This window comes from Biomphalaria glabrata, chromosome 1 (genome assembly GCF_947242115.1).
Source record: "Biomphalaria glabrata chromosome 1, xgBioGlab47.1, whole genome shotgun sequence".
Taxonomy (NCBI): Eukaryota; Metazoa; Mollusca; class Gastropoda; family Planorbidae; genus Biomphalaria; species Biomphalaria glabrata.
This window is the reverse complement of record NC_074711.1, coordinates 35704385-35775264: the sequence shown is the minus strand read 5'-3', so window position 1 is coordinate 35775264 and position 70880 is coordinate 35704385. Positions and strand designations below refer to the sequence as shown.

Sequence of the window (70880 nt, the reverse complement as noted above, 5' to 3'; positions counted from 1 at the left end):
TAATTATCAACGCGATTCGAACTCGAGAGACTAGATCCTTCGGTTCGGAAGCCAAGCGCTTAACCATTCGGCCACCACGTTGTACCCCCAAAAAGCTACCTAACAATCGGCCAAATTATTTCATCTGAATACCTCGAACTTTGTTGTATTTGTTTTTATTTGATTAGATTGTGAATATACAAACTAAGGTAGCCACCAGCCTGTTTGTTGTAGGTCAATTTATTTCGTGTTTGGTATATCAGATCTCACAGCACAAGTAGCTCATCCCGCGACATTGTTAGAGTCTGAGGCTGGGTCAACTACTGATGTATCCTAACTCAAGCCTAAAGCAAGAAAGGTGGCTGAAAATCTCCCCCAACACCGGTAGCACGTTTTCAACGTTTTAAGACGGTATCAATAAAGGTTTATTCTATAGCCCTAATGAATGGGGGCCATGGAGCGATGGGGGCTGCCGTAGGCGTTGGCCTCAGCACGGGTCGCACGATAAAAGACACTCGGGATATGGGATTTGAAAAGCCTCCCCCCGACACGGGCCCATTGCATGCGTTGAATAGAGGGGGGGGGTAGGAAAAAAATGAGTGGGGAGAGGGCGAACGGAGGGAGGGGGAACCCGTCCATTTTCATCAATGCTGTCTTTACAGCTCTGTGGCAGGCTTTGTGCCAGTGTGACCCCGACTTCCTTTACGTGGCGTGCTATCAACCATAAGTCCGACTGCTCTTACAGACTATGGCGTTTTAAGGGCTTCAGCCTTATGCCATTAAATGGCTTGCTGTTTGGACATTCTACTCCTGGCTTGGACAATAACCCTGACGTCAGAGGTTATTCGAGGATGGCACAGGAACTGTAAAACACAAAACGCAAATCCAATAAAGTCCTCGCACCCTTCTTCTTCATCTCTTCAGAAAGCTAACCCCTTGCACAAATTTTGAGTGACTTGATAGCAAGAGAGAGAGAGAGAGAGAGAGGGGGGGAAGGGTTTAATTGGTCAATTTGGAATATTCATGTGCAGGTAGGCCTATAGACTCAAATTTGAACTGCCTATAACATTCAAGAAGAACTATTTGTTGATAGTTGTGTGTGTGTTGGATAAATGGAAGAGCTGCTGCTTGCTGAACTCCAGTCATTGATTTGCGACAGGTTTTGGCTTTTCCTGGACTCAATTTAAAACATCTCTCTAGTCAGGATGTAAAACATCTCTCTAGTCAGGATGTAAAACATCTCTCTAGTCAGGATATTCAAAAGGAACCGAGACATGGAGAATACACGACGGTCATTATTGTAGCCAAAAAACACCTTCCCTAAGACTTAAGGCACTAGTCATTGAAAGATCAAAAGTCTGCATAGTCCTTACTGAACTAAAACTCTACAGTGAGAGAACCTTTCTTGACCTTTACACAGATAAGTGTGCGAATGATTTTTAAATGCACACCAGAACGTCATTGAGACTTTAGACGAAACCAATCTTTATAGCAGTCCTCAACACTGACCTGCGACGTCGCAATACGTGGGCAGATTAGACCAATAGCTCTTTCCCAAGTCACACAGTAGGCCTACTACGATCCCGGATTCGAATCCTGGTGAAGACTGAAATTTTCATTTCGGGATCTTTAGGGTGCCTCTGAAACCACTCTCGTAAACCATGGGCCACAGAAACAGAAAAACATGATTTTTACAGCATACGCTTTATATTTTGCAAGACCTGAAAAGGAACTTTTTATTATTTATAATATAGTTATAAAGCATAAATATTTCAACTATTTGTATTTTAATTATTAATATTACGTTGTTATTTTTGATAATTGTTTCATTTTTTTTTCTTTTGTATAGGAATGGTTTTTAGCTCTAAACAAATATTAAACAAACAATTTGTAAGTTGATCTTCGTCCAGCGTCGAAGTTTGAAACTTGGTCTGTCTGGCAAGAAACGAACCGTTTACCCGCCAGTGCAAGTCTCTCTACAAACCATTCGCGCCATTTTTTTTCCTACCTTTATTTCAGTAAAAAAAAAAAATCAAAAAAGCGGGCCACAACTCTTCAATGGGCGTCCTTCTTTTGTCCACGGAGCCGTTGCCATTTCGAGTGTTTAAATTTTTCTTAGCATCAATGCGCAATGTTCAACGTAAGGGATCATTATGGAGACGGGGAACAATACAAACAGAGGGACGGAAGACTTAGGAAACGTTATAGACAAGCTTAGGCCAAGCCCGATTGCTGGTCGTGTCTAATTCTTTCTACTCGGCATGGCTGATACAAAAAAAAATTTTCGGTTTAAATAGAAGGAAAAAAAAACAATATGGCGCTTTGTCGGAGTGTGTGTGTGTGTGTTTATGGTCGTGTGTTTGTGTGTCTAGGTAAGGTAATGGGGGAAACACCTGGACACTGATTAAAGGGAGGTAATTATTCTCCGTAAAAGACCAATTGGTTGAGTCATATGGTATGGTTGCGTCATACTTTGACAGGATTGCACACTCTCAACAGAAAGACGTATGTACACAGCAGAATTACGAGTGCACAAACGAGGTACATATGTACAACAGAAGTACGAGTCCACAGCAGAAACAATTTGTGCACTAAGGAAAATGGAAGCACATGTGAACAGAAGAAATAAGTGTGCACAACCTTAACATCAACTTTGGCTCAACATTTCTAACAATATATAGCCATTGTTGGCCAGGCCAGATCTATTTGCAGGCGGTGATAATACTTAATAGATGTACTCAGTGATGGATTGCCTAACTTTTAATTACTATATATATATAGTTTGTCCATCGTGGTTCGATGATGACTACTTTTGTCATCCAGGGAGCTGAGTGCTTTGCACTGGGGTTTTGTGCCTCCTCGTGTGTCTGGTGAGACCTATGTGAGCCCGGCTGCACATTGGGCAGGTTATTCCAGCTGGAGCTAGTGTCACTGCCATTAACACTGCTGAAAACAGAACCACACTGGACAAATTAAGAGGCTGCGAAAATCATGGAACTCAAACGTACATTCCGTTGAACAAGTCTTCGCTGTGTCTTGAGTGAGGTGTTGATTATGTTCTGCTGGAGGTAACAACTAATTCCAGCTAACTGACTGAACACAGGCGGACAATGAAATTCAAACAATCAAAAGAGAATTGACGATTCAAAAATTTCATTCGATAATGAAGGGAATCCGTCTATGTCTTCGCTGCTAAGGAAATAACAAAGTTCTAAAACTTCTCGATAGACAAAACTTGACTGTCTTCAAAGGCGCTAACATATGAACCGTTTTTATTTCATATCATAACTCAAGTCCTTGTTTTTTTTTTTATTAGGACGTTATTGTTACCTTGTGAAACCTAAACCGAAATACACAAAACAAAATGAATCTTAATTTTTACGCGCCAAATTCAGTATTGTAAATTAGCATATGCTAACAATAATATTGTATTCGCCTAATTACCACTCGAGGAAAGATTTAAATGTAAAATAGAAATTAGAATTACGAGATACCGCAGTATAACATTCTGTTTAGAATTTTCTGCATTAATAGTTCCAGATATGGTATTTCCGGAAACAGGGCCGGACTTTGGCCACTGCAACCTATGCGGTCGCAGTGGGCCCCGCACTTTCATAGGACCCGCGCTGATTCTAGGCGTAAATTATTACATTAAACCATTTTAAATCATTTTAACTTATATATAATAGAAGGGACTCCTGGAAATCTCCTGAAAACTCATAAAAATTTCCCTAAAAATAGACAAACTTTTGATTTTGGGGTGCCAATCTTAAAAAAAAAACGTCACTGTCAGCTTCCATTTAAAAAAATGTATTGTTAAGACGAATGTATTTTCTAATAAAGAATCTTAATTGTGAAATTATGATTATCCCTACCCAAACTGGGCACCGCGCAATTCGTATCGCTTTAGGGCCGGCCCTGTCCGGAAATCATGGCATTTTATGAACATCTTTTTTGTTTGTATTTTAGTTGTACAAGAGGGAGAGGGAGATTTTCTGGATGGTTCAAATATGTTTCAAAAAGTTATTTGATAGCAGGGACAAAAAGACGATATTTAGATATTTTGTAATTGATTATTTCTTGGACATGACGAACTATGCAAGTTGCAACTAGATCCTGGGTTTGGCTTGGTCACGTGAACTACAGCTCTTATCCGTCACCTTTTAAATCAAACACAATGTCTTAGACATAGTTGAACAATAATTGTCTCGTAATCATTGGTAGGATTTTTTTTTACTGACATATTAACAATGATGTAATGTTAAATGGTCCATATAGCATACAAAAGACATCCACCCAGGTTCCTCCATGAAGTTCTGACTTGAATAGAGGTATTGTAAAAATTGAAACAAAATGATACAGTGGAGAGGAAGCGCTAACAAATAATAAAAAAAAATTATAGATATGCGTAGCCGGTGGGTAAAAACATCTATATTCATACACGGTGGGTAAAAACATCTATATTCATATGTATCCCACCTAAACAGAATTTGAGCTCTTCCGCCTGTTTCTGCAATCAACTCTCTGCGCGGCCAAGTTGTACATACAGAAAATACTTTTAGAACTGCACAAAACTATCTTTAAACTAGGTTCAAAGTTCAAGACTTTAGAAGAACAGTTCATTGAGGTCAATCCCAGCATACATTTCTCTATGCCATCATGTTCTCATATTCAAATGCGCGTGCTCTGTGTCGGGGGAGTGTTCAATGGAAGAAGGTGATTAATTTTGAGCACTCCCGTGTTCGCTTGGCTGGAAGTCCTTATGGCGAAAGGGAAGCTTCACCACAGGGGGGAGTGCGGTGCCCTCGTCTTTTCACACGTTAGGACACGTTTTAGGCCAGAAATATTGAGCAATATCATTTGTTTCATGCTGAGAGAGCACTGCTGATAGAGTTGGGTAAACTCTCTCCCTTTCTTTCTCTTTCTCTCTCTTTTTCTCTTCCCCCTTCATTCCCTCCTTTATTTTGAGGTGTTTTTTTTTAATCCTTCAGCTCTCTTTTAAAGTCTTTATATACACAATGTTTTTCTTGTTTTTCTATTCGTTCAGTTTTTACATTATTTTTAGTTTTCTAGGGCATTTTTTTTCTCTTCAAAACCAAACCAAAGTACTATAACAGAGCCAATAAATTCATAAATTATATCATTATCAAAACTATCGCAAACATAGTTACATTAATTCATTTGATAGCCATTAGACGTGACGTGGCAACGAGCTATTGGTCTAATCTGCCCACAGGTTATGATGTTGCAGGTCAGTGTACAGGCCTTCTATTACGATTGGTCTCGATTTAAGTCAGCTATTCTCTTCCATTGTACCCTATCCCTCGTCGCGGTTTGCAGTACTCCCTGGGCTCGAATAGACCCTTTCTTTCACCTCGGGTTGGGGAGGGGGAGGAGCAAAATGTTGAGAAGCACTGATAGAACTGAACATTTCAATCTGTAGCTTGATGGAGGAGTCCTAAGTTCTCAAAGAAAGTCAATTAAGTTTTATTTCGCCGTACATAATGATAGCGTTTTATATCATTTACTATGTAGCATTGAAAATAGACTCGAGATAGCAAGAAGAAATCAAAGCTGCCTTGTGCTGCCATGTAGACCAGTGTTTCCCAAACTATGTTCCGCGGAACCCTAGTGTTACTGGAGGCCTGAATAGGTGTTCCGCGAAATACTGGAATAATTAACTAGTAGGCCACCACCTGAATTAATCTCTCTAAACAAAATGTGCAAAGTGTTCCGTTCAATGCTCAGAATGTGGAAGCGTTAAGGAAAAATATTTTGATAAATTAAACAATGAAATACGTAAAGTAAAGTGCAAGTGACTTATAATGCATCTGCTAGCGAGGGTATTATGAGGCCAGCACAACGATCGATCAACTTTGTTATTTGTCCAATATCAGGTACCCACTGGAGTTTTGGTTGAACTCAGGAACGTCCTAAAATTCCACGAAGTTCAAAATCCACCGAGCTAAAACTCTTGATCCGTCGATTGGGAAGTCAATCGATTTCCCATTCGGCCACTAAGCACCAAAGAAGATAATTAGAGAGAGAGTAAGAGGGGGGGGGGTGGGAGTGAGAGAGGGAGAGAGAGAGAGAGAGAGAGATAACTTGAAAAACAAGTCTTAAAGTTCAAAGACAACACAATTCCGTCTTTGAAACCCTAAGTTTCAACAACTGGCTAATTTGTGATTAAAACTGACATCTATTAAATTTTTGATACGTTTTTTTTCTCACAAATTCTACATTTCTACACTACTTAGGTCTTAAATACAAAAAGACGTGTATAATGTCTAGGTTCAATCTTTTCCCGGCCATTTATTGCTTTCATTTGCCTAAGGCCTAAATTGCCTTCATTTGCCTACAGCCATGCCCACAATCTTTTGGCTAATCTGACGCCGAATAAATTCGCATACAACTCTTAATTTTAATGTTTGATTACCATCTCCCTCCTTGCCTTCGCTGGGAGGGTGCGACTTCAGCAGAGGGGAGGGGCGCGAAGAAAAATGCAGGAGACAAGCCGTTAGTGTGTGGGGTCAACAGTTGACGTGTACAGCCCCCTGAGTTTCTCCAAATGTTCAATGACTTTTTGATCTTTTTTTTTAAAGGTTAGATATGAATAGAAGTGTGTGTGTGCGTTTGGGTGTGCGTGTATGTGTGTGAGGTGAGGGATGAGAAGGTGGCTTTCTTGACAATACACGAAATAAAATCGTTTTGAACATTAAAGTGTGTGGCATATTGTTGAAGACGGTCGTTGACTTGTAGCACCAAACTGCTGGTAGACAACTGAACCGCTGTAAGGGTATTAGATCTTCACTTATAAAACGTGAAATGACTTGAATAACTTCTTTGTGAACAAAACTACTAAATAGAACTTTTTTTTTTACATTATAAACATTCAATTTGAGATGAAATGAAATAGCAGACTTTAGTAATAATATAAAATGATATTCTGAACAAAAATCTAATTCACTACAAAAAACAACGTCTTTTCACTCTGGCATTCTGAAGTCGACTGGCCTACCCAAGACAGCTTACGACAATGGCGCTTACCTTGCATCATTCACAATGCATAGCCACCTACCAATCGCTAACTTCATCTCACCGCCGCCATAGACTCACACACTCTCCATAACACATATTTTAAGTACTAACACTGTAGAGAGTAACTGAGTATCTTGACTGTAAAGAGCAAATGAGTATCACGACTGTAGAGAGTAACTGAGTATCATGACTGCAGAGAGTAACAAAGTATCATGACTGTAGAAAGTAACTGAGTATCATGACTGCAGGGAGTAACTGAGTATCATGACTGTAGAGAGTAACTGAGTATCATGACTGCAGAGAGTAACAAATTATCATGACTGTAGAAAGTAACTGAGTATCATGACTGCAGAGAGTAACTGAGTATCATGACTGTAAAAAGTAACTGAGTATCATGACTGCAGGGAGTAACTGAGTATCATGACTGTAGAAAGTAACTGAGTATCATGACTGCAGGGAGTAACTGAGTATCATGACTGTAGAGAGTAACTGAGTATCATGACTGCAGAGAGTAACAAATTATCATGACTGTAGAAAGTAACTGAGTATCATGACTGCAGAGAGTAACTGAGTATCATGACTGTAGAGAGTAACTGAGTATCATGACTGCAGAGAGTAACTGAGTATCATGACTGCAGGGAGTAACTGAGTATCATGACTGCAGGGAGTAACTGAGTATCATGACTGCAGAGAGTAACTGAGTATCATGACTGCAGAGAGTAACTGAGTATCATGACTGCAGAGAGTAACTGAGTATCATGACTGCAGAGAGTAACTGAATATCATGACTGCAGAGAGTAACTGAGTATCATGACTGTAGAGAGTATTTCTACGTACACTTCAGTCAGTTGTTGTTTTTTTAAAACAAAGCTGCTCAGTTTCGGAGGCACCGTGTAGAGTTTGTGAACTTTAGAACACTGGACTAAGTAACAAAGTAATTGACTTTCTCTCTCTCTTTCTCTCTCTCTCTCTCTTTAATTCTTTCTCTAACTCTCTCTCTCTTTCTTTAATTTTCTCTCTCTTTCTTTCTCTCTTTCTCTCTTCATTCTGCCTCTTCTTTCTCTCTCTAACTCTCTCTTTAGCATTCTTTCTTCCTCTCTTCCTCTCTTTCTAGCTCTCTCATTCTGTCTCACTCTTTCTTTCTCTCTCTTCTCTCTCTTTCTCTTTCTCTCTATTTTTTTTCTCTCTCTTTATCTTTCTTCCTCTCTATCTTTCTCTTTCTTTCTCTTTCTTTTTCTCTCTCTTAGTCTTTCTCTCTCTCTCTCTCTTAGTCTTCTCTCTCTCTTAGTCTTTCTCTCTCTCTCTTAGTCTTTCTCTCTCTCTCTCTCTCTCTCTCTTAGTCTTCTCTCTCTCTTAGTCTTTCTCTCTCTCTCTCTCTCTTAGTCTTTCTCGCTCTCTCTCTCACGACTGACTGACTTATTCATTCATCACTAAGTTACCAAATAATTTTAACTTAACAGTTTTTTACACTCGGAACTACCAGCGGACAGTTTTTACACTCGGAACTACCAGCGGACAGTTTTTACACTCGGAACTACCAGCGGACAGTTTTAGAAAAATGGATGTTCTCTTTCTTCAAAATCGTTTGCAAAATTTGAAACATTCAAGAAAGTTACAGATTTATGATTTTATAGAAAGGTTGTCAAATCAAATAGTTTGCAATGGATATATATAATTAAATTTACATCTATTTCGAGTACGATACGGGCGATTGTAAAGTCTGATTGTCTAAAACTCATACTTCACAAAACCAATCACCGTTTAAACCATTGACTCTATTTACTGTAGAACATTTGTACTTACAGACATGCTTCTTCTTCTACGTCATCTAACTGTTAACATTTTGGAAGCCAAAGATTACAAATCTGCAAAATAGAATTTTTTAAAATCCTTAGCCCAATTGTCCTCCGTATAGGCATATACGTAAGGCGTAATCTCTATTATATAGTCTATGTTTTTATCGATATTCGATATATGCTTTTATTTATCATCATTTATTACAATACATCTATTCAAGTCTGAGCTTGGATGGAACCTGGATGTTCTTTTCGAAATATTAGTCCCGATAATTAAATATTGTAGTGCTGTGAAAGAAGCCTTCTGCTTTAGGGTTGAGGTGTCGACTTATTATTATTATTATTATTATTATTATTATTATTACTCACAATAAAATAGAGCAGTGAGATTCATAACAAACGAATATTCACATTTGACTAGAGTAACACCTTTAGTAAAATCACCAAATTAAGAAAGCCTTCAGGACAGAAGGCTCAAAAGTAAAGTAGCAATCATACATAAAACACTGAACCATAATCTTCAAATACAAAAACAAAGTTTAATAAACTACTCTGAAAGACACAAGGATGAAGGCACATTCCTCGTCCCATATGCTAGGACAAATTTGTACAAATACTCCTTCTTCCCTAGTGCAATTAGAGCATGGAATGGATTGCCTGAGCTAGCCAGGAAAACCAGTGACTTGGCAGAACTTAAGTCATTGGTTAATATGCATGACTAAATGCATGACGCGTAGGACGTAATCATCTTCTTTTTTGAAGTAACGTTATATAAGATAAGATGAGATAAAAATCTTTTTTTTTATATATTAGAGATCATAAGTGCCTTCTGCAAGTCGTTTTTATTTTCAATTAAAACCTAAAAAGAAAGTAAAATTGTAATTGCCCTTGAAAACAAAAGTAACACATTTTATGCAAATTTTTTCTTATTTAAAATTAAATTCAATAGTCTAATACTGTAGACAAAAATGAGGTTACATTCAATTACATTGTATACTATTAAACCAGTTATGTGACAAAATGAGCAAAGGGATAGTTAGTCAGTTAGTAGCTCTCTTCTCCTCCACTCCATCACATACACAGCACCCACGATACCCTCAAACACACACACACACATCCTTAACCCTGTGTGAAAACCAACCGGCAGTTCCAGGAGGCAAAGATACAATACAACAGAGCGGCTGAATAACTCAGGTGTCACGGGAGCCCGTACCGACAGTAGCCACTTTTCAGCGCCCCCTTGGTGGGCAAGGGAGCTCCCGATGTCTTCATGCTTCTATTGGGCTCCCGGGGTGACACTATAAAACTGAATTACCGCTGGATGGATGGACAAGAAATAAGGGTCTGTTGTCTGACCGTTGTCTGCCGTGAGACGAGTGGACATGAAATAAGGAGCTGTTGTATGAGATGGAGAAAATGTAAGCTGCTACAAGACAGGGACATTCCGAGACACTGAAGATTTTTTTTAAAACTTCTATTGTTATTTTTCCCCTTCAATCTGATTTTGAATACACACAGATGGAAACTGAACTTTGTGTATTTTTTTTTTTTAGTGTTGACAGTTGTTATTTGATACTTTAATACTGTATGCATTATATTATCCGGATGTGACTATGTATGTAAATGTAAACGCTTTCAACTTGAAGAACATGCAATTTTGTTTTTAAATATAGTTTTATTAATTTGAATTAAAATAATTGTTGTAAACATAATATTGTAAAATGATCGATCCAAACAAGAGCAGAGGTTCAATGAAGGTTTCAATCTTGTAGCGAGATAAATCGAAGCGTAGGTCCATTACCTGAAAGGAAGAGCTCAAAAGAAGTCCTAAATACTGACCTGTCCCCTTCCTCCTACCTTTCCAGTTTGCTGTTTCCTCCTGTTATCCCCCCTCTCCCTCTTTCTATCATTGAATCCGTTTCCCTTGCGTTGTCAATTATATGCTAAGACAAGAAACATCCGAAAGTTCAAGAAATATTTGTACAATAAGATAATTTAGAGACGCGGTTGGTGAGTGGTTAAGCGCTTGGCTTTCGAACCGATGTCCCGGGCTCGGAACTTGGTGAAGACTGGGATTTTTAATTTCGGTATTTTTGGGCGCCTCTGAGTCCACTCAGCTCTAATGGGTACCTGAAATTAGTTCAAGAAAAGTAAAGACTGTTGTAAAGACATGGCACCCTCGTTAACTGTGGGGCACAGAAACATATGACCTTTATATCATCTGCCCTATAAATCGCAAGGTCTGAAAGGGGAACTTTATATAAAATAATTTGACTGAAAGAAATCAGATGTAATAGAAAATGAGATTTAGACAAAAATAGATAGAATCCTTTGCTAAATATAGATTTCATGCAAGCAAGCATCTGATTGGTGGGCTTGTTGAATATTTCATTGGAGAAAATTCCCAAAGTCCTCTGAGTCTCGTGCAACAGTCAATATTGCATGGACAGGGGAATTAATGATTCCTGTAGCACAGCAGATCGTAGTAAGATACCCACACGCCTGCATAGATAAATAATTACTTGTGTCAATCTGACCATCAAGGTGGGAGAGGGATCAGGAAGATGTAGGCTGGGTTCTGTGATGCACGACAGGGGAATAGAATGGAGAGAGAGAGAGAGGGGGGGGGTGCAAGTCATACTAATCTTTTTAGAAATGTAGGCCTACGTCTTTGAAGAAAATGAAGACTCATTGTAGAAAGAACTCTCAATGATTGATTTTATTCAAGGTATTGTTTTTGTGCAGTGAGGTTCCCTGTTTTTTTCACAGGGCCGGCCTTAGATAGTTGAAAGCGCTAGGCGAAGTGAATTTGGTGGTTCCAAATGAAATAGAAAGGTAAAAAAATATAAACAGCGAAAAAATAAAATTACGCAATTTATTCAAAACCCAGTGTCTCCAACAATAACATGGGGCTCAAGTTCCGCTATTTCGTCTCTGAAAAATATTCCGAGGTCTGTGCGAAGCCCCACGAATCGGAGGCCCAAGGTGGCTGCCTAGTTTGCCTATTCCCAAGGCAGCTCCTGTTTGTCCTACTGGGTAGTCAACAATGCGTCGTTGGCAGTACAATGTTTGTCGTAAACTGTGACATCCAAATAAATGTCTAACCAGTCATGAAAGTTTCTAAGGGAAATATTAATCATATATAGAATGGTAATTTTATGTATTAATACCACATTGAACTCAGATGTAGTCGACTATCAGCAGTAGATCTACTAGAAGCAAAACCCTGTATATTTATCACTAGTTGTTATATACTTTATACAAGAGTTTGACGATGCATGTACAAAAAAGTGTTCTTCTATTAGAGTGAATTGTATAAACTACAATTGATGGCATCAATAAAATGATGAGTATATTCGACACTTCTATGAATGCTGAAGACTAAAGGGAAACAATATTTGTGCAAAGGTCCCAACATTTGTCCATTTGTGAGACTCGTAGAGCACTAACTAAACTGCTCACTAATGCGTGTCGTCAGCGAGATCTGAGGGGAAGTAACAGGCTGTGGGAGGGGGGTACTGAGAGACGGGGAGAGAGAGAGTGGAGTGAGGATGCAGAGCCAGCCAAGCTGAGCGACGCACCTTCCCAGCCCTCCCCCCCCCCACCCACCCACCTTTCTACGTGTTCGAACGTGGCTCGCTTCAGCGACGACCACAGTGTGCGCTTTCATCACGGGGGGATGTCGACCCTAAACCATTCCGCACCGCCTTCTGACGGCAGTCTCTAGCGACAAGATGATTTGGATCATATTTCCTCCACACGCCAAAAAAAAAGAACTGTTAGCTGGTCGAACATATCTCTATAGCACTGTGTTACTGTGTATTTAATAGACACGCGCTATTCAGATGACACAACATAGGTCTAGGGAACATAATCTCCTCACTGAGTGCTCTGTGCTAGGTCGACTTTGAATGTTTAGCATGCAGGGCTTCAAGTAAGTCTTATGTCTATTACTAAAGATATAATTTCGAATTGATTTTAAATAGTTTAATTCAGAGATATCAAGTTACTTTTATATTTTTATGTTTTAAAATGTTTTACATTTTTATTACCATAACACTTGTTACAGTAATCTCGATTTCATTATAACAAGATAGTGACGTTTTTTGTGAATCGTACATTAGAATGCTAATTTTGATTTGTGTAAATTCAGAATGCCTATATTGACTAACAGAAAATGCATAAATTGTTCTTCTTGCAATAATTTGTATTTTTGTGGGTTAATGATATCCACAGGCTAGTCAGATCCTCGTGACGTCAACCAGTGGCCGACTTTACCTTCAAGGATCATTTAGGAGTGTCCGAGATGAGGATTAGTGTACAGTCAGTGTTGAAGGTATGTCATGACCAGACTTCAGAGACACGTAATTAGTGACAGCTTCAAATAGTCAAAAACATGTTTGTTCATTAGACTAGTCTCTCTGGTGTAAGTCAGTTTCTAGCTCCAGACTCTATCATCAGAAATTGTCTTCTTTTGAACATATATCCATTTATACTTTTAAACTAGTTGATAGAATGGCTTTAAATTGGGAACATTTTTTGTTCGCACTAAAACTTACAGTTCACAAAATCCTCAACTTGCTTAATTTGCTGCATGTATGAAGAATTGAAAGGCTGATCTTTTCTTACTTAAACCTTACAGCAAAAGAAAAGACTTTCGTTATAGAGAGTTTCAGTGTCTACTATTTGAATGTTAAAAAAAAAATTAAAAAGTTAGTCAGCAAGTCAATTAGTTTCTTATTTTGACATTTCGATTCATAAAGACATATAGAAAAAAAAACATTGATTCTAGACATTGAAAAAATTATACAAGTTTCAAAATTTAGATATAATAATAATAATAATAATAATAATAATAATAATAATAATAATAATAATCTTTATTATCCGTAAGGAAATTTGTCTTACAATTTGTGCATTACACCAAACAAAAAACATTATAACTATAAGAAACCAAAGTGTACATTCACACCAGACTCACTCATAATTTACATGTGACAAAGTTTATACCAGATTGTTCTTATTTAATGATTTGATTGCCAGGGGAACAAAAGAGTGTTTGTGTCTGTTTGTCTTTGCTATCGGTGTCTTGTATCTCTTTTGTGATGGTAAAATCACAAAGTCCTGACACAAAGGGTGATTCTTTATTTCGAGGATCTTGTTAGCTTTTTTATAGATGTTTGTCTCAAACAACTGCCCAAATGGGGTTTGTTTTTTGCCAATGATTTTGCCAGCAGCATTTAGGATTCTATTAAGTTTATTTTTATTTTTAATGCTCAGATTGCCATACCAGGCAGTGATATTGAAACTTAAAATATTGCAGATGTGAGCGTGATAAAACATAGCCAAGGCCTTTTCGCTAACATTAAACGAGGACAGTTTTCTTAGTAGTCGTAATCTTTGCTGCCCTTTTTTGCTGATATAATCAGTATTTGCAGTAAAATTTAGTTTATTGTCTAGGATAGTACCAAGGTATTTAAAGGTTTGCACAATTTCAATAGTCTCTCCAGCTACAGAAACATTTATTTTACTGTATTCGTAATTCTACAAAGAGTGTAAAAAAGATTCCTTTCGTAAACATTTCAAAAAAGTATTTGTATAGAGTCGAATGGAATCTTAGAGCTACATGCTAATTATAGTGTACAGTATGGGCTTAATGTGGTAGAAAATAAAATTATATAAAATATTTTGTTTAAGAAGTTCTAAACCTTTCGTTTCGTTTGTTTGGTAATAAAAGTTGGATTTAAGAAAAAGAAGAAATGCCATTTCACTTCAAATAAATATTGCAATTCATGTACCATACATATGTCCATATTCATAATTATGTTCACATTATATAAGATAAAAAGGCTAGAGGTCAATGAAAATATAAATATATTATTGTAAAGTCGAGGTTGGTGTTAGAAATAGTTTCGAATAGATACACATTCAGTTGAAAGAAAATCTGATATAATGTTTACTAATTCTGTTTTAATAACTAAATCTCTACACGTGGTTTATGCTTCTTGAATCAAAGTCAAACATTAAGACTGAACTATCTCAAATTTTGAAAATAAATTTAAAGAATTTTTAACACTAAATAAGAGTTGTAAGTTTTAGAATTAGGATTTCGATCTACGAGATTTGTGCTTCCTTTTTTTTTCTTGAATAGAATGCAATATTTTTTTGTACATTTTATTTTGTGACTAGTGAGAGAAAAGGATGACACGCTTAGACACACGGGAACACACACACACACACACAGTGAGACTCATGACACATACACACAAAATGGAGTCTCCATACTTTTTTTCTAGAACACTATTCAAGTACTGTCTTCTCTGTCTCAGAAAAGGAAACATTTTAACTTCATTACAGATCACTGAAGGCTGGGTTGTTTAACTGAAAAAAAAGTTTCTACTGGTTAATAACATATTTTTTGGAAAGACTAGCTTATCTGAGTAATAACACGTATCGGGTAACTGGAGAATCAAACCTTTGATGATTATCTGCACGCTATTACACCTTGAAATGAAATAGCGTCTGCAGCCTTTTTTTTTTTTTTTTTTGCACCGTGCCACCCTCCCATCTACTCCCACCCCAAACACACACACACTTTCAATCTGGCCCCCCCCCACCCCCTTCTACCCCTCGTCAACAACCCTGTTCTCTAGATCTTAGCTCCGCTCATGAATAGAGGCATTGAGACGTCAAACAAAGAATATTTTCATATTTTAATGCACAGCAACACACACACACACACACAGAGACACATTGAACCATGTGGTCACAATCCAATGGTACTTTGACTAATGTACCTGTTCAGTTTTAACCATGAGACCTTTTGCAACAATTGTCCAAGTTTCAATAAAACTATAAAGGAAAAGTCGCAATCCAGATACCAAATCTTTGCCTGGAAATTGAATGTTCATTTTATGTTTCGGCCGTTCCTTTAGAACTGAAGTCCGAGCCCAAGCTTCCTGCAAGAAGGTGTGGATAGCGGCTGGATTCGAACTCTGGGCCATATAGACAAAAGACTGCACATGACACACAACCAAGCAATAACCTAATCTTAACTAGCTTCCTAGGATCAAGTCCTACCAGAATACTTAACTTTCTGAGACACTCAAAGCTAAACATACCTAGACACCGCGGCTAATCACCCACTATCTTAGAAAATTACAAACGTTCGTTCAAAATAATAAGATTTGGCCCAAGATTTAAACCGATTCTTCTATGTATTCACTAATAGTATAGGCCCCTAATTCTAACTTCTATTTTAATATGTATATGTATACTTGTACATCGGGGTCGACGTAGTTTATTCATTGCATGTTGTTATGATCCGTTACGTTCTAACTACTACAATTTAGAATGAATAAATATATAAAGCCATTTCAAAATACATTAAGATTCTTGTTTTTGTTTTAAATACAAATTAGAAGGAATCATTTCAGTCATAGATGTTCAATCATTTTTTTACGCAATTACATTGCTGCGAGTTAGGTGTGTTGTAAATTATCTTTGAATTAAGAGAATGTATTGCCTTTTAATCAGCCATTACCCAAATAGATTATTAGATCTAAGGTTCTATGTGATCCAAATTTCCCTAATTAAAAAATTGTGTGCAATCACAAGACGCTTTGAAGGAAAAACTTTGATTCAGTTCTACGCTATTCTTTGTTCCTCGTTCCACAATTCATCCTCATTCATTCACTCGTTCACCTATTATGTTCTTATTTCACATTCAAGAAAATATAAATTTAAAACGTAAAAGAAAATTTCAAATTCAAAAAAAATGTTACAATAGTTCTTTAGTTCCTCAACATAGTCAATGACGTCTCGTGTCCAACTAAGGTGTGTTAAAATTGCAAATCCAGTTTATAAGAGGTAGACATGCATTTAGTTTTAGAGACCAGTGGCTTGCTGTCGGGTTTGGTTTTACGGACGTACGTAAACAATTGTCTACATTTTTTGTGTTCAATATTCGTTCAATATTCGTTCAATATTCGTTCCATATTAGTTTCAGAACGACCGAACCATCGATGTAGTTGAATTACTAATCCTAAACTATAGAAAAACATTTTTTTAAACAGTTTTGAAAGTGTGGAGTCTAGATCTAATTGATATTAAAAGTGAGTTGTGAAGATGGAGATTGCCATTACTAGTTTCATTTGATCTAAAACATTTGACTAGGAAAACAGCATTTATTTATCTACCAGTCTCCAATGAACATAATTAGCAGCTTTCAATTCATTGTTTAGGCATTAGATACACATCGAACCAAAATAATCATGTCAAAAACCACTCTTTTTTTTATTTTATTTTTTTTTAAAGTTAGTTAAAGTTAGTTGACAAAAGAGTAAATCCTATCAAGCGGTCACAGTGTTTATTAGTGAATTTCATTTGGAATATATCTACAAAGAGTTATTGATCAGTTGTAAAGTGTCTATTCTAAAATTAACCGCTTCTTAAAAATTGCGAGACATATTAACATTTATCTCTTCGGGATTCACCACGCTCTTGCTAACATAGAACTGGGCTATTTACATCTCTAGACATCAGACACTAGTGTATAGTATCGTTCCCACTAGTAAGTAACAAGGGAAAAAACTATTCCACTCATTTTAACTTTTAGCACAAGTTCATACCGTGCACTACAAACAATGTCAATACTTATTTATTCATAGTTAACCAAAGCAATAATCAGCACATGTAATAATCTAGGCCGAAGACAAAAAAAATAATTTTATAATTTCAATTCTTAGATTTACGCTTTTTGAATATATTTTCCGACAGTTTTAACCCGAAAAGTTTTTATGGTCATTGGGTTAGTAATGACAAAGTGGGGAAGAAAACTAAGATGGAGATTTTTAAATATTTTTTTAAAATAGTATGTACATTTATAGAATCGATTAATTAAATTTTATTGAAAATATAAATTATATCTTCAAAGTAAATCTTTTGGTATTCAAACCAGTGGGATTGTTAAACTTTGTAGTTTTAAATTCATGAAACAGCATTGTAATTTATCTGTCAGAAAGTTCCTCATGTTTCTGATTCTACTTTTATACTTACTGCCTATATCTACTACCGTATGATTTACTAACTTATTAGTAATAGAGAACATAGAAATCTAAAGGTACAGAACTATACATAGGATCATCTTTGTTATTCCCAGTGCTCAGTATTCAGTTTGACTTAGTAACACGATCATATATAGATCTCAAGTCTGTTCTAGAAACGAGATCTAAAACATTCTTTCCCATAGCTTTCAAATTGTTTTAATTTCGTATTTATTTGAAAATCTATTTAAATTTCGAAAGGGTTAACTTATGATATTTCTCTAAGAATTCTAGTGCTTTGTAAAATTTAAATATTTTATGCACAATATTTACATGCACAATATTTACATGCACAATATTTACATGCACAATATTTACATGCACAATATTTACATGCACAATATTTACATGTATTCACAAATGCTTTTTAAATAATTTTTTTTTTTCTCGACATTCTATTGAATACAACCCACTTTTGGATCAGTAACAAAATGTCTGAGATAGTTCAGGTGAAACTCTCTGGACAAACGCCTCGACCAATTAGACATGCCTTTGACTTCCCCCACCCCTCCTCATTTTGTCTAATTTCCTGTCTCCGTGGCACGTCCATCATGAGGACATTAGTGGTCACCTCGAGTCATCCTCTGATGATGTAGATAGAAGGCTATCAGACACACTAACACAGACACCTGGGTTGATTGATCGGTAGCAAGGGACGCCATCTTGTTACGTTGAGTTGTTGAGATGTTTTGTTGTTGTTTCTGGCGACTGTTCCATGTGCAGTAGCTTCCCATGTTGGGTGTGTACTTTGTACACGCACGCACACCCAGAACAGGCCTATGCATATTCATGTGTACTGTGTTAAGTAGCACAAAGCACACCCAAGCGTATTGGAAATCAGTTAGGTCTAGTATAAGATATTATTGAGATGCTGAAGTTACTAGACATCAATGTCAAGTCAAAAACTTTTAGACCGAGATAGTAAGCCTATAGGTCTAGATCTAGTAAGTAATAGTTGAGAGGACTTTTTTTTTTTTCATTAAAAAAAAGAGGAATTTTATAAATTATATGTATATTTTTTTTTACTGTGTTCTGTTATTGTAATTTATATATATGTCTATTTCAACGCATGTTTAATATAAATATTCTGGTTATTAGAGGTTAGACAAGACGAGATAGATTTGATCAGAACACATTTACACCACGTCATTTGAACAACTGGAGTAAGAAATGACTTTAGGTTAGGTTGACTTGGTTTGTTTTGTTTTGGAATTGAAGATGGTTACACCCTTAGTCAAACCACTCGCAGGACTGCGGGGGGTCGGCAGCGGGCAGAGTTCGAACCCGGGATGACCGAGACGACAGCTCAGAGCGCATACCTCACGACCAGGCAGGAGGACATTATAATATTCGAAACAGAACTAATTGTCAAGATCTAATTTCTATTTTGAAAAATTAAAAAATGAAATGTTGATAAAACTAAAAGTAAATAAAACTAGTAGATGTAGATCTAAAGTTACTAACTGGAACTCGACTAAATGTAAATGTGTAGTTCTATCCCAACTTATTAAACCAATTTAAAAAAAAAAGCATTATTAAGCATATAACTCAAAATATTTTCTAATTCTTGTTTATACGCACATTTAATCCGTATATAAAAATGTAGGCATACACTTTTTCAAACTTAAACACTGTAATATTTTTAAGTTGCTTTTTTTTTTTTAAATCTCGTCTAAGGTTTCTATCTCCTTCAAATAAGCCACAGGTTAAGATGATATATGTTAGTGTGACTTTTATTATAGGCTGACATAGTACACATTAAATTAAAAAAATAACATTGTATATATGTTACTTTTATAATTATGTTTTAATAGACCTAATTATTATTTTATCATTAATAATGCAAAAAACTGCTTTACCCAAAATATTGTACCGAGAAATTAAGCTAGGAAAAAATGACTGATCACAAGAAAAGTGTACACTGGTCTAGATCTAGATCACTTCAAACTTCTATCAAATCATGTCTTCCTTTCCTAATAGTTTTACTTTGTGAAAATAGTTTGTACGAGATTAAACCTAAACAAATCGTGTTACAAACGTGTACAGTCATTCTAAACAAAACAAATGTCTTCTAGAGAAGGCATCATGTGTAGTTCACCGGTAAAGTGTAAATATATTTACATTAAAATAAAAAGATTCGGAATATTTTTGTACATTTGAATATATTTCATTTATAAAACTTTGTGTAGCTTAAGAGTGCTTGTGTGTAACAGTCAGCAGACTACTGTGTAAGCACTTATTTGAAAGTTACTATCAGAGCGAGGCTATTAATTGTATAGTGTCTCCATGACGAACTAGTCTAGTAAGATGTTGGGCGAGATAGTGTTGCTTGATCGTAGATCTAGAATTGCACATCCATGTTGTTAATACTAGACTTCTCATTTCATGTCTATCAGATTATACCAGGCTTGTCAATAGATTTACAATTGAGCCTTGTGTTTTCAATGGAAACGTTGTTTTTTTCTCAATTACTTCATATTCTCTTTCATGTTACACGACTGTTAAATTCAAAGTATTTGTTTATGGTATAGATCTCAGCTAATGACCACAGGTGGGGCTCGTTAACTTTTTAAATGCCTGAGGTGAAATAAAAAGAGTAGGAATGTACACCGATCTTTTCTGAAAGCCATTTTTAAATGTCATTTTGTGTTTTTGTCTTGACACTAGTGTAGTTTTGAAAATGTTACATTGTTTCTATGACACTATTTTAAAACTCTACTAAGAAATTGTCTAAATCCTCATTATATAAGTTTCTAATAATAATTTAATGGGCCTATTAATAAACAAAATAATAATAATAAACAAAATAATAATAATAAACAACCGCATGTGTATGTATCATCAAGATCTTTCAGCCCCTTTTATTTTTTGCCTCTTCCAGGACTAAACGTGAGACTATAAGACATTGTAAAATATTAAAGTCAAAGACCAACAGCTGCAAAATATCTTTTTTTATTTTTATTTGTAGAGTAAACTTATAAAAACAATTACTAAGGAAGTAGAAAGTTAAACTATAATATAATTTGAACTTTGTATTATTATTATCCGAAATTATATCTGCAAAGTTAAACATGTAAGTTAAGATTGAAGAAAACTTCATTGTTTTCTTGTCATTGAGCTAATTGAATATTCAAAAGTCAGAGACTTTCAGTCCATGATATGAAGACCAAATGAGTCATTATAAGAGTATTATTATGTTTACGGGTTGTTAAGATCTAGTTGTGAAATGTTATACTTATAGGTATATATGAATATAAAAGCATATGTGAAAATGTGCAGAGATTCGGACACATCAGTGCATGATCTAAAAATACTTGTGTTAAATCTCATGTCGATGATTGAATGCTGAATGCCGAGTATATCTGATCTCTGACAGTGTGATAATGTCTCTATTAGCTTGATGCCGAAGTGCTGTTTGGTCTCTGTGCTCTAGTTCTTCCCTGTCCCACACTCTGAACTAATTGCTTGTCACTTTCTCTTTGCAGCACTGAGTTAATTGACTTAACATTTGGGGGCAATGACGTGTACGGTGTGGGGGAGTGGAGGTTGCGAGGCTCATTATTAAGAATTATTTATTCTATCACAATTATATTAACTATTAGGACATGATTTCTTTCTGTACATTGACCATGTAGGTCAACACCGTACACTCTCATCTCAATGGAAGTAACATTTTGTATGCTACAATAGAGCTTGACAGTTTTTCTCCAGGCTTTTAGCGTGGAGTTTACTTTTCAGAGGAAACATTCAATAATACATTTTTTTCTGTTTAAGTCCGCGATGTTTGAACAAGTGCTTCGACTGCAGAGTTTTGTGAAGGTCTTAAGGTTTCATAGAGACATTTAGATGAACGATCTCCGGTTCTGGGAAACGAAGATCTCCGTAGACTGTAAGACCTCTACTAGAGTGGTTGTTGTTTAGTCTACTATCTTATTTAACATATTCTCTAATCAAGTTTCCACACTATTTTTACAACCCCAAACAGAAACTCAAATTCCACGTTTTCCATTCAAAATATGGGCGTTCATTATAATGGTTTGTTTATTGTATGTTTTTTGTTTGCGTGCAGAGGCGTAGTGAGCAAAACGTACGCCAGTGGCAAGGTACGTTATTGGCGCCCACCCCCAATTTTCAATGAACAACCCATAGAAATATAGGCTTATAAATAAAATGTATTCAATAATAATACAATTCAAAGAACCTTAGAATGTGTTACCTAACTAAAACATCGACAATATTTTTTTTGCGCCTCTCAATGCTTAATACGGTAATGAGTGTGGCGCCCGGGGCATCGTGCCCCCTTGCCCCCCTTACCCCCCTTACTACGCCTCTGTTTTGTATGTGTGCGTATGCGTGAGTTTGTCACTTGTTATGCGTGTTTTTTTTTTCTTTGTGAAAAAAGAAGAAAAAAAAACACTATTTTTCAAGACGTGTGTTTTCAGAAGAAAACAATTTTGAGACCATCTCCAGCACCTACGTTCTTAGTTTCTCTATATACTGCCACTCAGTGGCGTATCTAGGAATTTGCCATCATTTGGGGGCCCGGGTGGGGCTTGACCGCTTTGGGGGCCCATGCATTTTTCCTAATATTTAATATTTAATGTACAAACAAATTTCGAACACTTATTGTGGCCCCCCCCCCTCAAGTGGGAGCCCGGGGGGATTTTCAAATTCCCCCCCCCCACACACACACCCTATCTAGGCCACTGCTGCCACTACCAAGAAGGCAAGAGCATTTGGTGGGGGCTGCTAAGCTAATTTTGTTTGTATTCACTTTGTGTCGACGAAATTCTTTCTCAATTCTAAATGTTCCCGTTCCTGGTTTCAGAAGAGGAGGGAAAAAAAAAACTACACTTGAAGACTATACAAAGCACGCAACTATTACAGTTATGGTAAATCTTATAATTTGCTCCAGTCCCTGGCTCACCTGAAGAGGGTCTCTCTTAAAAAAGTGGGAGATCAAAGACTGGGGGTCCACGAGACGTGCTGCTGATGGGGCGATAATGTAGACCTGATGTCTTGGCGTTGAGCTGAAACTGACGTTGTGGTGTCGGCTTCTACAGCATGTGTCTTCTTTGGCTGCTAGACTGCGTCATTAAATACACTCGACTGTCGTAATCTCGCTTCCCTGCTGTGGCTTAAAACACATGTGAAGTCTAATGTTTTCATTAAATAGTCTTATAACACATTCTCTTTAGCGTTTTAGTACTCTTCAGTGTATCAGCTCGACTAAACAACTTTCTTAGTGGTTATACAAATAATAGAGTGACTTTGTTGGATTATACAGCGTGATGACAAGGAGAGTCCAAATGGTAATAATAAATGTTATATTTCTCTCCCTTAGTTTATTGCTGTCACATGTGAATAGAATCAAATATCTAGATTTATAGATTAAAGAACTAATGCATGTATAATGTAAACTAAATTTAAAATATTTAAATGATTGCATGAAAAATTATCTTTCTAATATCATTATATTTTATGGTATCTTATAGATTATACAAGAGAAGAAATCCTGTTTCCATATTTTTTTAAAATGTGTTATTACTTTCGTAATGAATGAAATAACTCGATTGTTTTGTTTCGTTTCATTTTTCTAAAATCTTTGCGCATTTGAAATTACTCAAAATGTGGCACCCATTTGTAGCCTTTGAGACATAAGTGGGCGTGGCTAATTTAATCTACGTATCTCTAGCTCCGCCTACGCACCGCAACATTTAACTGCAGGAAGTAATTATGCGTTTCTTTTTTTCTACATGATTTCCTTAATGTATAGATTGCAAACTAGTACTTACTGCACTTATCACTATTTCTTTGATGTATCTATAGTCCATGAAGGATTTGGTTTATTGACTGCTTTAGGATGGCGACCTGGAATGCTAAAAGTAGAACAAAGCTCCTTCGGGAGGACATGACTTTATTACATAAATCATTAGAAAATCTCACAAAGTATTTATTTATATTCGTATTGTCATATTAAAAACCAAACTTGCCCCTGGTTCATCATCCGTATTTCTTTTTTTTTTTTTTCCAAACATAGTTTTTCTCTGTTTACTCCTGTAAGTTCCATTTTCAGACTTTGCGATCTATAGGGCAAATGATGTTATGGTCATCGGTTTCTTTGGCCAACGGTTAACGAGCAGGGTGTCATGTGGCCAGCACAACGACCAACCACCTTTACTTTCCCCAAATTAAGTCAGGTACCCATTAGAGAGTTGAGTGGACTCAGGGGTGCCTTAAGAATCCCGAAATTGAAAGTCCCAATCTTCACCGAAATTTGAACCCAGGAGTCAGGTTCAGAAGCCAAGGGCTTAATGACTCAGCCACTGCGTCTGCGCTGTACTGATCGCCTAATATCCAATGACCACCATAACGTCTGCTTTCATCTTTGTGGACTTACGGAGAGCTCTAAAACAGCCAAACCTCAAATATATTTATTATTAGAGTTGAAGTGAAACTTAGCAAGAGTTATCTCTCTTGTTGCTCTTTGAAGGAACTCTACGCTCGAAGTGAAAGTGTAGGAATACAATCGAATTGAAAGTTTAGGAATACAATCGAAGTGAAAGTGTAGGAATACAATCGAAGTGAAAGTGTAGGAATACTATCGAAGTGAAAGTGTATGAATACAATCGAAGTGAAAGTGTAGGAATACAATCGAAGTGAAAGTGTAGGAATACAATCGAAGTGAAAGTGTAGGAATACAATCGAAGTGAAAGTGTAGGAATACAATCGAAGTGAAAGTGTAGGAATACAATCGAAGTGAAAGTGTAGGAATACAATCGAAGTGAAAGTGTAGGAATACAATCGAAGTGAAAGTGTAGGAATACAATCGAAGTGAAAGTGTAAAGGAATACACATGAAGAACTAACAGTCGTTAAGTTACGAAACTAAAGTTAATTTAAAATGATCGGTTTTTCTTTGGTTGCATTTTGAATATTAAATGTTTACCAGGACCTGATCCTTGCAAAGGTGAAAGTTTATCAGATTATTCCTGGCATTTCTTGGTGCAAAATATTCATTTACTTCAAAATGTATCCTTATTTAACAAAAGTGTAATTGTAGATCTACCGACCGTTTTAAGGTTATGTGTGAGCATCTCTCTCTGTAGATTTACCGACCGTTTTAAGGTTATGTGTGAGCATCTCTCTCTGTAGATTTACCGACTGTTTTAAGGTTATGTGTGAGCATCTCTCTCTGTAGATTTACCGACTGTTTTAAGGTTATGTGTGAGCATCTCTCTCTGTAGATTTACCGACTGTTTTAAGGTTATGTGTGAGCATCTCTCTCTGTAGATTTACCGACTGTTTTAAGGTTATATATGAGCATCTCTCTCTGTAGATTTACCGACCGTTTTAAGGTTATGTGTGAGCATCTCTCTCTGTAGATTTACCGACTGTTTTAAGGTTATGTGTGAGCATCTCTCTCTGTAGATTTACCGACTGTTTTAAGGTTATGTGTGAGCATCTCTCTTTGATTTGCTTTCTACGTGACGGGGAAACTTGTGCATCTTGGAACATTTTCAAATGACCGCCAACAAATCTTTGTACGATCAAGAAGAACATTATTGCAATTAGTCCACCTCCAACTAAACAACATCTAGATGTAAATGGCTGCCTGACTGCAGTGTATTGTCAGCTTTGATCTTAACCTGGACATGTCAATAGGTGCTTTAAATTAGCCTATAGTACTGCTTGGTAGTGGATCTTTCTGGAAGACTTTCTCTAGTCACAGTCAAAAACATGCTTTGACTGGTAACTCTCTAAGTTCCAGAAACTTCTAATTGACATGACCATGTAATCAAAGAGACTAATGTCAAGGGGGCGGGGGAGAGTGGGGTAAATATATCGGACAACAGATGCAAGTACTGACCACTTTGTCAAAATAAAACACTGAAATTCATCATGACACGAGTGAGAACTAGTGAGTATTTCAGCATGCAAGCCGGCAAGAATGACCTTAATGACCTTCAGTAAACATGACATTAAAACGTAAAAAAGATACACTTGGTTTTGGTTTTAACGGCAAAGGTTTCAATGTACTCAACGTTTTGACTAATTTTGTTTGTGGAGCCCTAACTATCCGGCTTCCATTTCTTTGTTCCCTGTGAGCACCTGGTCTTTTAAAGCAATCTACTAGACCTGTCTCAGGTCTGGGAAACCAAAAATTCTCGACCTGTATGGCGACATTTATGCGCCACGCAAGACAGCAGGGTTTCTGTCCAGGGCTTTTGCAAGAGAGGATTTGAGCCTCCCAAGCCCTCACTCAAATGGTGTTTGATGCTGCTGCTGCTGACTAGACCTGCCTCTGTGGACTGACTACTTTGTGCACTAGTTCTCTTCAGCAACCATCTCTTCACTAAATATACGAGACATCGCCGACAAGTTACACGAGTCTACAGCTTTGTCGGAAATCTAACTTGGCGACTTGGCCCAGATTTAGCAGTTTGAGTTGGGGGGGGGGGTAACCTAAATAGAAGTAGGCTATCTTCTACTAACAATGTGGTACTATTATCTTTCTTTCTTTTTCCTTCTTATTTCTTTTACAGATTTTATTTCTCTCTTTGTTTCTTTTTCTTTCACTACATCTCTCTCTCTCTCCTAGTTTCTTGAAACATTCTAATTTGTTTGACTTTTCTACAAGCAGCGAAAAGGGAGGTAATTGTAGGCGTGGGAAAATCATCAAATATGCATTGGTGGAGAAAAAAAAATATGGATGTGGCTTTGACGAATAGAAAACTGGGAAGAACGATGAGGTGGCAGCCGATGCTAGGCAGAAAGAAGTCGGATGTCCAGGTTTAGTCATGGCTAAGCCTGAGCAAGGTTGCGCATAGGTAGGCTCTGTAGATAGTGAAAGAAGCCTCGCACTAAGTCAACTGCAGAGTCAGGAAGGTGGATAGTCGATCCTGGATAGGCCAGCATTAGACAAGATCATCATTCCCAAGTGCTAATTGGTACAATCTACCCCATGGGTTAAAAAAACAAAACAAAACAAATCAACAAATTGTACAATTAACATGACACCTCAGTTTTATCTCGGTCTTTTCAAAACATTGCCAAACAAAAAATAATTGTACTTTTTCTGATAACGTAGTGAGATATAAGTCAGTGTATAATAGGAAAGCCATTTTTAACGCTTGCTTTTTTTTTTTTAATACACGTTTTTGAAAGTTATGTTTTGAAATGCTCAGTGCAGATGGGAAAAAACTAAAAACCAATTTGATTTATTAGAATCATTCGCTATTTCAATCCAATCATTTGTCAAAAAATGCAATAGCAATTAAACATAGAGGAATCGTACAGCAGACAGGATGACCTTGGGGATATACTCTGTAGATTTTGAAATTTATTTACACTGACTGAAAATTTTGTAGGTACTATGTGTGTATTTCAACACCACTAATCGAAACAGCATACTTTATAAAGTTGCGTATTACAAAAAAGGTTTCCAGTCAATGAATAAAAAGTCTTTATTGAATATATATATAAATCTAAGATAACATAATTTGCGTTGAGTAAGAAACAATCAGATAACTAATTCTACAGTCAGACAACAAAGTCTTCAACCAAATAACAAATTCTACAGTCAGATAACAAAGTCTTCAATCAAATAACAAATTCTACAGCCAGAAAATAAAATCTTCAATCAAATAACAAATTCTACAGCTCAACATCAGTAGGATACAAGGTTAAAAAGCCTCAATATTGTAAATTCAACAATTTTTTAAAATGTTACAAACTTGAAACTTAAAGAGTGCACTAGAGTTCCTACCCCCACCCGTACACACACACATACACACCACACTTTTCCACATTTTTCTTTATGATAGTAAAACTGTTTCATCTTCTTCCCCCCCCCTTTTTTTTTCTTTTTTTTTTCTCTCCTTCCTTCCCCCGTCACAGTCGACAGCTGATAACTTCACCAGCCCTTGGAGTTACAAAAACATAGTCTACTGTGGTTGAGGGTGGTGTCGGTGGTGAGGGGCAGCGGGGGAGGAGGACCTCGATGAACCTTCGGCTAATTCACCAAACATCTTGAATGGTTATGACCTTCACATTGCCATCAATGTGTACGTTTGAGCAGCGAGTGAGTTTCATCAGTATTTAGCTTCATGTTCAGGTTGTTCCTGACGCATTCAATAAAAATAAAAAAAAATTCACCTTTTTTTTTTTTTGGGGTGGGGGGGGGGTTGGGCTGGAGGAAAAGATTTTGATGATGAGAGTGAGTACTGCAGATATAAAGTTGATGATGAGAGTGAGTACTGCAGATATAAAGAACGGGCACAAAGTCTACAACCTTGAAAATATGAGTCGTCACGTTTGTCTTTTCAATATCTAGCCAATGTTCCTTCTTTATTGCTTTGTACACCCTTAAATCTTTCTTTCTTTAACATTGATCTTGAAATCCTTTAGAAATATTTTTTTTTATTTATTTTTTAGTGTTATTTTTATGTTGCATTTTATTGTATATCAAAATTCAAAACAGAAAATGTTTTAATCGCCTGTATTTGTGAAGCGCCAGAATCACTTGAAATATTTTCTTCTGAGAATGTAATCTTTGTTTTAGCGAGTTGTATATTGCAAGAGATGTTCTTTGATTTACTATCTACATCTACTAATGATACATTAATATGTTTTTCTTAATGTTTCCCCCAATTTAATTTGCATTTCGTGTAGGATGGTGCAAAGTGCGAATCACGGACCAAATACATACACATACAAATGGAGCAGTCCTTGGCTACGAGCGTGGTCATGTCAGCAGTAATCATAATAATTATAATTCTGACATGATAATGGCATCTGACATTTGTCATATAGTTTTTTTCATGCTGTTGTTTTCTGTAGAATACTGCAGGCAATCTCGTTATAACGAACTTAGCAGCTACGATTTACTTTTGATTCAAACATTTCATATTTTAAAAATAAAGCGAAATAATACAAAACGAAGCTGGACTTATAAAACCTCAATGAAGGCGGGCTTGACCTGTTTAGGGCCCCTGCATTTTGACATTCGACATCATGACATAAGATAATGGCGTAATGTTTAATGTAAAAACAAATTTCGGACACTCATTTGGGGGACCCTCAAGTTTGGGCCCGGGAGTATTTTCAAATTTGGACAATTCTCCCCCCCCCCACCTCCCTAGCTACGCCACTGGTTCTTGGTTCCATTCATACACACACACATGATAGCTGAGTTTGGAGTGGAGATTTCCTTTAGCTTCCGCTCTACAGAAAGTATTCCTGACATGATAGCTGAGTTTGGAGTGGAGATTTCCTTTAGCTTCCGCTCTACAGAAAGTATTCCTGACATGATAGCTGAGTTTGGAGTGGAGATTTCCTTTAGCTTCCGCTCTACAGAAAGTATTCCTGACATGATAGCTGAGTTTGGAGTGGAGATTTCCTTTAGCTTCCGCTCTACAGAAAGTATTCCTGACATGATAGCTGAGTTTGGAGTGGAGATTTCCTTTAGCTTCCGCTCTACAGAAAGTATTCCTGACATGATAGCTGAGTTTGGAGTGGAGATTTCCTTTAGCTTCCGCTCTACAGAAAGTATTCCTGACATGATAGCTGAGTTTGGAGTGGAGATTTCCTTTAGCTTCCACTCTACAGAAAGTATTCCTGACATGATAGCTGAGTTTGGAGTGGAGATTTCCTTTAGCTTCCACTCTACAGAAAGTATTGCTGACATGATAGCTGAGTTTGGAGTGGAGATTTCCTTTAGCTTCCACTCTACAGAAAGTATTCCTGACATGATAGCTGAGTTTGGAGTGGAGATTTCCTTTAGCTTCCACTCTACAGAAAGTATTGCCTTGTCCAGAGAGAGTCACGTGATATCACATCTTGTGCCAAGTGAAACAGATCTAGTTGCTCAGTGTCTACAATAGACAAACATATTTTAAAATATTGACGACTTCATCACAGTTATATTTAGGTTTATATTTCTTTTCGTGGAACAAATATTAAATGTCATTATTAAGAAAGGGATAGTGACAGAAGGACCTACCATATCACACACTTACACCCAAACATACATCGACACATGGTGACGTGTGGCGTCAGTAACAACACGAGGCTTAGTCATCAGGTACGACAGTAAAGTCATTATAGACCGGCTAGAAATTGTCTTTGGTTGGGGACAAGTCAGTGGGTCAACGGGGAGATAGGTTAAGGGTTCAAACCAGGTATTGTCCACAAATGGTGTTCGGAAGATATTTTGTAGAAGTATCTGAATATAGCCACTTAAGAGATTGATCAACCAGTGCAATGTACGGTGGCTATTTTGACTGACCATCTCGCAGTAAACGCATGGCTTAAAGCAATCCAATTATCCAATCCATGTAAACGGCTAACTATTAAATTGTAATGAGTATAATGACATTGGGAATGCACACTAGAAGTTGTATACATCTCTCCATCACCTGAATCACACGATACATAGGCCGGAAAGTCTTCGCTCTAGTTTAACCCATTTTATTTCTTATTGCCTGAAGGCATAATTTGTTTTTCAACTGACAATGTTTTTCTTTTTGTTTGATATTCAACATTTTTGTGTTTGCAGCTGGTTGCCCCCCTTCCTCCTCACTCCCAAATGTAAGTATAACAGTAGCTCGACTCAGACTGTATTGACTTTTCTCAGCATGCTCCACTATCTGGAACACGTGATGTGAAAGGTGCATATGAAACAAACTATTTGTCAACTGTTACTTTAACTCAACAATTTCTAAGTGTTCAACACATAACTAATAACACACAAGTGGGTACCGACATCGAATCCAGAGAAAACTCTAGCCAGGTGTGACAGTGTAAATATGTTTCTTTACTTACTGAGACGCTAAACCCCCTTCTTACAACAAATCAAACACAGATTATGTAGTATTTTTTTTTAAATAAATGTCTCCATTCACACCAAGTGTGTGTTGTCCTTACGGTAGAAGTGATTCATACTAGAGTGAAGATTTCAAGCCATTTCATTCACACGTTTCATGTACAAATAGTAACTTTCAATTTCTTTCATTGATACAAGCTCTTTTAAAATGAAATGCTAAAAACAATATTTCTCTCTGTATGGGTGTGTATGCACTGTTTTCATGTGAGTTTGACTCTATGCCAAAAAAAAAATGATAATAAAGCAGTTTACAATTTGAACTAATTTTATTTGATGCACAAAGAGAAAAAACATATTTCTTTCCTAAAGTTGTATTTCCTAACTGTTCTCCAGTGTCATTAGATCAGAAAGATGTCATGCTAATGTAATTGTAATGTTGTATTTTGTCTGGATAATGTTAGCATTGAATTAAAAAATGTTGTTCTTTAACTAATTTAATTCATTTGTTAACCTATTTGAGTGCAATCATTTTTCTAGAATGTCTAAAAGAGAGAGAGCAAGAGAGAGAGTAAGAGAAAGAGGGAGAGAGTGTGTATAAGAGAAAGAGAGAGGTCAACGTTGTCCACTTTGGAGGAAGAAGCTCCTCTCTCTTTCCAACTTACAGCACTAACCATTGAAGCCGCTAAGAATGTTCACGGATTGAGTTTCCCGCTAAGTCTTTCAATTTACTCCTTGACTTACATAAACAGACGTTTTGACACTTGGCGGGAACGTCATGTGACCTCGGGAGACGTTTTGTGAATAGTGGAGAAGGTGCGGGGATTTTTTTTCTGAATATTTTTTTTTTTTCTGGAACTGAACTTTCAAAGCACTTTTGGTTTTTTGCATTCTCTATGAATGAAGGTTTAGTTCCAACAGAGATCTACATCTCGACTTCTTTGCTTCTAGAAGTGGAGCTAGCTCTGGGGTCATGACATCCTCGACAATTGTAATAATTGTTTTGTTTTTTTTGTAAAAAAAAGACGAAGTATTTTATAAAAATATTTTTTTTTAATCAGTTTTCGGTGAATTAAAAAATGTGCTTCAGTTTTACAAATGAAATGAGATTTATTTTTTTATTTTTTTTTTATTAGTTTTTATTGCCTACTTAGGCATTTCTGAAAACGTACAGTATCTCTCTTCCTGTAGATACTTTTATATTGCCAGTTTGTCTTCTGTGTTTATATATTTCAAGTTTGTAGAGTAACAGTGTCAAAATGTGACAATAATCTCAAGTGATCCAACCAAACGATATATTTACATTTCACATAGATCCTCTCGTGTCAAACTGGGTTGATCATTTGATCCTCCACTAATCCCACCTTCCCGTACCCTTCCCGTCTCTGCCCACCCCTCGTTACAGAAGGAGCAGGCATTTGTATGGGCCTAGCACCTAGAGTGAGCAGAAAAACTCGAAAATATACAAGCTTTTAGACGCGTCACCTGATAGGCGCGAGCAGTCGGGCTCAAGCCTCGTGTGTCTTGACTGAGTAAACCAATTAACTCTTGAAGAGCCAAGTGTCTTGATTTTTTTTTCTGTTAGTTTCTTGAAGCTGTAACATTTTAACTTGTGCCAGTTCCGTAACGTTTTAATACGTTTCCCATCAGCCACTGCACGAGACTGTCAGTGCTACATAGAACTCTACGAGAACTCGAGCACAAATAAAAAAGCATTGCAGAGTTGAGCTTAGAGACAAAAATAAAATAGCATTGCAGAGTTGAGCTTAGATACAAAAATAAAATAGCATTGCAGAGTTGAGCTTAGATACAAAAATAAAAAAGCATTGCAGAGTTGAGCTTAGATACAAAAATAAAAAAGCATTGCAGAGTTGAGCTTAGATACAAAAATAAAAAAGCATTGCAGAGTTGAGCTTAGATACAAAAATAAAATAGCATTGCAGAGTTGAGCTTAGATACAAAAATAAAATAGCATTGCAGAGTTGAGCTTAGATACAAAAATAAAAAAGCATTGCAGAGTTGAGCTTAGATACAAAAATAAAATAGCATTGCAGAGTTGAGCTTAGATACAAAAAGCATTGCAGAGTTGAGCTTAGAGACAAAAATAAAAAAGCATTGCAGAGTTGAGCTTAGATACAAAAATAATAATAATAAAATACCGAAATTTGGTTCATTGTAAAAACAAAATTAAAATATATAATCATGCATTGTGCTATAAAGCTGTTTATTATAACTAACATTTTGATAATAAATGTTTCATTTATTGAATTAAAAGACGTCAATCCATATTCATAACATTCATTAGCATCAGAAAGACACTTCTTGAAATAGAGTCAATAGAGCTAGATCTAGATGCCACATTAAAGCAAAATTGAAACTCTTAGAAGAGCCAGACAAGACACAGGGCGCCCCCTGTTGGGAAATATTTCTGAGATATGTTGCAACATCAAATGATATCAACACATTGTCTTCGAGCTGTTAGTATTGGGTCTCCGAGTCTAGTTTTAACCATGTTATCGTTACTCTAGAGAGTCACTTGTCCAAGAAATAGTTTTATAGGATCTATTAACCGAAGTAAGAGAGTCACTTGTCCAAGAAATAGTTTTATAGGATCTATTAACCGAAGTAAGAGAGTCACTTGTCCAAGAAATAGTTTTATAGGATCTATTAACCGAAGTAAGAAAGTCACTTGTCCAAGAAATAGTTTTATAGGATCTATTAACCGAAGTAAGAGAGTCACTTGTCAAAGAGTTTCCTGAAAGTTTCGGAGAGACGTCAATACGTTTGTTACAAGTTAGACATGTGTCTCTGATATTCAGATGTGTGTCAAGTTAGACATGTGTCTCTGATATTCTGATGTGTGTCAAGTTAGACATGTGTCTGATATTCAGATGTGTGTTAAGTTAGACATGTGTCTGATATTCAGATGTGTGTCAAGTTAGACATGTGTCTGATATTCAGATGTGTGTCAAGTTAGACATGTGTCTCTGATATTCAGATGTGTGTCAAGTTAGACATGTGTCTGATATTCAGATGTGTGTCAAGTTAGACATGTGTCTGATATTCAGATGTGTGTCACGGGGGTGGGAGGCTGTTTGTTGAAGTGGAAGAGTTCGTAATTTGTCGGTGATGAAGGAAAAAGGTGAGAATTTGAAGCATCTCTTAGCTTCTCGTGAGCACACATGTTGGGTGAGCTGTTGGAGGCACAGCAGGTTCTGCTGATAGACTTTAGAAGTGAGCGAGAGAAAGAGAGAGAGAGGGCGAGAGAGAGAGAGAGTACTTGGAGAAGGGGGAGAGGTGACTGTCCAGGGGCTAAGCTTTCTTTCGTTCATTTCTGTAACGTATGCTGCAGTAGGAGTGCGCTCTTCATCGGCATATCTCTCGGTCTCTCTCTCTCTCTCTCTTTTATTAAATAGTTTGCACCGAAGGGAATTAGGTAGAGATGAGAAGATAGAGTTTAATAGGAAGCACAGATGGTGTTGTTTTTTTGTCTCTAAGAGCAACGAGATTTGTGTAGCTTCCGTCAGAAGTATAAGAGGGAGATAGCGAGGGTGCTGTATTGCAACTTAGCCCAGATGGTCAGAATATTAGAAGTAAACCTTGAACTATATAGTATGTATAAAACACTCGTCCTGCGTGTACTGCCTTCTCGTTGTTTCGCCCGTGTACACAGTTCTTAGCCGTAACAAAATAAAACAGACGTTGCAGGAAAAAAAAAAAGAAGGAACGCTCGCCATTTCAAGAAGTAGGTCGCTATCCCATCATCCTGTCTAATCACGTGACCGGTGGTGACGTCATTATGAAAATAAATAAAATGACTTGTAGCATGGCAGGAGAAATATCTAATTAAGAAACTAGATTTGGGGAAATGGAAAGTTGCACACATGTCTTGGATAAAATAATGTTGTATTTGTATAGGGTTAGGGTTAATATTGTATTTGTATAGGGTTAGGGTTAATATTGTATTTGTATAGGGTTAGGGTTAATATTGTATTTGTATAGGGTTAGGGTTAATATTGTGTTTGTATAGGGTTAGGGTTAATATTGTATTTGTATAGGGTTAGGGTTAATATTGTATTTGTATAGGGTTAGGGTTAATATTGTATTTGTATAGGGTTAGGGTTAATATTGTATTTGTATAGGGTTAGGGTTAATATTGTATTTGTATAGGGTTAGGGTTAATATTGTGTTGGTGTACTCTAAACGTTTTAAGACTGTGCTACTTTAATTCGTTATCTCGCAAACATATATATTTATGGCTCTGTTTTACATGTTTCGGATACTCTTTCAGAATGGACAATTATTAGTCTTCATTCTAGCACAAACTTCTCGTAGGACCTAGGTGCGGGGGGGGGATTCGAACCCAGGACTATCGAAGAGACAGATTAGTAGTGCGCATACAAATCGACCAGGTGGCCATAATATAGCGTTTTTTTCAATTATATGGATTAGTGAGTGTATACTTATTTTTAAAATATAGGTAAAGGTGGCTTCGAGCCGTTGACTTGTGTATTGCTTGAAAGCTCAACAAGCGGTTCACTAGTGTTAGGTGTACCTCACTGTTGGTGGTGGTGACACATGAAAGGAATCTATGGCGTAATATTTGTATATTTTGTGAACGATCTTTTGTTTTACCTGCTTTATATATTAGAAACACAGGAGATATTGATTGATTCACACCTAGCTACCTAGATCTATGTGTTGATGTTAAGATATTTATTGATTCATATGTGTTTCAATACGATATTGTATTTCTTCATTCATTGTTACCTTTCTCTCCGTCTCTCCTCTTTCTCCCTCTCCTCTCTCTCTCTCTTCGCCTTATGAAGAACGAACTTGATACGGGGAAGTGTTACAAAGAAATCATCTCAGCTAGATGCTCTCCTACCTACTGGTCAATCCAAAGCGCTATCAACGTGGCCAGTTTCATCCCTAAATGTCCAGGTATGCATGCCTTACTTAACTCATACATGAAATGAAGGCAGTACAACAAAAGAACTAGGTTATGTTTTTTTTTATTTATAGTAAATGAAATATTATTAGATACCCACGTAGCATCTGTTTCTTTGTTTTGGCCAAATGTTGCTGTTGTTATAACCTCTATATGGTATTACTTGTCATATATGCCCACTGTCACATACACATTGTCACACATACCTTGTTTTACACACAGTCATGCGGGTTTTTCATGAGAATTGAAGCCAGTATACTAGTTGTTCTATATCATTCTAGAGTTATGTGTTACCTATGTGTATATCTGTGTGTTATCTTGGTATAGACAAGTCATGGATTTGTAGCACCAAACTGCTGGTAGACAACTAAACAGCTGTAGGTTTATTAGATCTAAACTAATACAACTTGAAATGACTTGAGTAACTTCTTTATGAACAAGACTAAATAGAACTTTTATTATAATATAGACAAAATCAAGTTGATATGAGATCAAATAAATGTACTAGACTTTAGTAATATTATTTTTTTAACAAAATCTAACTCACTACAATAACACAATCTTTCAGTCTCACGTTCTGGAGTCGTCTGTCCTAAGACCAAATGACGACAATGCCACCTATGTTTTATCTTTGTTTTTTTTTTCTAAATGTTATCCACCTGTTATTTTGGTATTATCTAGGTTTTACTTTGGTTTTAAATCTAGGTATTTGTTTAGTATTGACTTGGTATTAATTATGTACTATTTAGATTTTATTTAATTGCGTTGCGTTTAATTGCAATGATTACGAGTAATTAAAAGCTTGTTTTTATGATTATTAGCCTTATTATCTTATCTTATTATCTTAAGCTTAATGACGTATTTTATTTCGCTGCTTACTTGCGACGTTATGAAATACGAATTCAAACATTTTGGGAAATATAATCGCTGCATAAGTGTATACGTCATGGAAATATAATCGCTGCATAAGTGTATACGTCATGGAAATATAATCGCTGCATAAGTGTATACGTCATGGAAATATAATCGCTGCATAAGTGTATACGTTATTTCATGGGAACTCGGATGTTTTAATACGATTGGTGGGTTTCTTTTTATCACATCTGACGATTTCTTTATTGTCTCTTCATTTTGTGCGGTACCTCAGACCCAGTAGCTGTCTCTAGACACACATAACAGTGATAACACACATACACAGCTATCAACTCCTTGTTTTATGGACACTTTCAACACGTTTGAGTTGAACAAAAAAGAAGCTTATTTAGAACTCCGGGAGTGAGTCGTCAGGAAAGCTTTTAGTTCGTTGTGTCATGGCACGAGTCGATAATAACAAGCAGAACCAGACTTACAACAGCCCGCCTGGCCCCTGACTCTAGAGCTACTAAAGCTACAGCCACAAGAACCACACAAACCCCACTAAAAACCTTTCACTCGCGTAGTTTTAGTTAGAAAAGATACAGACGTTACTTTAAGATTTAATGCTAAACAAAACATACACACACACACACACTTAAGGCATACGGAAGACTGGAAGGGGATGATTTCTGCTGAAGATTAATCATGCGTAACTGACCCGGTGTTTAGCAGTAATGAGCTCAGCCCCTGGAACACAGTGTGTAGTCAGACTGACTGCGTGATATAATTGCGTGCATGCTTTGGTCATAATCATAAAGACCTATGACGTAACAACAGCAGCAGACGAGAAGATAAACAAGGTATGTGTTGGTGAAGGGGTAGAGTAGTTGGCAATTATAAAAAATAAGTCGAAGGGAATAGTAAAAAAAAAAATGACTAAATAGGGGTTAGGGTTAGGCGACAGAGTAGGAAAAACCAAGTTTTAACCTGCCAAGTTACTGCCAAGAGCAGAGCCAGCATTCGAGGTCTGAGAAGTGTGTCGCCACACAGGGGCATCAAGACTGAATACGGACACCTGACCGTCTAGTGACAATGGTCGGATCCTCTTAGGGCCCTCTCAATTCGTATTAATGGGGCCGATTCGCCAATAGCACAACCCTTCCAAAGTCTGTGTCTGCAATAGTATTTACTAACTATCAGTTATAAAAACCGAGTACTGATTATATCAGCAAAAAAGGGCAGCAAAGATTACGATTACTAAGAAAACTGTCCTCGTTTAATGTTAGCGAAAAGTCCTTGGCTATGTTTTATCACGCTCACATCTGCAATATTTTAAGTTTCAATATCACTGCCTGGTATGGCAATCTGAGCATTAAAAATAAAAATAAACTTTATAGAATCCTAAATGCTGCTGGCAAAATCATTGGCAAAAAACAAACCCCATTTGGGCAGTTGTTTGAGACAAACATCTCTAAAAAAGCTAACAAGATCCTCGAAATAAAGAATCACCCTTTGTGTCAGGATTTTGTGATTTTGCCATCACAAAAGAGATACAAGACACCGATAGCAAAGACAAACAGACACAAACACTCTTTTGTTCCCCTGGCAATCAAATCATTAAATAAGAACAATCTGGTATAAACTTTGTCACATGTAAATTATGAGTGAGTCTGGTGTGAATGTACACTTTGGTTTCTTATAGTTATAATGTTTTTTGTTTGGTGTAATGCACAAATTGTAAGACAAATTTCCTTACGGATAATAAAGATTATTATTATTATTATTATTATTATTATTATTATTATTATTATTATTATTATTACATGTAATAGGGAATAGTACTATTTAGTTGTCGTCCACAGTAATGGTCATCAAACGATATAATACACAAACATACACACACACACAACCGATAACACTTGTAATAATTGACGGTCGTTATGAAATTTGTCAGAATGTTTTACCCAAGGTAATGTGTCAGAAAGTTTTACCTAAGGTAATGTGTCAGAAAGTTTTACCCAAGGTAATGTGTCAGAAAGTTTTACCCAAGGTAATGTGTCAGAAAGTTTTACCCAAGGTAATGTGTCAGAAAGTTTTACCCAAGGTAATGTGTCAGAAAGTTTTACCCAAGGTAATGTGTCAGAAAGTTATACCCAAGGTAATGTGTCAGAATGTTTTACCCAAGGTAATGTGTCAGAACGTTTTACCCAAGGTAATGTGTCAGAAAGTTTTACCCAAGGTAATGTGTCAGAATGTTTTACCCCAGGTAATGTGTCAGAAAGTTTTACCCAAGGTAATGTGTCAGAATGTTTTACCCAAGGTAATGTGTCAGAAAGTTTTACCCAAGGTAATGTGTCAGAATGTTTTACCCAAGGTAATGTGTCAGAATGTTTTACCCAAGGCCTGGTCCATGATATATTTAAACTAGCATTAATGCGTGGCTTTGGACGTGGTGGCGTGCTGGGCTAGTTCTAACCTATACTACGGCCTCCCGCAATGATCTAAGGAACTTTCTTGCTAAGTTTCATAATGATGGGTCAAACAGAGTTGATCTCTAGTTGTAACATACATACATACATATAATAGAAATTCACGTAATATTTAGACAAATCGAGAGTTTTCTCAAGATGGTGTCGTATAGGCTACTAGACCGAGCAAGTTTCATAAATATTGGTCAAACATTGTTGATCTCTAAAGTAAGATACATACATACATACATACATACATACATACATACATACATACATACATACATACATACATACATACATACATACATACACCTTACCATCTACATTATATAATAGATGTGCACGGAACATTTAGACTACTCAACATTTCTCTCCAGATGGTGAGCAAGTAAAAAAATGACGTGAAATAAGACACACTAATGTCATGCGTCTGGGTGCACTAATTGACTTCAATGTGCACTAATTGACTCCAATGTGCACTAATTGACTCCAATGTGCACTAATTGACTCCAATGTGAATGCAAGGGTCGTCTCTGAACTATTTATTGTTACAACCATGAAAAATAAAATTGTGGTCGCTTTATGGGATTGTGTAATCACGAATTGTAATGAGCCTTTGTTGTAGTGATGGCTACTTCTTATCAAAGATTCTCTCCCTAGAAACATTCACAAAGAGAGAGAAAAAAAAAAAAGAGAGAGAGAGAATTTAAAAGACAGAAAGAGAGAGAGGGAGAGAATTTAAAAGACAGAAAGAGAGAGAGGGAGAGAATTTAAAAGACAGAAAGAGAGAGGCATTTGACTGAAGAAATATGGAGTTATTTTCATCATTTAGGACTTTAATAAAGAAGGTTGTTTTTTTTCCACATCTTGCAAAAAATAAAAAAAAGGGGGGGGGGGGTGCTTAAACATTTCGTCTCAATCAATATTTTTATTTTGAAAAAAAAAAAATTCAGATAGAATTTTTTAATTTCCACAACATCATGTAAAACCCCACCCCACCCCCACCTCCGATTTATAGCATCACACATTGACTGTAGTCCTCAAAGCGTTTTTTTATAGGCTAGCTAATATTAATTTCCAATGGGCTTATAATTCAATAAAGCAAAAAGTGTTTTTCTTTGTTCTAAATATGAAGATTGCTTTATAATGCTAGAGCAAACTAATCATTGCCTATCATTGTGTCCGTGAAATAGATCAATACTATTTGATACGGAATTACATTTGTTGGCATTTTTATTTTTACATGCCAGCTAAAAGCTTTAGTTTGAAAGTATCAAGATATTTTTGTGTGTGCTATGTTCCTAGTAGTTACAGATCTAAGTCTGTTGAACACTAGCAATCGTAGACACTACCTGAGCAATAGAAACATACACACATTTACGACATTGCACAAGTTAGAGTGTTACAGCTTCAACGGATCCTGGACACAATAAAATAAATATGTTTTTATACAAAATCAGCCATCATCCTTTTCAAGATTCCCCTTGTTGGTGGTGAGGATGGTAGTGATGGTGGTGGTAGTGATGGTGGTGGTAGTGGTGGTTTTTCATTGCTTACGTTGTAATTCAAGTACCTTCTTTATTGGACACATTTGAATATTGGCGATTTTGACACATGAAGGCAAATCCACATAAATATCAAGCTTTTTGATGTGTGCGGTGGACAGAAAGTATTGATAAGCAAAGTATTTTCATTAACCATATATTTATTGTTATGTACTTTTTAGATCTGATAGAATCATATTTAAATGTTTCTAACTTCTAACATAAAGTACTTAAATAATTCTTTAGTTGGCTACAGTGATCTACAGGCGTCTACAGGGCGTATGCGTTGTTCTTTATCTCGTCTAGTTATTAAAAAAAAATTCCCCGTCTTCCATTTTCATTCTCTTAGGTTTTTCTTTAGGTTTCATTATACCGCACCCACATTTCCTCATTCCACTTTTTCTTCTTTTTCTCTCTACCAGTATTTGATTGCTTAAAGAATGTCAATGGGATCTTAAAACTCAAAAAGTAAAGAAGGAGCAGATTACTGAGATTAACTTTTCATGTAAATATCCCTCTAGTAGATCTTGGACACAATAGAATAAATAAGGAATATATAGAAACTTAGCGTCGTCAGTAAAGATTTCACTTTTTGTAATACACTCTATAGGGTAAGCCTACGTTATAACTCAACTCACTATCTAGGGTACGCCTACGTTATAACTCAACTCACTATCTAGATCTAGATCGGAAATATTTAAATATAAAATAAGGTCTAGAGTCCTGGACTCTGGCATTCATTAAAAACTTAATTTGTTCCCTTTTTTTTTAAATTAGCTTTTTATTTCGTATATCTTTTTTTTTTAATCATAATATATTCACTTATAGACTTAATGTAGTTTTTTTTTTTTTTCTATCCTACTTTAGCTCGCTTCAAACTATCCCTATACATTGAGGAGAGAGAGAGAGTAGACAGAGGGGGCAGACAGAGAGGGCAGACCATCTCGTGCTACCGTCACGCTTCGATGAGTGGCAGACGAGGCCAAGCCCACTGCATTGTCCTCGCGAGTCTCGTCACCTGGAAGCCATGGCAACACGCACACGTCACTACCGGAAGTAAGGAGGGCGGGAGGAGGATTCTATATTTAAAAAAAAAAAAAAACTACGGATGCGATCGACTGATGCCTTGTCGGGAAGCAGACGTTTCAAGAGCCTGGAACTAGGTACATAAACTTTGCTTCCATACGTTCGGGGAGAGAGAGGGGGTGTGTGACCGAGGTTAATGTTGGACACTTATCTTTGGAAAAACCAGACCACTCCACGGCTACTTTTTTTTTCTGACGTAATGACCTAATTTTGTAGCTAGCCACGGACCACGGCAAACTTGATCTCGAGCTATTTGAAGAGTGTTGTATGTCATTATAGTGCCGTAAAACAAAGACGCTTGATATGCAGTGGCGTGTGATTCGCACGTGTAATAGTTTGTTAGAGATTTTAGGGTTCTAGTGACCTGGCGTGGCACAGAATGTATCGTCTGCATCTTTGATAGCCTCTTCCTTAACCCGACATCGGACCAGGGATTAGAAAATTAATCATATTAGTTATTCATCAACCAAACCTTAATTTTTTTTAATGGAATGTTTTTAGAATATTGAACATTAACATGTAAAACATACAATTGACTTATTGATATAATTTTACTCTAACTTACGATAAAGTGTATTACAAATTCAATACAAGAATCCGAAATCAACTCAGATTGGGTTAAAAGACCAAGCTTCTTGGGAATTAATCCGCGACCAAGCTTCTTGGGGATTAACTAAAAGAACCTATTCAAATGATGTTTCCACATTTCCCGCTTCATTTTCTAATGAAATTATGGGATACAATTTTTATGGCAATGTCTTCGATTCCGATAGTGCAGTGTTTCACATAAAATCGCAAACCAAGTTGCGACCTTCATATTTTTCCGCATCTCGAGCAGACACAGCCGTTTGTCCTGTGGCGGTCTATTTAAGTTTTCTTTCCGTCTTCTGCGCCTGCACTTTTCTTTGGGTCCTAAATGTGTGTCCCGCAGCCTTTGTGAGACTTCTCCGTCTCTTTCGGAGGCCATCTGCTACTAGCTACTTTCCTATATGTAAGTGAAGTCGAAATGGCGCCTGAGTTGACCTTTATAGCGCTTGGGAGGGGGACACCCTGTTACGCCGTCCTTCTTTAGGATTTCTAAATAAGATCGCTTTTGGCCTGCGGTCGTCTCCTATGCGGGATGTCCGACCAAGCGGAGCTGTCAAATAGTAATTAGTGCTTCCATAGAAGCCACAGCGGCCTCCATCACAGTGCACAAAAAATAAGTGTAAAAAATGTATATACTTGGTGGTCCCTGGTTTGAATCTCGGTGAAGACCGGGATTTTTAATTTCGTGATTTTAAGGGCACTCTTGAGTCCACCCAATTTGAATGGGTTCCTAGCATTAGTTGGTGAGAGTAAAGAGATTGGTCGTTGTACTGGGCACGTGGCAACCTCTGTAACTGTGGCCTATAAAATCATGTCGCAAGGTCTGAAATTAATACTTTACTTTAAATACTTATTAAAAAAAATTAACTTCTTTATTCTCTACACCGAGACACCAAAAAGCGAACTATTTCTAGGTTTTCCTCTATAAATAATAATTGATTTCAAACAAATTTAGTTCATGGGATTTACTTTCAAAGTATGAAACACGTGAGTTCTCGGTGCCTCCAACGGAATTCAACAATCTAGCTACAGAAGTCTGAGGAACAGAACTATCGAGTTCTTCTTCTGACCATCTTTTGACTCTATTGCAATCTGTGACTTGGAAAATATTGAACCTTACAGACGGACAGATCGTTGTCCAAACTTGATGGCTGAGGTAACAGGCTGAACGAGGTGAGAGAAATAGCGGGCTTTCAAACAGGAAACGCTCGAAAGAAGCGTAGTAGTACATGTAGTATCCATTTCAAACCTTGCAACCTGTAAGGCAGATGATGTCAAGGTCATCTGTTTCTATGACTGACAGTTCACGAGGATAACCAGTATAACGATCAATTGCCAGAAACAGGGCCGGTCCTACTGATTGCCGGGCCCTATGCGAAGCAGATTGCGCGAGGCCCATTCTGGGTTGTGATAAAGATAATATGTGAAAATTAAGATTTTGTATTAGAAAATAAATTTCGTATTTGCGTTTTATTCATACTTTACTAAGTACAAAATCACTGTCAAATTAACTTTACGAGCCATCTACAGTAGATAGTAAGTTTCCAACAAAAAGCCAATCAACATTCAAATCTGCCTTTTAGATTTACTATCGACTAGCAAAATATCGCTTTTTTAAGAGGTCGAGATAGATCTAGATCTATATTTGTATGCCAGTGACTATTAAAGTAAATTAAGTATTTGAACTTCTTTTTTGGGGGCTAAAATTCGCCTTATCATTAGATTTTTATGAAATGAAAGCTGCCAATGTTTTTGTTTTTTTAAATAGCGAGTAGGAATGACACCCCAAAATGACAATTTTGTCTGTTTTAAAGGAGATTTGCATCCGTTTTCAGAAGATTTTTTATAATTTCAGGAGATTTTCATGACTTTTCGTATATTTTGTAATTTCAGGAGAGTTGCAGGAACCTTTTAATAATAAGTTAAAATGGTTTAATTTAATAATTTACACCTGAATTCGCGCGGGGCCTATGAAAGTGCGGGTCCACTGCGGCCGCATAGGTTGCAGTGGCCTAAGACCGGCCCTGGTCAGATACCCATTAGAGTTGGGTGGACGTCCTAAAAAAAAAGATCCCGAAATTCAAAAATCCAGCCTTGACCGAGACACAAATCCGAGATCCCTCAGTCTGGAAGCTAAGCCATGCAGTCACCACTCATATAAATATGAGTACAATGTTATTGAATAATTTTAAATTGCATTGTCTATTTGTTCGAAACACCCCCACGAATACCACAGGGTTTACTTTTAGTTGTTGTTTTTTTTGGGTGAGGAACCGCATGAACTACCACGAGGTCACGCGGCTTATAGAAATTCTGTGGACTTTACTTTTGAAGTCTGCCGCTGAATCCTGGCATAATTGAATGTGTTTTGAAACCAGTGAAGGATAAGAACACGCACACACACAACAACATTCACACACACTCTCACATAGAAGCCACATTTTTTTTTATTCAAAATGTTCATTTTACCACTTTCTATTTCAGTGAACAGGCCATTTCGCTTTCTTATTGCCTCCCCTTTCAGAGCAGACGAGTACTTTTGATCCGGGTACCACCTGGACTAGTCCACCAAGTTTTTTTTCTCTTTATTTTTATTTCGCAAAGCTCCTTTCGTGTCACACAAAAATAACGCCAACTAGTGTGTGTGTGTGTGTGTGTGTGTGAATGTGTTTGAGTGTCCCTACCATAGACTGCTATAGGCTTCCTTTGCTGCTCCCCCCCCCCTCCCAGTATGTTATAGTAGGCTTGTTATTTTTGTATCAGTTTGATCTATTCATGGCTGAAGAATGCTGTGTTGTGTTTGTATGTTCTTTGAATTATCGCGTTTATATGTTCCCTGTGCTGTCGTGTTTGTGTGCTGTCGTGTTTGTGTGCTGTCGTGTTTCTAAGGTGTGATGTGTTTGTTTTATTGGTTTTCATATGTGTATGTTTTGTATGCTGTTTGGCTTTGTATGTTGTCATGTTTGAATTTTGTGTGTGTGCTGTCGTGTTTGTTTTATGTGATGTAATGTTTGTATGTTTTGTGTGTTGTCGTGTTTGTATGTTCTGTGCTGTCATGTTTGTACTTCCTGTGTATTGTTGTGTTTGTGTGTGTGCTGTTATGTTTGTATGTTTTGTGTGCTATCGTGTTTGTTTTATGGGCTTTCGTATTTGTATGTATTTTGTGTGTTGTCTTGTTTGTATGTTTTGTGTGTTGTCTTGTTTGCTTCTTTTGTATACTGTCTTGTTTGTATGTGTTGTGTACTGTCTTGTTTGTATGTTTTGTGAGCTGCCTTGTTTGTATGTGTTGTGAGCTGTCTTGTTTGTATGTGTTGTGAGCTGTTTTGTTTGTATGTGTTGTGAGCTGCCTTGTTTGTATGTGTTGTGGGCTGCCTTGTTTGTATGTGTTGTGAGCTGCCTTGTTTGTATGTTTTGTGAGCTGTCTTGTTTGTATGTTTTCTGTGCTGCTTTGTTTGTATGTTTTGTGAGCTGCCTTGTTTGTATGTTTTGTGAGCTGTCTTGTTTGCTTCTTTTGTATGCTGTCTTGTTTGTATGTGTTGTGAGCTGCCTTGTTTGTATGTGTTGTGAGCTGTTTTGTTTGTATGTTTTGTGAGCTGCCTTGTTTGTATGTTTTGTGAGCTGCCTTGTTTGTATGTTTTGTGAGCTGCCTTGTTTGTATGTGTTGTGAGCTGCCTTGTTTGTATGTTTTGTGAGCTGCCTTGTTTGTATGTTTGTGATGTGTTTCAATGCTGTGTACTTCTGTTTATGGATGTGCTAACGTTTCAAATACTATTGTACCGTAATTCACGTGTTTCATAAGCGCAGTTTTGATGTCGGTAAACGAGCATGATTCTCCGTGAAAGTTTTGTAAAGAGATTCCATTAATGGACCTCATTCACCAATGGTAAACAAACAACATTTAGTCACGTGATTATATTGATAAAACTAAGGAAAAAAAACTGTCACGTGATAGCCATTGTGTATTAAAAATTAGATCGTAATTTGTATAGAAGAGATAGAGAATCACGTGGCTAAATGTTGTTTGTTTACGATTGGTGAATGAGGTCCATATGTTTCTGCTTGTTTAGTGATTGATTTGATTGAATGATTGATTTCATTACTTACGTTGGCTATTTTATTGCTTAAGAAACGTCAAAGTTTGTGTTTAGGCTGACGAAGCCATTTAGAAACACTTAGACTGTGAAATTATTATATTATCATTATATTATCTAAAAAATTTCTGCCTCTTACTCTATCTCTTTGTTCTCTCTTTCTCTCTCTTTCTCTTGTATTCTTCCTCTTTGTCTCTTTTTCTCTCCATCTCTCCCTCGATCTTTTTCTTTCTTTCTCTCTCTCTTGAATCTCAGATCTCTCTCTCTCTCTCCTCAATATCTCTCGAATGTCGGTTCAATGATCGCGGATTCGAACCCTCCCTCTCCGCCATCCCCGCCGTCCTGCCTAAAGTTTGGACTAGAATGTAATAATCTTTAATTCTGGACTGAAGTAACGCCCGAAACATGTCAAACAGATGACGTAATTTACTCGAGCTAGACACGGAGTCAAACTTTGTTTTATTTAATTTAATTTATTTTTTTTTTTGTTTGTTTATCTTTCCTAGTTTGGTGGTATGTTTGTTGAGTTGTTAGCTGTTTTGTTGTTGTCTGTTTGTTGACCTTTGTTTGATTGGAAGCTGTCTCACAAAAATAATTGATGTATTAATGTAAGTGAACCTACCGACTGGTGCGACTATCAACTAAGAATTTTTAGGCAAGTCTCTATGGGAACAAAACATTTCAAAGTTAATAAACATTGACATAGTTGAGCATAATGTGTTCAGGTGTTTTATCGTCTTGGTCTTTGGACAAAGTTAATGTCTTTTTAACATAATTAATATGGTGATCAGAAGCAGTAACACATCCTCTACACTTTCTCTCTCTCTCTCACACAGACGCACACACACACAAGTACACAAAAACACAACTCGAATTTAAAAAAAAAAAGAACTAAATGACAGGAAATGTGTTAATATGGTTTTGAAAAAATATTTTTGTTCCATTCAAAGTTTATTACACATGCACATCCATTATTTAAACAAAGTAGGGCAGTACAATAAACACTATATTTAGACAGTTCTAGTAATGTTTCTACCCAGCTTTTGTGATGTTTCTACGAGCTATTGTGATGTTTCTACCATCTTTTGTGATGTTTCTACCAGCTATTGTCATGTTTCTACCAGCTTTTGTGATGTTTCTACCAGCTATTGTAATGTTTCTACCAGCTTTTGTGATGTTTCTATCAGCTATTGTAATGTTTCTACCAGCTATTGTGATGTTTCTACCAGCTTTTGTGATGTTTCTACCAGCTTTTGTGATGTTTCTACCAGCTATTGTAATGTTTCTACCAGCTTTTGTAATGTTTCTACCAGCTTTTGTGATGTTTCTACCAGCTATTGTGATGTTTCTACCAGCTATTGTAATGTTTCTACCAGCTTTTGTGATGTTTCTACCAGCTATTGTCATGTTTCTACCAGCTTTTGTGATGTTTCTACCAGCTATTGTAATGTTTCTACCAGCTTTTGTGATGTTTCTACCAGCTATTGTCATGTTTCTACCAGCTTTTGTGATGTTTCTACCAGCTATTGTCATGTTTCTACCATCTTTTGTGATGTTTCTACCAGCTATTGTAATGTTTCTACCAGCTTTTGTGATGTTTCTACCAGCTATTGTAATGTTTCTACCAGCTATTGTAATGTTTCTACCATCTTTTGTGATGTTTCTACCAGCTTTTGTGATGTTTCTACCAGCGATTGTCATGTTTCTACCAGCTTTTGTGATATTTCTTTCATACCTGTGACACAAACAATGTATACCATCTTCTGTTTCTTTTCCACTAGAAGGCTGGTGCAGTCATGACCACCAGAGCAGCCCTGGACTGACAAGTGGAGTAACATTGAAGAGATGGGGAGTGGGTGGTGGACATCACCAATCTGGTCAACTCCCTTTGCAGACTTCTAACTGAAAATAGTACTCACCAAATTTATTCATAACATTATTTATAAAATTATTTAATTATTAGTAGTTTGCATAGTTTCACATTGGTAACTTCAAGAGATCAGATAACGTAATCAAGGGGGAAAAGGTAGAGCTCTAGAAAGTTTTAGGACACATTTTTAGGGACCAAATTAGAAAGTGTCTTCAATTCAACGAGTTTTAAGAAGATTTTTGAAAAAAAAAGGGGGGGGGGGACAGAAAGAAAAAAAAAGTGTGGGGGGGGATAGTTGATAAAAAAAATATAAAAATGAAAAACAAAAAGCACCTCCCCATGCATCCAGTCAGAAGCGCCACCTAGGTCTCTAAGTAGCTATAAGTTAGGTTACATGCACAATTTTAGCACTTGAAAAGTTTATATTATTTACTGATTAGCATTAGCATTAGCATGAATAGTTATAATTGTGTTATGAATGATATTATGTACATAACATTTCTAATGATAATGACACCTGCAGACGACACACATTTTGTTGACATTGACTGTTGTTGTTGTCCACTGGTGTCCATTCTATTTCTGTTCCACCTACTAACAAACTTCATCTGTTCAGTGTCCATCTGTTTGTAGTTCGATGTTGTTTCTGTGTCCCTGTAATGACGTCATGCTTTGAGTCGTGCTCCCTGGGGGGTCCGGCGCGTGGGTTGGGGTGGATGCTGGGAGGGCGCCGTTCTTGTCTTTGGTTATCTAGCTGTATGATTGTAGAACAAATTCATAAAGCTAGGTTACCAAAGGCAAGACTGGAAGCCGTAAACATCGCCGGATGTCGCAGTCTGTTCCAGGACGATGGCGCCATCACTCTCTGTGTCCTTTGCTCGTGAGCATTATGACATCACAGCAGGAAATGACGTAAGTAGTGCACTTTTATTTCTTGTTACCATGACTACAATGTTAATTCTATTCTAAACATGTTAAAAAGAAACTATTTAAAATCTTAAATAAATAAACTCTATTGACTGTAGTGTACAGGTTAAATAAATGATACTATAAAAAAAAACTTTTGTGTTTGTTACCGATTTTTGACTATGTGTTAGTGTAAAAGTCTTGGGTTCTAATCCTTTAAGAATAATTCCAAACAGTTGATGTATATAGAAAGATATCACTAGAAAGAAAAATGGCAAACATTGGCAACACTATTTATAAAAATATATTTAAAAAAAAACAACACAGAAACATTGCCTTCCTATAATAGCTTGGTCAACGTGTGAAATACAAGTGTGTGCATCTCTTCAGGTGAAATACAAGTGTGTGCATCTCTTCAGGTGAAATACAAGTGTGTGCATCTCTTCAGGTGAAATACAAGTGTGTGCATCTCTTCTGAGAAATAAACAAAATATTTCAAAGTGAAAATGTTTTTATAGTCAGTGTAATACGTGTTGCCTACCTTCAACGTCGTCTACTCCAGTCACAAGTAGATCTACACTATCTATCAGCTGTCAAACGTCTGTGTTCGATGGCACTTTAGAATCAATGAGCTGTTTTCGCAGCTTCACAAATCATAACCTCCACAGTTTGTAATTGACGAAAGAATACAAATAAACCGCAAATGAAAAAAAAAATGCGTCGACGTCGTCTTTTGAATGAGTTGAATAGAAGCTTGCTGTTTTTCTAGGTAGTTCCGCATCCTCCTTTTGAGGTAAATAGCTGTTGTGTGTTTTTGTTGGTGCGTGTTTGAAGTGATACAGATCATGATCAAAATATTTGTGCACTACTGGAAGAATGGAACATAAAGAGGCTTGAGAGCCGCCATCTTTGTTCTTTGCTGTGAAAAAGTGGGATTGTCGTCTGACCCAAAATGCTATTTACTTGTTGTCCTGTAAAGAACACGCCAGCAATAGTTCAAACAAACAAATTTGAATATTTTTGGGTGACATGTTGGATTGTAATGTTCCACACCATCAGTCCTAAAAGCTTTACAAAGCAGCCTCACAAAAACTCTGTGTAACTGTGTGTGTGTGTGGGGGGGGGAGCGTACAGATAAGGTGCCTTCGCTCCGGCACTAAAACATGTTTTGAACTGTTTGTTTGTCTGTTTGTTTGTCTCCCAAGGTTTGAAACATTCAAGTGAACTTTTAAGGAACTTTTAAGCGTATTAAAATATGGTCTTTTCACATTGTCATACACTGTGATTTATACTTAACCATTTTATAATAAATTTATAACATTTAATAATAAAATATGCAACATATTTATTTCAAACAAAAATTATATTCAGGAATGTAGCATAAAGGAAATAAATAATGCCACTCTATAATATTATATCATAACAAATACTGATATAAATTGCTATAATACAACTAACGACAAAAAAGACACAATATTATTCTAAACTATAATGAGCAACGAGAATGGATACACATTCAATGATATAAAATCTAATCATATATTATTTATGTAACATTTAATAAAGTTTGCATACAATATAGACTTAAGCAAGAAATAAATGGCATGAATTATAATGTTATTACGGTTTGGTCCGTTGAAAGTTGTGATTAAATGCAAATACGGATAACGGACCTCATTGACCAATCGTAAACAAACAACATTTAGCCAAGTGATAATAGTGATAAAACAATGAAAATTACGTATCACGTGACAGCCTTTATGGATTGCGTAATTTGTATAGAAGGTATAGAGAACCGCGTGGCAAAATGTTGTTTGTTTACGATTGATGAATGAGGTCCATTAATAATCAAAAAATCAAATCATGTCTTTTTCTGATGGTTTTATCTGTAAAACACAGAAGGGAAAGAATGTTTCCTCATTGACTTTCTAACAGCACAGTGTGTACTCTTGATGCTGTCTAACAGAGCTCATTCTAATAGTTTACAAACACTCATCAGTATGCACGTTACACAAAACAAAAGTGACCTCAACTCTATTTTACCTCCGCTTCAAAAGTTACCAAACACAAGACGCCAAAGGCTAGCCAGATTAAGTAAAGGCTATCCAGATTAAATAAAGGCTACCCAGCTTACATAAAGGCACACCATATTACAGAAAGGATACCCAGATTACATAAAGGCTACCCAGATTAAGTAGAGGCTACCCAGATTAAATAAAGGCTACCCAGCTTATATAAAGGCACACCATATTACATAAAGGCTCCCATATTACAGAAAGGATACCCAAATTAAATAAAGGCTACCCAGCTTACATAAAGGCACACTATATTACATAAAGGCTACCCACATAACATCCAGACCACATTCAGGCTACATCCAGACTACCCAGGCTACTTTCGAACTAAACATGTAGTATTTGGGATACCATACATTGAATCTGATTGTGTTAATATATCATTAATTCTTCCCGTTTTTTTTTTGTTTTAGTTTTGTTTTGTTTTTTATTCTCATGGAGTGTGATCGGTTCACGTGATCATCATACTAGAATACATGAATTTAAATTCATAATACTTGAGTTGACAAAACATCAAGTTTAATCAACCGCAAGACCAGAATCCTCAAGGTTTTTAGAAACCACAATCATAGACCAGTCTATATTATTTTAATACAATCATAGACCAGTCTATATTATTTTAATACAATCATAGACCAGTCTATATTATTTTAATACAATCATAGACCAGTCTATATTATTTTAATACAATCATAGACCAGTCTATATTATTTTAATACAATCATAGACCAGTCTATATTATTTTAATACAATCATAGACCAGTCTATATTATTTTAATACAATCATAGACCAGTCTATATTCTTTTAATACAAACGTAGGCCAGGCTGTATTAAAACTAGAAACATAGACCAGGTCCTAGTATTCAAATCTACAAAATCGACTCGCGGCTATTCTGAAAATAGCACAATCACGAACAATTCTCACACATAAAATGTCAGTAAATCTTGTGAATGGTTGACATGCCAACAAGAAAGCCGCCCAGCAGGAGACAATCGCCAGAATCTACAGGAGACCTGCCACAATGGGCAATTATCTAAAGAAAAGGTACACAAGGAATAAGACCTCTTGAATTAGTGACAGCCAACTTTGTCACAACGGCACCAGTTGGTTTTGTTGACCTTGTTTGTGACAAGCCAGTGCGTCTTACTAGACGTGATTATTACAGAGGGGCTAATAGAAGTCTAAAGCAGTGCAGTCTAAGAGACTTGATTGAAACTGTTATTGTAACATGCAGTCCAGGTAAAGTCTATAGTGCTAGTGTTCAAGAGACTTAAAAAAAAATTGAAACACGCAATGGATGTAACAAAAAATGATATGGATTTTGACTGTTAAAATAATATTTTTAAAAATAACGCCTTCAATTTTACAGTACACAACATCATTTGTATAGTCTGCGGTTCTTGAGACGATAACATTAGAATAGATCATAGGTTCAGCGACGAAGTAACCATGACGAGATGGGTTCCATGGTGCCCACAGAGGCCATTGAAAGATAGTCGTCTGTCACCTTGAAGAAGTAGAAGAATTGAATATTGATGTTTGTAAGAACTCATGACTGTATCAAATGTAAAGACAATATTACTTTAGAGGGTGCTACATACATTGGAGTGTATTTCTGTAATTTTTTAAATACTTTTTTAACCTTTTGGTTTAGAGAGTATGGGGTGGCACCATTGGATTCTTGCACCTGGCTCACATGTGCACTTGGCACCATCAGATGAACCTGACTCACGTGTGCGCTGGTATACTGTTAGGAACAGTGTTCCAGTATAATACATACCTAGCCGGTGTGGGGAAAGTTTGTCACTGGGAACATAGTCTATGTTTTTTTAACCAAAGTTGGGGTTAGGATTTAATTTTAATACAGTTGTTTATTATAAATAATAATTGTTGTATAATACTAGAATGTTATAAAATGTTATTATATATTATAAGAATAGTGTTACATAATAAAAGAATAACTTTTAAGTATTAAAAGTAATATGTAATAATAGAGTTGACAACAGAATATTTAGGGCTGGGGTTATAAGTTACTCACCTTTTTTAAAATGTTTTCCTTAATACTTACATCGTTTTGTCTGTTATTGATTTGCTGCAGCGGTTACATACAGAATAGGGAACTGATACTATAAGTTATTACATAAATGACCATAAAACATTTGACATCGAGGTTAACTTCAAGACAAATAATTAGAATCTAAACAAATTTTCTTTTTTTAAAATTATTTCAATTTTAATTTTAGAAATTAATAAATTAACTTAAAAATGTAAAGTACCCCTTTCAGACCTTGTGATCTATAGGGTAGATAATATATGGGCCATATGTTTCTGTGGCCCACGGTTAACGAGGGTGTCATGTGGCTAAGCACAACGACCAAACACCTTTACTTTCCCTAACCTAATGTCAGGTACCCATTAGAACTGGGTGGACTTAGGGTTAGGGTTTGGGTTAGGGTTAGATCCCGAAAGATAAGATCATGAAGTTAAAAATCCCAGTTTTCACCAGGATTCGAACCATAGAATCCAAGCGCTTTACCGCTCAGCCACCGCGCCTCCAATAAATTAACTATGATATTTATATTCGCACCGATCTTCAGCGTTGTGTTTAAATTTTATTGTAAGCAAACACTTGACAGGGGAAAATAATGAGATGATTCTAAAAAAGTGTGTCCAAGTCACAGAATAATGGTGACTTATTTCTATCAAGAAAGTTAATGCTTTTGAATATGTTCTTCATTCAATAGACAAGAGAAAGCAACAAGCCTGTACAAGAAGACTGTAATAATCATGAATCAAAAACCTTTGGCATTCGCTTAGACGAATATATATATACAATGTCAAATATCTTTGTTGGCAAAGTGTCCACTCTGACTTTTATAAGGTTGAGAAGCTGCTTCCCAGACAAGGATTGAGACTGCAGAGAATTCTGTTTAGACTACAGAGAACTTTCGCAGATTATCTTGGGGTGGATGTTTGGTGGTGTGGTATGTGGGCTTTCAACATGATGGTCCCCTGTTCGAGCATTGCCAGCTTTTATCCCTTGTTGTCCTTCAGGAGACTTGTGCTCAAACTAAGACGTGATTATCTTCATTTATGAAAGAACTTTTACAACGTTAAGTTAAACTACAAAGAACTTTTTGGGGACAACTGGTAATTTTTGAGGTTACAGGGAACTTTTGGAAACTACATGGACAAATTATTACATACCACAGGGAACTTTTTTGGATACCACAGGGAAATTTTGAAAACTTGGAAGTGAATAAAGTATACTTAAACTAATTTTAGTTCTCGGCGTCTGTATTTCTTTGTTTGTTTTAATTTCTTTAATTTTATCTTATTAATTTTTCAGTGATTAGTACGGATCAAAATAAGTCACACCAATACAATCTTTCTACACAAAGCATCGTGACGCACAAAATGCCAAGCATACGAAACGAAACAAGATGTCACATACATGTCAAGTAAAATGTCAAGCAAGATGTCCCATTGATAGCACTGGGGTTTACAAAATGTAGACCACGGCGGCAAAATAAAGTGGAGATTTGAAAATCCACGCTTGAGATATTCCAAAGTTCAGTGCAAGAGGTGGTGGGGTTTCGCTCAGCTGAATCTCGCCAAGGTAGGCCCCGAGTGGCTCCTTGAACTGAAAGCCTCTGATTTTATTTCTTTTCTTTTCCGTATATGTTCTGCCTCGTTGCTATTCTTTCAAAAGTCTTCGTTGCTCTGAATGTGTTCAATCTAATGACTCAGCAGATCTAGTTAACTGAAAAAAAAACAACTGTTCAGACATTAAGAAACAAAAGTTCATATGAGATATTTAGGAATTCAGGGCACTGTTTTATTATTAACTTTTAAAGACTTCCCACAATAAACAATGTAACTTTAAAAAATTCAAATAATGGTATAATTTGGGGAAAAGGAGATAACATATTAATGTATCTATAACAATAAAATAAAAAAGGGAACTTGCTTGGGTTTATAGAGTTAAAATTTTTTCACAAAGTTAATACCAACTCACTCCGTCTGTCAGTCTGTCTTGTACACATTTTGTACTCTTTATTTCTCCCACTTCCCATTCTCGGAAAAAGTTGAAACTATGTACTATTATTCATTGCACCTCATAAAACATGAATCAATTAAAAAAAATTAATTTAATTAAATAACATTTGTTTATTAATTTTGTTTGATATAGAAAAGAGAAGTAAATATTACAGTATCGAGTAACATGTCTGTAAATGTGCAGTTCTTTCCATTATATACGGGTGTTTTTTTTTCATTATATAAGTATTTTTTATTTGATTTTGATTGTTTAAAATCAATGTCCATCATGGGATTTTTTTTCGGGGGGGGGGGGTTTGGGGGCGTGGATTTTTTTCTCCCCCCCCCCGAGCACACACCCCCTTCCCCCCCCCCCCCCGCGAATTTTTTTTTATAAGTATTTATGTGTGTGTGTGTGTACATAATCTTTATTGCATTCTGACCCTTCATTCTTTCGGAAGACGTTTATTGTGCCCTAGAATATGTTCTTCCATGAGTTAGTGTAAAAATTGTAGATTCCCCGCCATTACTAGCAAGGGGGACAGGGGGAGCGCTAGGAGCTCCCCCAACGCGGGGCGAAGCCTTTATGATATTGAAAGCCAACAAAATGCATATTCTGAGGTATCTACAGTGCCTTTTCCTGCTATTAAAAAGTTTTATTTCAAAAACCTAATGTGCTATTCTTACTGACTTAGACCATGCGCGCCGTTTGGCGCATTTGCCGTCAAGCTGTTTCCATAAAATTGTAGATTACCTGCCATTATTAGCAATGGGGTCTGGGGGAGCTCTAGGAGCTCCCTAAGCGCGGGGCGAAGCCCCACCGCCAAGCACTATTTCTGGTATTGAAAGCCAACAAAATGCATATTCTGAGTTATCTACAATGCATTTTCCTGCTATTAAAAAGTTTTATTTCAAAAACCTAATGTGCCATTCTTACTGACTTAGACCCTCCCGCGCCATTCGGAGCATTTGACGTCAAGCTGTTTCCATAAAAATCTGTCACTGGTAATGTCTGGAGCCTCTTCCCACCTGCCATGAGGATCTCAATAAATGAGTGGCGTCAAGTTGTACTAGGATATCATTGCAACTCTTCTTATGCGTAATTCATTTTGTCGAAGAACATGTCCCGCAAACCTCATGCGTCGCTCTCTCACAATCTTACTAAAAGGGTCGACTCCTAGTTCGGCATAGGATTTCCTTGATTTAAACCCGATCTCTATAACTGACTCCTAAAATCTGTCTTAGCCATCTTTGTTGAGCCATATTTAGTGTTTTTCAATTTCGGCAGATGACTATTCACTGCAGTTTATTAAGGGAGCCCTGCCACTGGTAAAAATGTGTAACCTCTCTTGAATACGCTCTTGGAATTAAGTGACTGTAGTTTGCTTTAGATTTTATATCGAAAAGAGAAGTTTTATCGTCAAAACCATCTATTGGGGGTTTTCCACCTCAAAATGCTCTGTAAGGGGGATCTTAAACTCAAAACCATCTGGAAGGGGGTTTAAACTTTAAAAAAACGCCATCTGTAGAAGAGGGGTTTAAACTCAAAACCCCCGATTGGATTGGCTACGCTCAAATAATTTTAGTGTGTAATTTGCTTTTTTTTTATATTGAAGAGGTATTTTTTAGCATCAAATCCATCTGAATGGGGGTTTAAACTCAAAACCCCTTTTGGCAACGCTCATAGCATCTTGAGTGCGTAATTTGCTTTTTTTCTTCAACTGAATATGTATTTTTTAGCCTCAAATCCCCCTGGCGGGGGGTTTAAACTCAAAACCCCTTTGGCTACGCTTATAGATTTTAGAGTGAGTAATTTGCTTTTATTTATATTGAAGAAGTACTTTTTAGCTTCAAACTCCACTGGAGGGGAGTTTAAACTCAAAAACCCCTTTGACTACACTCATAACATTTTGAGTGTATAATTTGCATTGTTTTTATTATTAAAGAGGTATTTTTTACCTTCAAACCCCGCTGAAGTGGGGTTTAAACTCAAAACTAAGTCAAAACCCATTTAGCTACGCTCATAACATTTTGAGCTTTTTTTTTTTTATATTGAAGAGGGGGTTTATCGTAAATTTTGGAGGGGGGTTTAAAATCAAAATCTCCCTTAACTGTGCTCTTGGAATTAGGGGATTTTCGTTTGCATTTTTTTGTTTTGTTTTGTTTTCTAGAAGAGGGGGAGTTACCTGCAAAAACCCCAAGTAGGGGGTTTAAAACTCAAAACCCCTGGTAGGGGGTTTTAAACTCAAAACCCCATTGGATGTGCTGGGGCAAGTGATGGTTTAGTATTAAAATCTCACCTAAAATAAACAAAATCAAAGCAAAAATCATTCACTAAATTTCGATCCCCCCCCAAGGGGATTTCATTTCGGGGGGGGGGGTGTTGAACCCCAACCCCCCCCCCCCTGGCTACGCCCATGATGTCCATACTCCTCATCCATCAGAATCACACTGGAATCGACATATAAAGAGATAAAGAGAGTTAGAAGTGTCATCAGTCTACAGACAAAACATTTCCCTAAGATTTTGCTCTCTGGAATGCGTTATAATGACTACGTTGTACGTAGAACGAACTTGGTGGACAATACCAACTAATACGTTCAGTACTACGTTTGTGTAGAAGAGCTTGGAAAGCTATACTTTATTGTGATGAGTAACAACTAACAACCCACATTTCTTATAAAATAAAAATAATTTATAACTTTCATATAGCGCTACTTTCATGCTTATATCGTAAATTGTGTTTCTCTTATTGGGAGAAGTAATCCAAAACATATTTAAAAGGGGCTAATTTTTAGCGGCCCCCGTAAGGGGAAAAGACGCTATTAGTTTTGTGTGGAATGTCTGTCCGTCCGTTTGCCCGTTTAGATCTCGTAAACTAGAAAAGGTAGTGAAAATCTGACACCATATTATTTTAGACCATTCAAAGTTGATATGTAACGGCTAATTTTTTTCTTTTCTGAAAGCGAAAATCTAGTTTTTAAAATCTTTTATGCAAGCAGTTTTTTTCATAAAATTACGCCACTTTTACAACTATTCACTATTGATAGTAACAAACACGGGAGGCTCTGTAAAAGGTATAGAAAACACGCACCATATTTTTAACATATTTATGCTAACGGTTTTTGATTTTTGTACAAAAAAATTTTTATTACATTTTTATTGCTAAGTTATGTAAGTTCTGTCATACTATTTACTACATTTACACAAATAAAGTTTTCTTTTTTTTTTAAAGAGACAAAACCTTTTTAGTATGCATATAAGTTGGACATAATTTAAAACAACAATTAATAAGTAGTTTTTCATATTGCCGCGTGAACTGTAGTGCTTGCAATTAGATTTACAATAATCAACTAAAGCAGGGGTTCTCAACCTGTGGGTCGCGATCCTTGGGGGTCGATTGACGATTTGCCAGGGGTCGCCTAAGACCATCGAAAAAATGAATTGTTTTTGTCTATTCTTTTATTGCTCTGTGTGTGCGGGGGGAGGGGGTCGCGGCAGAGTGGGGGATTGTAAAAAGGGGTCGCCGAGCTTAACAGGTTTAGAACCGCTGAACTAAAGGAAAATTTTGTTTTTTTACGGAAATATTTTTTCTTGAAGATTTTAATAAGAGATTTACCCTTTACAAAAAAATTAGATCAATTAAATATTCATTATAAGACATCTGTTAGGCCAGGTTCACATCTAACTTCACACTCACTTTCACCTATCCTTTGGTCTGCTTGACAGCTGGGGCACCACACAGGATCTGTCAACCTTAATTCTCCTTTCTTCTCTGTCATTTGTCTTTGATAGAATTTCATTCTGATGTTCTTTCTGAAAATATTGAAACCTGCCTTTTTACCTCTCTGGGTGGACCATTGCGGGGGCCGATTTTGAGTTTGTGTTACCACTCAAACTGTCTTTGTAACATTGTTTAAAGGTGGTTTCTGTAATGCTTTATTGTTCGTGGGGTACAAACATTGTAAAGATTAAGTTTGTAATGGCATCTTCGGATAGGATCTTGTGTTAAGGCACCTTTTTGAATCCTGCTTTGCTTATGTTTTTTTGAAAGGGATTCTGATGATATGATGAGCCAAACCTGCCTTGCTTTCATAGAGTTACAATATAGTTATTTGTAGCTGCTTAGGTAGATGAACATTACATGAACAAAACGTATATATAATATGAACACAACATTTACATAACATGTACGAAACATAATATGAACATAACGGTCACATAGCATGAACATAACATGAGCATAGCAGGTATATGACATTCCCAATACTGACTCTGGTGTGAGATTGGTCTCGTGATTGTTTTATCACTTTAAAAAAAAACACACTAATTTCTTAGTTTTATAAAACATTCTTTGTAATTTTTCTATTCTTACTAACCATTGCATTTGCTATTCTCAAAGATCTACTTGACCTATAAAATCCTGTTCTTGGTCTTTATAGTTTGTTTATTGGTTTCGTTAACAAACCCCAACACCAGACCAAGCGTATGAAGCATAAATAATCAATGCGACATGAAGAAACGTATTCCTCAATTTTTATAAGAAAAGATTAGCAACATAAACCTTTTTCACCAACTCGGAGTTAATTACACTGTAATAATACAAACTATTTAAGTGACATTTTTTCAATCTCTGTATACATTGTTTAGAACTGTTCATGATTAGTGCCGGCAAACACGAAAGACACTAAGTTCATTGGGTCTCGCTTGTCCAAATGTGATTCTTTATGTGAGCATGGTCATAGAGATCTTCCTTTCATTGACACCTCAAGAGAATGCTAAGATGTCGTGGTGTTCAAATGTTTACCACAACTATTTGGTTTAGACTACTACTTAAATGTGTGTACTGTATACTACATTAGGTACCGTCACTTAAATGTGTGTACTGTATACTACATTAGGTACCGTTACTTAAATGTGTGTACTGTATACTACATTAGGTACCGTCACTTAAATGTGTGTACTGTATACTACATTAGGTACCGTCACTTAAATGTGTGTACTGTATACTACATTAGGTACCGTTACTTAAATGTGTGTACTGTATACTACATTAGGTACCGTTACTTAAATGTGTGTACTGTATACTACATTAGGTACCGTTACTTAAATGTGTGTACTGTATACTACATTAGGTACCGTTACTTAAATGTGTGTACTGTATACTACATTAGGTACCGTCACTTAAATGTGTGTACTGTATACTACATTAGGTACCGTCACTTAAATGTGTGTACTGTATACTACATTTGGGTACCGTCACTTAAATGTGTGTACTGTATACTACATTAGGTACCGTTACTTAAATGTGTGTACTGTATACTACATTAGGTACCGTTACTTAAATGTGTGTACTGTATACTACATTAGGTACCGTCACTTAAATGTGTGTACTGTATACTACATTAGGTACCGTCACTTAAATGTGTGTACTGTATACTACATTAGGTACCGTTACTTAAATGTGTGTACTGTATACTACATTAGGTACCGTTACTTAAATGTGTGTACTGTATACTACATTAGGTACCGTCACTTAAATGTGTGTACTGTATACTACATTAGGTACCGTCACTTAAATGTGTGTACTGTATACTACATTAGGTACCGTCACTTAAATGTGTGTACTGTATACTACATTAGGTACCGTCACTTAAATGTGTGTACTGTATACTACATTAGGTACCGTCACTTAAATGTGTGTACTGTATACTACATTAGGTACCGTCACTTAAATGTGTGTACTGTATACTACATTAGGTACCGTTACTTAAATGTGTGTACTGTATACTACATTAGGTACCGTCACTTAAATGTGTGTACTGTATACTACATTAGGTACCGTCACTTAAATGTGTGTACTGTATACTACATTAGGTACCGTCACTTAAATGTGTGTACTGTATACTACATTAGGTACCGTCACTTAAATGTGTGTACTGTATACTACATTAGGTACCGTCACTTAAATGTGTGTACTGTATACTACATTAGGTACCGTCACTTAAATGTGTGTACTGTATACTACATTAGGTACCGTCACTTAAATGTGTGTACTGTATACTACATTAGGTACCGTCACTTAAATGTGTGTACTGTATACTACATTAGGTCCCGTTACTTAAATGTGTGTACTGTATACTACATTAGGTACCGTCACTTAAATGTGTGTACTGTATACTACATTAGGTCCCGTTACTTAAATGTGTGTACTGTATACTACATTAGGTCCCGTTACTTAAATGTGTGTACTGTATACTACATTAGGTACCGTCACTTAAATGTGTGTACTGTATACTACATTAGGTACCGTCACTTAAATGTGTGTACTGTATACTACATTAGGTCCCGTTACTTAAATGTGTGTACTGTATACTACATTAGGTACCGTTACTTAAATGTGTGTACTGTATACTACATTAGGTACCGTTACTTAAATGTGTGTACTGTATACTACATTAGGTACCGTTACTTAAATGTGTGTACTGTATACTACATTAGGTACCGTCACTTAAATGTGTGTACTGTATACTACATTAGGTACCGTCACTTAAATGCGTGTACTGTATACTACATTAGGTACCGTCACTTAAATGTGTGTACTGTATACTACATTAGGTACCGTCACTTAAATGTGTGTACTGTATACTACATTAGGTACCGTTACTTAAATGTGTGTACTGTATACTACATTAGGTACCGTCACTTAAATGTGTGTACTGTATACTACATTAGGTACCGTTACTTAAAGTAAAGTTATCAAGCTTCAAAAGTTAACTGTGCTGACGTGTCCAAGTGAAATTTGTTTCTCTCTTTCCCCTAGCCGGTGGCATTGATTTAATCAGAGGTCTGCTGCTGTCATTGCTGTTTGGGAATGTCTCGAGGACCAACACCCCCCCTCCCCCCACTTCAGCCCTTTTCTTCGAAGATTGTATGAATCACGTCTATAATCTACACCTTCATCGACCTTCCTGAGACACCCTCGGGGAAGGTAGGGGGGATGTTCCTCCTTTTGCCATTGATATAAGTTAGGATAGAGGCACAAGGCTAAGCACGAATGTAACATTCAGAGCATACATTGTACCTACGGGAAGGGAGAGAGAGAGAGAGAGAGAGAGAGAGAGAGAGAGAGAGAGAGATGTAGATGAATTATATCGGATTGAGTTTTGAAGTTTTCTGTATAAATTAGCATAATGATGGTCTGCGTGTTTAATTTGATGATTATCGTTGTGAGTATTTAGACAGTCAATTCATAAGGATTCTGCAATGATCAATTAGAAAATTTGAGATGTACTATGATCACGTGACACAATTAAAATTTTTATAAGATCAGTGTGAAAAAAAAATAATGGTACTATGGTCACGTGACAAAATTTAATTTACTATGATCAGTTTGGAAATTTTAAATTTGCTATGATCAGTTGTGAAAACTTTTTTTTAATACGATCAGTTTGGAAATTTTAAATTTGCTATGATCAGTTAAGAAAACTTAATTTTACTATGATCAGTTGGCAGATAGAAAAACAAAAACAAAAATAATTGCCAAACTGTATTTATTCCTCTAAAATCTAAAATGTGACATTTCCCTGGTTCCTTTGCAGCTTGGTTAATTCTAAAGAAATGTTTAGAAACATTTGATGTAAAAGCCAATTTAATTAGATTAGAAACATACTGTTACGGTTCTCTTCTACTCCGGCCTTCTATAAACACTGCTAAACACAACACAACACATCAACACATCAAGAACCTGCCAACAAGAGCTCCACAATAATCTGGTACTTTAATAATGAGTGAATAAGTAGAAGACAGCCAATACGACACAATTGGCAACACAATAAGCTACTACGAATGTTAAACTGTACATCACCGTATACAACTCTACTGTCTCTATTTCTTCCTAGACTCGTACATAACACTTGAGGACTCGACAAGGACCGACTTCATGGCCAACTAACAGTCCTGGTCTCAACGCTCTCCGGTCTTGAACTCCGCTTTCTTACACACTGTGTCACTCGTACCGCAGGCTTTCGATCACATGACCATAACATTGGTCATATTTGCGTGCAATCGTAGCACTGTCCCTTGTCCATGGCCCCGCTGACCTGAGTGATTCACGGGTGTGTCAGCCGAGCCTATAGCCAACCCCCTTGCGCCGCCAACAGGGTCGTAACACTGCCCCCTTCTCAGATTTGTCCGTCCCGGACAAAATCTATCACACGACATGGGCAGTGGAGGTGAATCGATGCAGGAGGAGGTCTATCGGTGGGGGCGACAATAGGCTTATATTGCCATCTCGATGGAGCCATCTGCGTTGTATTCGGCGTATGTCTCTTTCTCCTACTCCAGGTGACCTTCACCTGGCTGCACTGACGTCGTGGTTGCATCGCCATGCACTTTGGACTGAGCAAACGTCGCCTTCTTCGGTCGCTCACTTCTGAGGGCAGCCACTTAACACACGGGGAGGGATAGGATGTCAGGACTGGGGTCACCAAGATCGCTGGCCTATCAGGTTGTTTCATAGGGTTTTCAAGAGACGGGTTTTTTTTGGGAATGGGTGTCAGGTCCACAGGAGGGGAGATAGTGGCACACATCATCTTCAGGCTTGTCCGGAGGGCAAACTAGCGGAGCAAGTTGGCAGCACTCCACTTGCGAAGGACCCTCATCTTCAGCATCAGGCTCCAGTTCACTTACTTGACCATCACCAGGTCTGGTCAGCTGGACAAACGTCTGTTGGGTGCAGACCTTGCCGATGGGTTTCTTGGAGTTGGCGTTCTCCCTGCAAAGCTCGACACACAAAGTTCTCGCCAAACATCTGAGTGCAGCCATCAGGATTCGGGTCCCTCTCATCAGCACTGACAGAAAGACAGATGTCTTTAATGTCCCCAGCTACAGGCTTGATGTAAGACACAACGTTGTCTGGTTCTGTCTGGCTGTAACACAACGTTGTCTGGCTCTGTCTGGCTGACGGAGGCACTCATTTCTGCAGCAAAAGCGACGGCTGACTACACACACCACTACCCCCATCTGTGCCACCACCTTAGATCTGTCCGTCCCGGGCAGATCCAGCTTCACCATGGTACTTGTTGAGTCTGTCGATGTGGACGACCTTCAGTTTGGATCTTGGGCTCTTCTGTATTCGATACACGACATCGTTGATTCTTTTTATCACGCGGTAGGGTCCTTCCCAGTCTGTTTGAAGCTTTGGGGACTTGCCTTTTCGTCTTTGTGGGTTGTACAGCCACACCAGATCGTTCTCATGAAACCCAGCGGCATTGGCCCGTTTGTCGTACCTTGTCTTCATGTGGTCACTGTTGATCTTGATGTTTCTGCGGGCTAGAGCGTGAGTTTTCTCCATCCGTTTTCGGAGATTTGCGACATAGTCTGTCGAAGAGGCTGGCACATCTCCCGGGATCCCGAATAGCAAGTCACAAGGTAGTTGCAGCTCTCGGCCGAACAACATCTTTGCTGGAGTGTAACCGGTGGTGTTGTGAATCGATCCTCTATATGCCATAAGGAACATTGGGATATAGGTGTCCCAGTCCTCTTGACGTTCATCGACGACTTTCGACAGATGTTGTTCCAATGTTCGGTTAAATCGTTCCACCATTCCATCTGACTGGGGGTGAAGAGGGGTTGTGCGTGTCTTTTCGATGCCGAGTACCTGGCATATCTCTTGAAAGATCTTGGATTCGAAGTTTCGACCTTGGTCGGAGTGTAACTCCCTGGGAGGACCGAATCGGCTAATCCAATTCTCCACAAGTGTTTCCGCTATGGTGGTGGCTTCTTGGTTTGGTATCGCATACGCTTCAGGCCACTTAGTAAAATAGTCTATCACTACTAGAACGTACTTGTTTCCTCTCTGGGATTCAGGAAATGGTCCGGCTACATCGAGCGCTATTCTTTCAAAGGGGTTACCGACGTTGTATTGCTGCATACGTCCCCTCGTTCTCCTGTGCGGGCCCTTTGCTGCTGAACATGCGTCGCATCTTCGGCACCATTCTTCTACATCATCCCGGTAGCCGAACCAGTAAAACCGCTGGCGTACTTTTTCAAAGGTCTTGTTGACACCTAAATGTGACCCACTGGAATTATTATGGATTTCTTGCAGCACCTCAGCAACTCTCACTTTAGGCAACAACAGCTGTAAGCGATTGCATGTCCCATCTGCCGTTTCCCAGACCCTCTTGAGAACTCCATTGTCGATTGTCAGTGAGTCCCATTGTGCCCAATATGCCTTGGTAGCAGCTCCTTTATCAGAAAGGTGATGCCATTCTGGTCTTTGTCCGTCTTCCTTCATAAGCAGAATGGGAGCCAGGTCCTCATCTTTTAACTGGTCTTCTCGGATTCTTTCGTCGGACCATGACCCGGAAGCTTGTACCCCAAGATGTCGACAATCAACGATAACTTCCTTTTCTTCAACCTTGCTGCAGTGTTTACATTCCATTCTGCAAGGTCGTCGAGACAGCGCGTCAGCATTCTGGTGAGTTTGTCCTTTTCGGTGTTGTGTCTCGAAGTCATAGGTTTGCAAACGTTCAATCCACCTGGCGACTTGTCCTTCCGGACTTTTAAATGACAACAGCCATTGTAGAGCAGCGTGGTCTGTCCTAATGATAAATTTTTGCCCATATAAGTATTTGTGAAAATGTTGTATGGCATCCACAACTGCCAGTAGCTCACGTCTTGTGACACAGTAGTTTCTCTCGGCTTTGGACAAGCTCCGACTAAAGTAAGCTATGACTCTCTCAGTTCCATCTACCTTTTGGGATAAGACAGCACCTATTCCGGTATTGCTCGCATCAGTGTCAAGTACGAACGTCTCTGCTGGTATCGGGTAGGCCAGAATGGGCGATGAAACAAGAGCCTTTTTAAGTCTCTCAAAGGCCTCATGACATTCCGTTGTCCAAATAAACGGCCGCTTCGGTTCTGTCAATTGATGAAGGGCACTACAGAGGCTAGAGAAATTAGGCACAAAACGTCTGTAATACGTGCAGAGTCCAAGAAAGCTTCTTAACTCCTGGATATTAGCGGGGATCGGCCATCCATTTACGGCTTCAACTTTATCCGGGTCTGTGCTGACTCCCTCCTTTGACACGATGTGCCCAAGGTACTTGACAGTCCTTCTGAACAAGGAGCACTTCTTTGGATTCAATTTCATTCCAGCGTTTCTAATTCGTTCAAACACTTCCTTCAGGTTTGCAATATGTTCCTCGAAGGTTCTGCCTATGACGATAATGTCATCTAAGTAAACAAGACACGTGGTCCAGTTGAGTCCTCTTAGCACATGCTCCATTAGTCTTTCAAAGGTGGCTGGGGCGTTACAGAGGCCAAAAGGCATCACGGTGAATTGCCAGAGACCATTACCAGCAGAGAAGGCTGTTTTATCTCTGTCCTCGGGGTGTAGTCCCACTTGCCAGTAAACATTTGATGTAAAAGCCAATTTAATTAGATTAGAAACATACTTTCTATAACTTTAAATAATAGAGTTCTCTGTTCTTGTTTTTTTTTTTTTTTTTTTTTTTTTTTAATTATTTTGCTCTACATTTATTTAGAGAATCTAACCAGCCAACTGGCTTTGATTTCTTTGAATTGGAGAATGACTTTTCGTAATATGGAACAAGGAACATTTTTTAAAAAATATTAAAAAAAAAAAGACACTATAAAGCTGATGACTTTTTGTAATAGCCAATCACTTTGTAACTAATGAAATGAGAGATGTCAAAAAAAAAAGAACATTTTTTGTACCCCTCCTGTCCCCTCAACCAAACTCCTGGTTCACTTCGCTTGGAGTATATCCATTTCTAGTTTGATGAGATCCAGACTTAGTGCTTTCTTTTGTTAAAACAAAACTAGGTGCCGGTACTCAGTGAAGGGTCGCCTAACTTTTCACTACTAATAAATTAATAATAAACGTTAAAATACAAGAAAAGTAATATTTTTTTCCCCGCATTGAAAAAGGTGCCAGTACGCCGTACCGATGCGTATCGTCACAAATAAAAGCATTGTCCAGACTTGGTAACATTAAAAGACAGTAGTCTAGACTAGAATACTGGATCTAGTTAGAGATATGGTATATAAAATTCTCGTTTGATGATATAGATCCAGATTTAAAAACATAAAGAGAAAGTAGTCTAGACTGATAAGATGGCGGTCAAAATATTCCTAAAAGTCTGTTTATTTCACTCTTAGTGACTATAACCGGGAATTTCTACTAACGACTGTTCAATAGATAGATCTTCAGACCAAATTTAATTTTGAGATGATTATTAAAACTTTTCTCATGTTTGGCCAATGAGCTAGAAATTATTCTCCCAAAGATATAGACTCTACGTAGACTGTTAAAATTCGATGAAAATCATTTTAGTTGTTTTCAAGATCAGAGTCCACCTAGTGTCCACCCACCTTGAGCCCATAAGGAGTTTGCAAGCTAATAAGAGGAATAGAACAAATTATTTTTAAACTAGTGTACTAACAAGTGCTGCCCTAGAGATCAACTATTAAACACTTGTAACGCGTAGGACACATTGGTTCTTAGCAGAGCCTTAATAAAAAAGAATGTTATTATAGATTTGCAACTAATATAAAACGTTTCACTACGAAGGGGAGCTACCCAAAAATTAAAAAGTCAGTAAAGACTTAAAGAGTTCCTGTTACTGAACTTTTCAAAATGTACGCATTGATAGCCTATAAATGTAGGACCTTTTCATACATTCTATTAGGAACTCCTGACAAATAGTAGTTCGATCAGAAATGTTCCAATTTACTTTTAACAAGAGGGAGGGTGAGAATGTACTGTCATCATGATTTTATGTTGTCGAAGCGTCTTCCTTGTATGTTCATCGAATTACCCATTGTGATCATATTTTTTATGTTGGTTTTGTTTTATATAAGATAAGATAATAAACCCAGACGCCTTTTCAAAAGCAAATTATATTGACGCGTTGGCTACATATTTTAATTGATAAACCAAACAAAATGTAAAAATATTAATATAACATAGAATACAAACAAACGGTACATACAATTAATATCTTGGAAATAGATGACTACCATAATGAGCCCTAAAAAAAAAAATTCTAGGTAAAAGCAAAGAATAAACGACATTCTTTATGCCCAAATGGTCTGGCAAGCACCTCATCAGTGCGATAAGCTGCTGATATTGAAAGCTTGACTAGAAAACTATTGACAAAATTAGGTTTGCATCTTATGCCTTCCACCATATGGTTGTACTTGACCCGGAAATGATTGAGGCTGTGGACTGAATGCAGTGCAATTGTAAATTAAGACAAGTTTTAACATTCAGATACAAAATTCCACGCCTCTAAAGATAAACATTTACTAACAGTAGTAACAGACAAGACAATAGATTCAAACGACCAGAACTACATTTTAATGACAAACATGAAAATTCTTTAATAATCTTCGATATTCGAGGGAAGTAGGTGGTATCTTGGTGAATGTTTACATGATCGTTTTTTAAATGCATAAAAAAATATCACTAAGGGTTCAAAAGTCCTCAAGGGGACTAATTCAACTTATACTATTACATCTGTCAAGTATGTTTTCTTCCCCTTGTTCAAGATACCAAACAAAATAATTAATTACCAATAGTTAATTAACTAATTGGTTAATTTTTAAATTAAATCTTGTGTTGTCAGGTAAAAGAAATAACTTTGCAAAATTTCAGCTTCATGCTAGATTATGTGTCGGAGAAATAACGTGTACAAACTTTTTGTCAGACAGACAGAGTGAGTTGAAATTGGCTTTATAAAAATGACAACGGAGAAGAAGATGTTATATTGAAGAAGAAGAAGATGTTCTATTCTACAGAGCTCTATTCTCTACTAAGTATGTTAATGTGCGTTCATTGAATGGGCATGTTTGGTGCCAGTTGGTTTTTGTTTCAATGACTATTAAGGGAGATTACAATGCTGTTTAAACCTTAGTGGCGTTTTGAACTTCATTCCCTTTTTTTAAAAAAAAGCCCACATAAAACAAAATTAATTAATTAGACAAATTGATGAACTAATTGATTTTTTTCTCTATTGATTCATTTGTTGTCATTGACAATGAATAATTGTGTAAAGTTTCAATTCGACTCGAGAATGGAAAGTGGAAGAAATATGACCAGAGAAACAGTGTGAGTAGATGATAGGAAAATAATAGTATGTACAGTATAGTAAAAGTGTGGACATATATATATAGGGAGACTATCTACTAAAATTGCAGTAAGTTCTGTTTTAGTTGATTAATTCCCTTCTTTTGACCTAAGGAGAAATATTGTCTCGATATTTATTTTATTTCCTTCATTCCACACAAAAAAAAAAGTTTTTAATTCGTTGCCCTTGCTGCGATTCCCTTTGACATATCTAAAAGGTTAATAAGAGACAAATTACAATTATTATGCAACTAACCGCCAACCTGTATATGCTCACGTTATATATTCTATAAATATAGCATGTGAATCCCTCTCTCTACCCTATATATCTTCGGGAGACAAGTGAGTGTAGTAACCGTATGTATAACTTTCAGAAAACATGTCTCTCTTTAAATGGTTTCTATTAAACAAGAACGACAAAACACACTACACACAGACACAGCTGACCTAGATTTAGCACCCAAAAAGCTCACAAAATACACACACAAAAATAAATACACAACAATGAGTGATTTATTAAGCTAACCAGTTGAAAGTACTCACCAATATAGGACTCCCCAATCGATCGGCATGATAATTAGCGCCCCCCCCCCCCCCCAGATACAATCTCTAACAGGAGCACGAAAGAAATGTTTCTGTCTAGGGGGCGCAACATGTAAACTTGTAAGACAGACTTCTTTTAATGGTAATCATTGGATCAAACAAGCACTCTGTCCTTGTTGTTGTATGTTTATTTGTAATTCTTAGATAACAACTTTGATAACAATTAACTTTGATTAAAAAAATAAACTTTGATAACAATTAACTTTGATAAAAAAATAAACTTTGATAACAATTAACTTTGATAACAGTTAACTTTGATAACAATTAACTTTGATAAAAAAATAAACTTTGATAACAATTAACTTTGATAACAGTTAACTTTGATAACAATTAACTTTGATAAAAAAAAAACTTTGATAACAATTAACTTTGACAACATATAACTTTGACAACAATTAACTTTGACAACATATAACTTTGACAACAATTAACTTTGACAACATATAACTTTGACAACAATTAACTTTGACAACATATAACTTTGACAACAATTAACTTTGACAACATATAACTTTAACAACAATTAACTTTGACAACATATAACTTTGACAACAATTAACTTTGACAACATATAACTTTGACAACAATTAACTTTGACAACATATAACTTTAACAACAATTAACTTTGACAACATATAACTTTGACAACAATTAACTTTGACAACATATAACTTTGACAACAATTAACTTTGACAACATATAACTTTGACAACAATTAACTTTGACAACATATAACTTTGACAACAATTAACTTTGACAACATATAACTTTGACAACAATTAACTTTGACAACATATAACTTTGACAACAATTAACTTTGACAACATATAACTTTGACAACAATTAACTTTGACAACATATAACTTTAACAACAATTAACTTTGACAACATATAACTTTGACAACA

General features: G+C 36.8%; 1 long non-coding RNA gene across 1 annotated transcript; it reads left to right on the top strand.

The window, feature by feature from the left end:
- The first annotated feature begins 12463 nt into the window (after nucleotides 1-12463).
- On the top strand, nucleotides 12464-50458 carry LOC106071398 (uncharacterized). The gene is made up of 4 exons (XR_008778759.1): nucleotides 12464-12747; nucleotides 13050-13149; nucleotides 41428-41723; nucleotides 48107-50458. It is a non-coding gene; the product is annotated as an uncharacterized LOC106071398 (long non-coding RNA).
- The last annotated feature ends 20422 nt before the right edge of the window (nucleotides 50459-70880 follow it).